A 72,089-nucleotide genomic window follows, 5' to 3' on the forward strand; every position below is an offset into this window, starting at 1 on the left:
ACCATAATAACTACGATTTAACATGAAAGAATACATCATATATATTTTTTTAAATGCAACAATACTGCAAATACTTTCTGTATAACTAACGTTCTATTCCCTAATTTATTCCTTTTTATCTAAACACTCAGTTGGGAAATCAGACTAACGTTTTAAGAAAAACAGGAGTACTTAAGAAAATTTGTAGTAGATAATAATATCACAATTTTATTTACCTAATCTCAACCCGTTAAAACATAGTCGTATATTAAAATAAGACTTTATATATAGTCATTAATTCACGCCTTAGAAACTGTTTGGAAGTTCCCCAGAGGGGCTTAATTAAATAAATGAATTTCCCCCGTTACTGGGTTTAAGTCGATTATTTTACTCAGTGAACTCTTGGCGAACTCGTTTTGTTCGAAACTTACTATTGGAACTCGATCGATAGGTTTAATGGAGAACTCGATCAGCCAGCTTCTGTTTTCTTTGTTGTATTACGTCACTATGTAGTTATCGTGTTAGTTAGATTGCTAGGATTTTAAAGTACTGCTTCGTTAGAATCCTATAAAAAGAGTTTGAAAGTAAAATTGTCGAGTATGATAGCTGATATTTTGCAAATTAATTGATACTATAAATTTCTTACTTAAAAGATCAAATATCTATTGATAATGGCACGTATTAAATATCTTAATCAGTAGTAAATTTATAAAATAAAGTACTTACTCGTGAGTCAAATTAGAGGAAGGGTTAGTTATGTAATTCATTAAGATTTTATGTAAATTGATTGAAGAGTCGTAAAAATTGGAAAGACATCTTTGTTTAATTCTGTTCCAGGCTTAGACTAAATAATATCTATCGAGTTTGCTAGTAATCAACAAAACAACAATCTAAAACCCTTAGTAGTGGTATCAACCAATTTCATCATTGACAAGCAATGGTTTTCCGAAACGAAGGGGATTGGTATCGCGTGGAAATTTACATAGAATTATAATTCAATAGAATGTAGCATACCGTTGTACAATGACTATTGCTTGTTTGAGCTGGCTAGTTTAATTATGAAGGTAAATCCGGACAGCGATAGGGCTTTCATTGTTTTGCGGTATTCAAAGTTTACGGTTATATAATTATATGACCTTGCAACTGCCTTTACCCGCGTCTCAGGCCGTGGATTTTTGTTTTAATAAATATTTATCCCAGAATATTTTTACCGAAATCATTTTAACTCCAGCTGCGTGACGGATAGTCCTAGATAATCTTATCCTATTTACTAAAGTTGAATAACCTTAAGGTTTAGTTAATATCTGACTGCAAATGCGTCTCATATTTCGGTCGCGTACATTAGTATGAAAATAGACAATAGAAAGTTAAGCCTTACACATTTAACCGACGATACGTTGATACAAAGATCCCCTATCTGGCCTAAAAATAACAATGATTAAAAAACTATCCCATAGGATACTTACATTCCTAAGACCCTTACCTAATTTTATAAATGGCCCAGAAAAGGCGAAATTTTGTTCATTAAAAGCAGACTTACCTTATACTAGTTACTAAACAACTTCACGCTACACATAAAGTTGGTACACAGCAGTGTATAGTGTATAATCCACCGGCAGTGAAGCGATGGACAGCTCATTTGTCAAACTCAGCGCTGCACATGTTGGAAAACGTCCATGCAAGCCTTTGTGTTACATAATGCGATGTTCAAGCGATTTCGAAGCCTGTTTTGACAGTACCAACTTATGTACCAATACATTTTGTAGGATTCTTTATTCGTGTTAGGATTATTATGTAGGTAAATTCTATGTTTCGTGACCAGTGTGGTATCTATCTTACTAATAATAAAATAAATAAATAATAATAGGAATGCGAAAGTTTGTGAGTATGTGTGTACGTATGTTTGTTATTCTTGTCTAAAAAAACTGAATATTTTTGATATTTGCTAAACTGATATTTTTTAATCTGAATCAGCACAAAAGATAGACTTTTACTGGGAAATCTTTTCTCGTAGATGACGTCGACTAACTGGTAATATAAATAATTACGAGAGATGCGAGAGAAAGCCGTTTCAGGTGAATAATTTTTATAACGTTTAAATTATCACCTTTTAGCCTTAGTACGCGATACTAAAGGTTTACTGATAAATTACCCCTCAAGTTAATATATTTTAACTAAAGAAAGGATTTATTAATATATTTATTCCGTCATCCAATTATATTTGAACACACCAAAATTATAACATGACCTATAACTTAACTATAAAATAAACAAAACACTCACGAAACATAAAGTGTAGAATACACCATGGAAAAGGTACGAACACACCATACTATCGTCATTCAAGCCTTGGTCATCTTTCCATCATTAATTCAGGAGCCCCCAAACATTTTATGTGAGAAGGAAACAGAGAGATATCAAAAGGCAACCTTTTTGCAGTGCGCGATGAACAGTGCTTCTATAAAGCTATTGCTGAAGGATGAGGATATTTCGGCAACTATTCTGATGGACTTTATACAGGGTGGGGTGATAAATGATTCGGTGTGCTGGCTTTTGTAAGCTTCCATGATGGCTGTGATTTCGAAAACATGTTTCATCAACAGTCCTCATTATGAGAAGAAACCCTTGCTCAGCAGTGGGACACTAATGGGTATAATTTATTTATTTATTAATTGTCAATATTAACAAATTTGTTAGAAATGTTAAAAATTGTGAAAATATTGTCATATTTTCTGTCTTGGTGGGTTTTACTTAAACTTTATAAGTGGTTTTAGATCTCGAGTAAAAAGTCGTCGTAGGTAAAGGTTATTGCAATTTCACTATGATTTGTTTGCAGTTATGATAATTTGATTCTGTTTTTTCATTTCTGCTTGTGCTTTGTACCGAAAATTTTAATTTGTATGTTTGCAAACTGCTAGTAACAAAGTTCGTAGGTAATGAAATACTAACGAGTATTTAACAAACCGAAAATAACATAAATTTAAAAACAGAATCGGACTTTCAACTGTAAACTTTTCATCACAAAAACCACAGACGTTTGATTTGACAGATAAATACAAAACTTTCGTTTCATTATTCCCAACAATCTGTTCCGGAATATTCCCAACGAACTGTTCCGGAATATTTGGATCAATTGTTTTGAAGCAAAATACCAAAATACTCATTGGTTTTGATTCAAATGTCAAGTGAGGGAACAGTTGACGGGTGGAAACAAAATGACGACCAACAGGAGTATTTTTCATTCTACGCGACACACCATTTCGACACTATTCTAGATGGATTTGAAAAAAAATGTCTATGTCAGTCACACCTATAAAGAAAACTGTAGCTACTTTCCATCACACTATGACCTAAAATGAGGCAAATTCCTATCACTATCGAGTATTAAACATTACAAATGTTGTAGAAAATCTAATCGGCACATATAGCGCATTTCTCAAGAGCTATTTATGTCTAGAATCTATTTATATGAAATGCCCGATAGTCAATAATAAAGACTTTAGAAAAATCGGACTAGGAAAGCAGAATTATCACCATAGGTCTGTATTATTAAATAGGTATCGAATAAACGGAAACTACGTTTGAAATGAAATATCTCGCATCAAAAGAGAATGACAAAACCACTCAGTCATTACAGCTCATTAAAATAAAACAGCAACTGAAACGAAACGACAATACAAAAAAGCATTTCCTCTTCAAAAGCATAATAAAAGTCAGAATAAAAACGTACTATTTTATTTAATGTTTCAACTAAAACAAACAGCTGTTTTAGAATTCTCTGCAGCGTAGTGTCCGTACATATATTTTTTCGTTTGTTTTTTTTCCTTCGCTGCCGACAGCACTCGGTCTGTTGCTTGCAAAAACTAAAAGATACTCACGATGTTTTTACGAGATAAAAGCCCATAATTAAAGAATGCGTTGGATATTATTTATTTATTGTGTGCTGGAATAAGGTCAGGTATTGCGAGTGTGTTAACTTTTGAGATTTATAATGCAGAAGAGTGCAATTTTTTTATGTAGTATTCAAAATTATAATTGAAACAAAGCGTGTACAGTATAATACAAAAATCAGTGGCAGATCTTTCTTGCTAAAAGTTACATGTTAAAAACCAATGCTTGGAAAATAATGCGATTCGAGATAGATTCTTTAGCTAACTAATAAATCTCAGTGTTACAAAAAAACTTTAGGGACACTGAGATCTTCAAAAATATATTTTTTAAATTTATTTTTATTCTGTAAGCGTCTGTCCAACCAAGTTTCACAAAAGCCTTTTATATTTGTTAATGTATCTAACGCACCCTGTATAACATTCTACGCGTTAAACGTACGTATGTGGTCTCATGAATATTCCGTATCCGCGATGAGATTTATTACAAGCCCGTTTCCCGTCTTGCCCAGATTTATACTAGGGACGGACGGACGGACGGACCCGCCAAATTAGAATCGTGACGTTTTCGTTGAACGGCACAACTTCATAATTTATAGACATAGTTTGTAAATGAAATGCTTAAGTTTTACCTAATTGCAGGCCAAAGTTACTGTTTATATTAAAAGTACAATAAAATTTTATGTTACACTTCGCTTTCTGCAAGTTTTTTATGCTAAAGCATTATCACACTAAGTATTAAAAGGTTTTAATAGCACAGTATATTATACACTTGCCTAATTTGATTTACAGATTAATAAAACAATCCGACCTATCTATAGAAAAACTTAAGCTAACTTAGTGCTAAAATCAAAATCATAAAACTTAAGAAATAACTTACCTACTTACAGACCTAGACATAAAGACTTGGCGACACACAATTACTGCACCACACATTACAAATCACATATCTAAACCCCAGTTTAACCACAAAAACCTCACAGACCATCAATCACCCAAACAATAACATTTACTTCGCAGAAAACCAATGAGTTAAATGAAATTTCTTCTAAAAAAATCCTTTAACGCATTTCACGGTAGATTGGACACAAACCCATACATTGGAAGGTCATCGGAGTGGAAGAACATGAATCGTGTTGATACACTCCGACTACGCATTTAGTTAGACGTGTTGAGACGTTTTATGGTGACGTTGAAGGGACAGGGTCTATGGGAGTTTGTTATTAAAAGTTTCCTTGAAAACTGTTGTATTTGAATGCTTAAAAAATGTTGACATTTTTCAGCTTGTTAAAATTTTAGTTGTTGTCATAACTGCTGCTAAGCGCTAAGTATGCGTGCCATTGTACAACATTGATTATTACATGAAAATTGATTTTCTTGGTGGATTTTATTACACATTAGTGGTAGATTCAGTTATTGTAACGCCTATCGTGTGTCAATATTTGACCTAAATGAATAAATGATTTGATTTTGATTCAGGGTAACTGGTCAGACCAACTTCAAATCCTCGATTCATGCACTAAACATTTCGTGACGTGTAGTTTTTCTTCCTGAATTCAATCTAAACCTAATTCATCCCATCTTGCATCAAGCAAAGTAGTCAAATAGCAGAAAATTGACATAATATTCAAAATGTAGATAGTTAAACGACTCAAAAATTATTTAGATTAAGTACATATAACCTGCATAAAGTGATTTAATTTCTACCCGGTGAGCGAAACTATAACTAACAACTTATTTCAAAATAAAAAACACATATTAGATCTATAAAGCATATTATAAATTGTTTAGAATATGTATCACAATTCCACAAAGTCCGAACTATTTTCTCTCTATATAAATGTCATCATCATTACCGATATACCTTTTCAGTATCGCGCTTCCTGCAAAGAGCCGATATGGACCGACATCCTGCGCCGTGACGTCACATGACGTAGGCTACGTCATCGTTATCATAACGATATACGGGCCTTTATTTATCTGTTATAAGGATACATAATGTTGTCGGGAGATGGTTATTTCAAATACATGAAAGAAGATATAAATTATTATAATGTTTTAGTTAGATTATTTGAAAAGAAAGTTACAACTTCGTAGCTTTGGGTGCTACGTCGTAGAAGTCTCGTAGTCAGTATGCTACGAGGCGTGACGTATGTATTTATAATTATAGTAAACAAAGGTAAACAAAAAAGAAAAGATTCTTTACACGTCTTAAATATATGCCGATGTAACTGAAAAAATGTACATTTGAATAATTGAACTTTTATCCACGGTTGACTTTACGATTATATTTTTTATTTTACTATTACTTAAATTATAGGAACTATAAACCCGAGGTTTAAAGGAACTATCAGCGGATGGACTAATATGTTTTCCATACATAAGGTTATTTACTATGGCCTTCTGAACTAAGCAGATGTCAAGTCATATGCATATTGAAGCAAAACACTTAGTGCAATTCTCGTAGCACGACGAGCGACGGCGCCATATTTTCCATTGCCATTATTCATTTTATTTTCCAACAAACTAGGTATGTAAAGCTAATCTCAGAAGATGTTCGTCAGTGATTGCGGCAAAAGAAATGAGCCGTGACTTCTTGCGCGATTGCGTTCGAAACACGGTAACATATTTACGTAGAAAATAAGAAAAATCACACCCGTTTCGGCGCAGAGATAAACGAAAGACAGAATTTTCGTTACATGTTTACATACATGTACATATAAAATTACGCCTGTTTCCTATGTAGGTAGGCAGAAACCAACAAAAATATCACTTGCTTCGATCCTTATAATCTTCCTTTGCTTATTTCAGCAATAATTATCCCGTAAAAAATTAAACAACTGATTTCCTAGTTTATTTTTTGCCTGATACACAATATACAATAATGATTTGGTTTGTTTATATTATAATGCGGCATTTATTTAAGCAACCTTGTGACCCAAAGGATTATTGAAATACATACGTATTACAATCTAATCGTATAATCAAATTACAAGTTTAAAAGTGGATAAACAGAAACGGTAAGAATCTTAATGCTTTTATTAATAATCGTATTTTTTTTGTGCTTTATTAAAAAAATTGACAGCATTTTGTAGAAAAACATTTTGTAACTGTCGTTTACCATTTTTTTAACGAGAGTACACGTTGCTAATATTTCGAAGTTTAAATTACTTCAAAGCTTTGCTTTTTATATAGACAGTTATCAATACCCAAAAACTCCCCTTTACAGTCTTAGAACACACTCATAGCCTGCACTAACAAACCTACACAGTCCACTCGTCTATTTACAGTATGTCATACATCATAGTTCATACAGCGCACTAATGGATAGCGTCAAAGCACTAGTCTCGCACTAAAAGCACGTATGCATCCTACTCCGTGACTGTGAATTTAGGATGCGAATGTTACTATGTGTGTTCATTTGGTTTTCAAGGTAATGTATGAGTTGTACAGATAGATGCAGAGATATTCAGTCTTCAATTTTGCATTTGAAAGTGAAAAGATACAGTCGATTTGCTCCAAAAAATATTGTGAAATCAATTTATGTGAAGCTTTTGATGTCTGTTGCCCATGCCGGTTTATAAAGTGGTTAAAGGTTGAGCCATCTTTTCGCAAGTTGCTAAATAGGAAGATAGTCGTCTAGAGGTATTTGTTAGACCTTTATGTACACTAGAGGGCGTGTTAAAAGTTGGATGAAGCGGTTTTTAATAAAGGTATCATTACCACAACATGCTAAAGACATCCAGCTTAAATAACTTTGATATAAGGTTGACTACTGAATTATAAGTGAGGGAATGACTATGTCATCGCAGCAATAGCACTATTCTCTACCGCTATTGACTACCCACAACCGGCTAGCTCTAGAGAAATTCTATAACAATCGGTTCAGCGCCTCTAGCGGGCGTCGTTGAAACCATTTTGCAATACATTTTAAATGTCAACTCTCGATACACGAAAGTATCAACTGTACAAAATCGCGAGTAAATAGAAATTAAGATATTTTCTTGCATTTATTATTAAAATCCATTTAGGAAACTACGTCACAGATTGTGTGTTACCATCAAAAATATTCAACACTCAACACTGGCTGTACACCAAAAAGCTACGTACAAAACATAACACATATCACTTAAACTAAGCCTCTCTCCAGCCAGACCCCAGTTTAAGTCCTGTAATGCAGATCCGAAGTTATTAACTTTCTTTACTACCGACCAATATAACAAGAGCTCCTTAAAACAATAAAATCTTAATGCTTCTTCGCTGTCTGCTAAAAGATTTTACGCTTGAAGTGATTTCAACGGATCTCGCTTCTGTAGTTTTCTTTTTAAATTAAGCTTTGAGTTCGTCAAGGCATTTCGTTTGTGTGATTCTCGTGTTGTTCGGTTTTAAGTTCGATTTCCAGTTTTGTTTATTGGGAAAGTTTAATGCTTTGAAAAAAATAACAGAGCTTTAACTTCACATTAATGTTAAGCTGGTACAGACAAAAAATAAAAGCATCAACTTTACTAACATTGGTAGCTCTGCGAGAAAACCCTATTCTTACTCAAAAATCGAATTGAGAAGAGAAAAACCGAAATTCAAGTTAGTCTATCATTCTTAATTCATTAGAAATATTTTCTTAAAAAAATCCAGCACTTGCTTATCCGATTATTTTAAAAAGCGGCTCAAATTATACTTATCACGTTCCGAGAAACCTTAAGCTTCACAACCAACAAAGGTTTAAATTCTGTATTTACCAATACCTAGAAGTCCACTTTATCCACCACGTTGGTCAAAGGCTTGTTGAGGACTCTGCATGCTTTCAAGAACTGTATAAAAGGCTTAGAGACGTATGCTACTAATCTACAGGCTTAAAAAACTACAAAATCAAAATCAAATCATTTATTAATTTAGGTCAAATATTGACACGTATTATAATCGTTACAATTACTGAATCTACCACTAGCGCAGAAAGGGCGTAAAGTCTTATGAAAAGAGCTAGTAAGAAACTGACGGCCACTCTTTTCAGTCGCTAAAAAATTAACAATGTACCTTGTACATTTAATTTACTCTCAAAAAAATAGTTACCAGTAAATAATTCAGTCTCACAATTAATTAAAACGATCAGTTCAAATTAACAGTTAGTAGTTGCAACAGTAATAGTAACGAACAAAAAATACCTTAACTGAACATTTCAGGAGCACCTGTTCTAGAGTTTTCCTTCATTAAGTTAAAAAACTTAGTCGCGCTATCCCTGAGTGTAGAAACACTGTGAATTTTGCAATATTGAGATAGTCTGGATTGTGCCTACTGCAGACTACTGCTTATATCTGGCTCTATAGTTTACGAAAACATTAGTACAATGCGCAATGGTTTATATGTCTGGATAATAGATTCGATAAATCCATATAAAAAGGACACTATCTTGATTTGTGCTTATGTAAGAACATTGTTACTTTTTGAGTGTAATATTATTGTTTAAGTTTTACTAAATGCAGGTTTGTTTAATATTATTATTTAATGTATAAATGTGACTAACGTGTCTAACGTGGCTTTCTATTGTCGCTGCTTACTGCGAAAAGAAATGTGTGATTCACTTTTTATTTCGCAGTTCTATAATCTAAATTTCGGCCAAAATTAATGTAAAAAATTCACCTGAAACGACGATTTTTAAAACGGCTGAGTCAACAGGTCAGTGTTTCATGAGTAAGTAAAGCTGTAATGAGGGGCTTGTACGCTACATGTAAATATACACGCTCTCAACCCGCTGTGAACTATGAATTATGTAACACTCTATTAACTAGTCGTTATGATAATTGTATGCTATTTTGTATGAAATTAAGTGTAATTTTTCTGATGTTTAGTAATTTTTACTCAACAGTAGCTCGATTCTCTACCATAATCGACTACCGACTAGCTATCGAGAATTTTTTCACTTACATTTTTTTAGCGCCTATACCGGGCGCCGTAAGCACTATTTTGGCAGTACATTTTAGCTCTCCTATTTTCGATACTCCGTGTTTTGGAAGGCACGTTAAATTGTGGATCCCGGCTGCAATTTCGAAGATCTTTGACAGTCGTTAACAGTAGTCAAAAGCTTGAAAGTCTGACAACCAGTCTTACCGAAGGGTATCGTGTTATAACCCAGGTAATTGGGTTGTGGAGGTCAGATAGGTAGTCGCTCCATGTAAAACACTGGTATTCAGCTGCATCCGGTGAGACTGGAAGCCGACTCCAACATAGTTTGGAAGAAAGGTTAAGCCATGATGATGATTTTCGATACTCAACAGTAACGACTGTAGAGAATTGCGCTACAGGTCAGTGTTTCATGAGTAAGTAAAGCTGTAATGAGGGGCTGTACGCTACATGTAAATATACACGCACTCAACCCGCTGTGCACTATGAATTATGTAACACTCTATTAACTAGTCGTTATGATAATTGTGTGCTATTTTTGGAGTATACTAGCTGTTACACGTGGCTCTGTTTGCGTCTATTATGGAATTGATTAAGATTAAAAATATACAACAAAATTAGTTACCTTATCTGGGATAACTAGAAAAGGTAACACTCACATTTTTTTTTTGTTAAATGATTTATTATTCGTGGTAATTGAACCTACGTCTTTGCGCTACGCAGAAGTGGATTGCCGTGACCCCGCACTATGGATGCTTAAAACAGAATCCTATGACATACGAGTATATCCGTATACTACCTTTTCCAGCATATTATAAAAATAAATTAAGAATAAAATTTCCGAGTAATATCCCTCAATTATTCTTAATCCTGGCCCCACGAACAGAAATGGAACACTCGAAAAAACCCAACTCGAATCCCGTGGAAGGCGCTTCAATTAAGTTTTCACCGCTGTGCGCCATTGTACCGACGGTTAAAGTTAGAACTTGCGTTCGCGAGTGTACTCCACTCTTACACTGCCAAGCAAAAGTTTTCTACTTTTATTTTATTTTAATTTTCATGATGGCATAAGTGTGGGACTAGAAAGTTTTTATTTTTTATTAAAATTATCTAGGGATGTCGTGGTATGTATGTTTTTGCGGTTGAAATGCGGAGAGTAAGTTTAAATGGTAGATGCAAACATTTATTTGACGGTGCGTATAGTGAAATAGGTAGTTTACTGTGTGTGTTGTATGAGGCTCCACTATACTTCTTCCGAGCTAAAGGTATATTCGAGAACTATATCGACTGTCAATAATGCAAACATACTCGTACTTGCATACATTTATAATATCACGCATGCTTTACCAGAAGGTGTAGGCAGAGGTGTAAGTTTCGCCATTAACACGTATGTACGTTTTGCCATTGACAATGTTAGTCCCATGTAATAAGAGGTAAGCCTACCATATACCGGGCACAAACTCCGAACCAATATTTAGAATAATCTAATATAAATAAGAAAAAGTGCACCCCATCATTACACTGACCGCGATAACACTTGCTTACCAAACATCTTCTCATAAAATTAACAGAATTATACGTTCTTCAAAACGCAAACGATATTGACCTCTAATAACACGCAATAAACATCTTAATCCGTTAAAGCAGTCAAGTACTTTAATTAAAATTATGTCGCATTTTTTTCAGTATTTTTCAAGCTTACATTTAGTACTGGGACATAAGTTTATGGATTCTTGTTTTTCCAGCCTCAATCTGTTTAATGGCAGTGGAAATGAAATGGGCGAGGGGTACTATTCTTAAAACTACGCGATATTATTTTGTTTTACATGTCGAATGGTATTGTCGAGTGATTTTGGTAAGTACGTTTGTCGTGAAGTTGTTAAAGTAATATATTATTTCACAGATTATGATTTTTCTATGCAATATCATGTAAGGGATACTTGTAAAATTTGTGCGGTTCAAGAAATGGTAAACATATCCGTAGCTATTTCAGCGGAACATAAAACGACATCTCTTGTAACATCTCGCCTGTTTTTCCTTAATATGTAAGCAGAAGCATAGAAAGTTAACACGTATTACGTTAGCTGTTATATCGCCCGTAAGCAAAGGTAAGTCTACTGCCATACAAACCACGCTATTAAGTTTGATCACTATTGACCATATCCTACCCCAACAACAATCCTTCCTCCTCTTTTCTTCTCCTTCATTGTTTTTTCAGAAATTGAACGCTAGACCACACAGAGAACAACCTACCTTATTGAATTATAGAAACTATTAAAAACAAGTTTATAAACAAAACTATTTTATCGAGTGACATCAGAATAGGTTTCAACTTTTTCCACCTCACAGCACTAAATCGGGCCGCGCGCTTACTTTAATGTATCGGCTGAAATAATATTTGCACAACAGTCATATTTCCATGTTTCCCAACATTTTTTGGTTTCGAGGTTTTTTTGTACGAGTACAACATTTCTACTGGCTTCCATTTCGTTGGTCTGGCTTTAATTCGACCGAAAGTTTTTGGTGAAATTCGTTGTTTTTCGTGAAATTATTTGGGTTTAATTATTAATTATTCGTTGAGGTAACGCTGCATATTTTTGTGGAAAAAGCACTGTAGTTTCTTATTTAAACTTACTGTAGTACATTTTCAAACGGCACAATTAAAATATGGCCTCATTAATCGTATGTATGTGTTGTAAAGACTCGTTCCCGAGCGGAACAAAAAAAATAGAGATCTACATTATATATAAATTGTTGTAACAACATAACAGTAATTTGAGCTGTGTCACCACTTTTGAATAAATATTGTTTAGCTTATAAGGATTGTTGACGATTTTTTTCACATATTTTCAGTATATTTAATCTGCCGAATATATCTTTTCAAGAACTTATCCATAAGCCGGATAACTGGCTCTCATTAAACGAAGTGTCAATTAATTGTATTTTGGTAAAGTCTACCGTAATACAAAATCAAATGAATCGACAAATTAACTAACAAAAAATATAGACTGTTTAAAAAAATGCGATTACTTACACAATAAGCGAAACCAAAATGAAAAACAGGAAAACCTTTTATTTGCACTACATTACATAAACACGTCTTATCATGACCACAAGAAACAAATACCTAATTGCAAGGAATCCCCGAGCGATGTGTGCCCTCTATTGACCTAAACCGAGTAATTACTTAATATCACAAATGCGGTACTCTCCCTTTTATCAAAGAGATGGGTCGTGGACACATTGAACACAATTTTTTGCTGCGACTTTTTCTGATGAAAATATGTTTTTGTTCGTATTTCCTTGAAGGAATATTCATTACAATTTTATTACGTTATTGGTTTGTATTTTACTGATGTCTTTTATTTTTTTGACAGTCACGCTGCCGTGGTCATTATGTTTATGAAAATAAATAAAAGTTATGTGCGTTTAAATTTGTTAATTAAGGCGCCCGATTAGACGTGATGGTCATGGGTTTAATGTTATAAAGTAAGGCAACAAGTAGAAATATAAAATATAAAAAAGAGTTATTTATTATTTTATTGGTTTGCCTTTTTTTCACTTTTAAACAGTTCGACTGATTACGAAAAGCGTACTAAAATCTTCTTAGCGGCAGATAAAAAATGTGGCTAAATAATTGTATAGTAAAAAATCCTTTTTTTTAATATTTACTAAAATTCACAATAACTCAGCATCTCTAGTTGAGTTCGTCGCTTTAAAAAAAATTCTAACATCTTGAGCTTAATCTAAACTATTAATTTCAATAATAACTTTACAATAAGGTTACAAAACATCTCAAGTTTCCACGGTACTGTTCGTAAATAGCCGGCAGCGCTTTATATACGAGTTTCTTGTCAATCGGCTTACAACTTCCACCGCTTATATTAAACAGAATGTTAGAGTCAAACTTTGTCATAGTATTATAGTTTAAATGCATTTGAAATTGCTTTTTTAGGTTTATTTGGATATATCATATTGATTGATTTGTAATTACCGTAAATCATAGCAATAATTGTTTTTTTTTTGCTACTTTTTTAGTTTGCTTTTGAGTTCTTAATACATGACTACATATATTTTTACTATAATTAAAATAGTTAATTAACGCTTCGATCAACCGAAGAACCGAATAATCGAACCAGAGACATGATGATCGCCCAGAGCACAGAGGCAATCAAACAATACATATTTAGTAAGTCATTTTATGACATGGTAATTAAAGTATATTAGCTTAGCCTTTGTTCCATACTATGTCGGAGTCGGCTTCCAGTCTCACCGGATGCAGCTGGATACCGGTGTTTTACATGGAGCGACTGCCTATCTGACCTCCACAACCCAGTTACTTGGGTATTAACACGATACCCTTCGGTAAGACTGGTTGTCAGACTTTCAAGCTTCTGACTACTGTTAACGACTGTCAAGGATCTTCGAAAATGACAGCCGGGATCCACAATTTAACGTGCCTTCCGAAACACGGAGGAACTCGATATGTATAAGATGGTCACCCATCCACGGAACAACCTGGGCAAGCGTAGCTTAACCTCAGAGATCGATCCGTACGGCTGTTGTCGACTAAGCCACGAGCTCCTGGTACTAATTAAAGTAACATTATAAAAGCAAATTGATATTATTATATGACATATAATGCTGACTATATGACAACATACCTATAGCTAGGGAAGAACATTCACAATTTTTTACCAAAATCCGCTCTGAAATTATGGAAAAAGTTTGTAAATTAAAGCGATTATTGGATCAGAAATTTCTAAAACACAGCAAAATACAATGCTCTCATAAAGCCTTCATTAAAATCAATAAGTCCTTTAATATAAAATGTAAATACATTGTAAAGTAAACACCTTACGTTAATTTATCTGCTAGACATTGTGGAGAATACGGCTGGTTGAATAGATCTTTTGTTTATGGGACTCAATGGGCCGCAAGTTACAATCATAGCAGACGGTTTGAACATTGATATAGTGTTCACTGAAAGAGTGGATTTTAAAGTACTAAGCTTACTACTTGGAAGTCCGTAGACTATTTGCACGGAGTATAGTAAAATGCCGGTTATATTACAGTAGGCTCGTCCCTTATTACCTGCCATTAACAATTTACATGGCGCAGCGTGGATGCATGGATCTTTGAATATTCCCCAAAGACTATATTTGGCCACGTTCTCTTTCTTATTACAACTAACCCTTTGACCATGCTAGTTTATATTAACAAATGCGTTTGTAACAATCAATGAGAATCGACAGAAAAACTTATCACCAAATTTTTGCCTAACCCGGTACTAAACCTACTACGTGAGACCAAAATCTAAATACAATTCAGAGGAAACTTATTATGTAACGAAGGAAATTGACTGGCAATTAGGTAGAAATGTCAAAATTACGGGAACTGTACGTTATTTTCCGAATTAACCATCAAAATCGTAGAAATTTACCTTTACACTACAAAGTTTTCATAATGTTTAAAACAAATATTTAATTATTTTCACTTCTAGAAAACATAAACCTTTGTGAGCGCAAACGAGTGAAATCTTCAGAACATTATCTGAAGCTTTCAGCGTCGGAAAATTGTTGTGAAAATAACTACAGCCTTTAGCAATATTGATGCACAGATAAGTACTGAAATTATACTTAAGTAACACTTTGTATTGAACGCAATAAATGGAAGGTCCTAGAAGTTTGTCTTACTTATTGTTCTGATACTTCGGCAAAGGATTGAAATCAAATGTTTACCTAAGTTTACTTACTTAACCTATTTATCATTAAGATATAGAGCTTCGTCTGGAAAAATAAATATTTGAGAAAAAAAAAATATGCATAAGGTAGAATTGTCTCTTAGTGTACTTTTACTATCTTATAATAATTACAAATTATATCTTTAAAATCATAAAAATATGTGTATTAGGTTTGAAACTTTTTAAAAAATTATTAGCAAGCGAACAAAATACGCACGAAAGACATAACCCTCTCTTTTTTCTCTCTCTTCTCTTTTAAAAACTAAGGCTATCTACATTATCCTCTTTAAAGCTAAAGCCATTAAGTGTTATTATAATTATCAGCCCATATTGTCCCACTGCAGGGCAAAGGCCTCCCTTCCCTCTTTCTATTTTCTCTGTTCATGTTTGGGAAGGGGTTTAGACATATTAACCAAGATTCTATTAAAAGACTATTTAAGACAAGGGTGGTGCCTTGTCTACTGCGGGTTGGTGGGCGTCAGTTAAGCTTCGTTTGTGATTAAGCAGATTATTGTGATTGTGATTAAGTGTTGGAACTCAAAAAATCATAATGTTCTCCAAAAAATGTATAATTTATTTAATTGTTAAGTTCATAGATGAATTTGGTACGATTACATAAAACACTGTTTTGATGCGATTACAACTTACGACTATATAATATGTGTAATAACATAATACATTTTTTAAATGTATATAAAAACAAAAAAATAATTAGTCCTTTAGCCAGATGACGTCACAATTTCGTATAAAATATACCAAACTATGACGTCACGTTGAGCACCTCTAATCTGTGAGTGTTAAAGTATTATTAATTTTTCGTTCACTACTTTTTTATAATCTGACAGTTGGACGTAACGGAAAAAAAAATATCATCAAAAATTAGGTAAGAATCTGGTGTAAGATAAACCGAAGTTTGGTTCCCAGCCGCTGTTGAAACGCGGCATATCGAACTTTTTGAAGCCAGCGTTGAAGTCCAAAGAGCTGGTGGGAGAACGGAACACGTTGAGGTTCCCCATCGCTGAGTAGTCCTTACGATCCAGGAACGGAGTGCTTGCCATGCCCAGAGACCCACCGATCTTTTCTCTGCACATAAAAAACATGCTTAATATCCATATTTATATTAGAAAAGAAACGTCTGTTTGTCTATAACGTTTGTAGGAACTCATTAATTGGTTGTGCTCACTGTTCGGTTAGTGAGTTAAGCAACTTATAACGTAGACATTCCAAAGATGGGTATGGTCTTCGTATCGGTCCCGGCTGTTGTCAATTATATGGTTTATAACACGATACCCATCGGTAAGACAGGTTGTCCGACTTTCTAACTTCTAACGACTGTCAAGGATCTTTGAAAATTACAGCCGGAACTCACAGTTTAACGTGCCTTCCGAAACACAACTGAAATTACAGATACTGCTTTAATATCTGCACAAGTAAAAACATCTGTTAAAATTATACTAACTTGAACATATAGTCGACTCCTCCACCGACGGTGTTGAAGTTGGGCACGCCGGGGTAGTTGGTGGGCATGTTCTTGGTAACGAAGGCATTAGCGCCAACCTTGTGGTTCTCATTTTGGAACAATGTAGCGTGTCCTGCACCTGTCAGTTTAGAACCGAATCCGGGCACTGTCTCATGCATTACTGCTGCTCCGTGTCCGTTACTGAAATCATTATAAATCATTATAATAATATGTAAGTATAAGTGTATCATATTATATCCCATTTCTGATCAAGAATCTCCTTCTCAAATCTGCATTCGGCAGAGCTTAAGTCCTTTAGCTAGCCGAATGTAGATCGAGGACTAGGTTCACCTTCAAGATTGTCTTTCAAAAGAACTCTCAGGCATACAAAGTTTCAGCATTAGAACGAGTGCTAATTATTTCTTACGCACATTAAACTTTGTATTCATTAGTATTTAGTATGGTAGAATATGTGCCTTAGGATAAAACCCTAAATCACTTTCCTTTAAAGAGCTTATACCAATAATACAACTACAGCAATATTTTTGGAGATAAAACAATAATATTAAAAATACTTACGCATGATCGTAAGCCAAACCAATGCCTTTGGAACCTAAATTCAAATTGCCATCCAATCCTGTACTACCAATGGCACTAAGAGCATGCTTATCGTTGCTTGCGAACGGTATCTTAGAGCTCAGGCCAACACTCCCATCGTTGCCAAGCTTGACAGTTGCTTGTCCTTGCACTTCACGCCTGACCCTGGCGCTCGCCAAGTGTCCCGGGTGCTGGTACTCAAAGTCCTCGTCTACGTCGTACACCGGGTACCTGTACTCTTCGTGTTCTCCATACGGCACGTCCTCGAACTGAATGTGTCGTGCGCTCACACACACTAGCAGAACTGCTGCCAGGAATAACTTTGTAGCGAACATTTTGATTATTGTTCAACTCTTGTTCTTTGCTAGAATGATGTGCTTTAGAATCGGATGGCCTTATATATGAGAAATTATCTTATTAGGAGGAATTCCCCTTGTCCACAGAGGAATAAAATTGTACTTATCGCGGTATGCTTTCGTAAACAAAGGCCTGTTAAAGACCGATTTTTTAAAAGCTAGGTATAATGTCACTATGCCTCTAACTATTGATAGAGGCTTTTGTTCTCTTTATTTATTTACTATTTTCTACTTGCCTACAACCATATTAATTATATTATGATATAAAAAAATATGTATTTAATCGGGTCTTCGGCTAAGGCATCGTTCGAGTACCTAATTCTGATATTGGTATACTTATAGTAAGGCGAACCTAATACTGAAGATTTAAAAAAAAAATGTAGCACGATTCTCTACAATTCGTTTTTTCGATAGCTAGCCGGTTGTCGGTAGTCGATAGTGGTAGAGAATTGCTGTATTGATAACCTTTGGCAATTACATGATAGGAGGTACTTTACTTAAGTCTACTTTAGCTCAGGAACGGGGGATTCCTTGCAATCTTATTGACCTGAGAGATATCTTATTGACATGACCTGTGAGTTCGTTTGTCTGTGAAGAGAGAGAAAATCTACAGTATACTGGAACCACGTGGTGTAAGACCCGTATGTGTATAGTACAAGAATTTTCTTAATAGATTATGATGGTAAATTAAGATTGTAAGTACTTAGTAATTATTTTGTACCGTATGTAGACAAAAAAATCGAGTAGAATAATTTTTCAATAAAGTGTATGGCTAATATGTGCCATTAGCAGAATAAAATCATCAAATTTCGATGTGCAACAATGCTTGTTTTCATTATATCGAATTTATGAGTGTGTAAAACTCTAGCTCGATACTCGACAGTACCGACTGTAGAGAACTGCGCTACTGTTTTATTCTGTTTTCCTGAAATTAAATACTGGCGTGTTTTATAATAACAACTAACTAGAACTCCTTCTTATGCAACATATACTTTCTCAATTCTCATTAAATCCATTTCCAATCCCAAATCAAATCGTAAATACAAAATCAATTGTCTGTGATCCCAACGTCTTACAAACTTTCAATAGCGTCAAACTCCATTTTGCAACAAATTAATGCCTACGTCCTTCCATCAACGCCATCTCCGCACATTATCACAAAAGGAAACATCTAAGCCTTTTTCTTTGACTAAAAGGTCGTATAAAAATATCGCTACAACAGACCAACATAACTTGAACCTTCATATGACCCGATATATCCATTTTCCAAAACATATTCAGTACGTTTTCGCGTGCGGCCCATGAATTGAAAGCTCTCTTTACACTGGACGATTCGATATCGCACTAAATAAAAAAACCTTTAGCGTCACGATAAAAATCCGCAACAAAGCCAAAAAGGTCCGCGATTTTCCAAACGTTTACGCCGCGAATGTGACCCCTATTACGAAGATATAAGGATCACCTAAAAAGTTACGTAACCCCAAATAAGAGGATAGTGCAAGAGCTGACTCAGGTTTTAATAACTGGATTGAATATTTTGTGTAGACAATTTTAGAATGAAGGAGAAACTGCGAGAATTGGAGTAAATTAACGATATTGAAACGCCTTGAGCCATTGTTATTGGCACCTGGTATTCTTTTTCTCGGTTTTAATTTGGTCAAATTAAATTATATTGTTTGGAAGGTATAATAATAAAAGTACTTACGTACGTAAGTAATGTTTATATAAACAAAATTATATGCAGATTTTCATATATTAATATCAAAAGTAATCTTAGGTTTCTACCAAAGCCAAATCAATTTTCTGATCCAGCTTCCACGTTTACAATATCTATGAATGTCGTCTTTGTCGAAATCAAAGCAAGATAAAATGCAAACTCGCATAAATTCCTGTGTAACATTACTTTACAGCTACATTACGTTACATTATGAACTGGACTTAAACATAACCAAAAATATTTGATTTAATCTTTCTAAATACCTGTAAAAAAGATTCTAAGCTATAGGCTTTTTCTATTCCGCAATGAAATAATGCAAAACTACTGCAAACAGTACTTTAGTAACATGCCACTAGTTTTTTTAAAAACTGTAGCGAAAACTCTGCAGTAATTAAGAACTTTCCTGCTAACTGTAAATGTTTTTTATGCAAAACTAAGTTTTATAGTTGGCTATGCGAAATAAGATTTAAAATTTTAATCTCTGAACTTTACAGACTTGGTAAAAGGCTAATTGTAGTTGAATTTTATTGGTAGTTTGATAAATGTGATGTTGCACTCTAATATGGAGGAGTTTCTTAAAGAATCATTTGAAAATTTATAGTATAACAATATGAAAATGTTTTTGGCGGTATTATTGTTTAGCATGTTCTTCTCCAACGTCTATTACTTTGACAAATTTTATCCACATTAGTTCAGCCCTTTTGAGGTAAACGAAAGAATTTGATGTGGATAAAGTTAACGGAAAATAATAACGGTAAGTTTCTTGTTTACGTTTATTGATTAACATAATAATTTAATTATTCATAAAAATCAAGCTCTCACCCTATGTAAATTTAAGCCGCCATCGCGATCATAAGGTTGCAGATATACACCCGAGCTCCGATCCTATAAGGACATGTACGTAAAACGGTCCCCTATTGAAATCGGGCAAAGGGCCTAAAGGTTCTAAAGTACAGACCTATTTATTTTGATCTCAAGTGACATTCCCTAAATCGTTCGTGAAATGCGAAATTTTTTTAGACGTCCCCTTTGATATAAATCGTTTCAAATTGTTGGTTGCGAAACAATTCGGGTTGATGCCTCGGTGTATAGATTGATTAATACTTCTGCGTTTGTTTAGGGACTTTTATTTGGTTTGTTTTGGCGTTATTACGCTTGAATAAAAAGCTGCAATGTTAATGTTATCTCATTATAACGTGCACTGAAATTACTGATAAACTTTTGTGCTGCTATTTTTAATGGAGTTACGTTTCTTAAGCTATTTTGATTTTATCATTTTATAAATAAATGGTTTGGAGTTTAAATTATCATAATAACTAGCTGACCCGCGCAACTTCGCTTGCGTCACATAAGAGAGAATGGATCAAAATTTTCCCCGTTTTCGAAACATTTTTTACTGGCACTCTGCTCCTATTGGTAGTAGCGTGATGATATATAGCCTATAACCTTCCTCGATAAATGGGCTATCTAAAACTGAAAGAATTTTTCAAATCGGATCAGTAGTTCCTGAGATTAGCGCGTTCAAACAAACAAACAAACAAACAAACAAACAATCAAACAAACAAACAAACTCTTCCGCTTTATAATATTAGTATAGATAATACTATCAGAAAAGGGGTAAGATGCATTCATGATCGATTACGAAGTATCAAATTTATGTTGCCTCGCATTGTTAATTCGTCTTTAACTTATTTCCATATACTAAATAAATATATCATCGAGCTCTGTGCCGCTTTTGGAAAGGTTAAGAACTTCAAATGAAATATCCAACTTGTCAATGGAACTCAAGTTCTCATGATCGCCACTTGAATAGACTAAACTTTTATTTCCTAAAAGTATCTTAAATTTCTGAAAAATACTCTCCACACAAGATAAATTGGTTCGTTAAATTGAAACAGATCCTAGCGGTGGCGAGTCTTATAATTGCTGGATTTGCTCGAATTTCCTAATTAAGTTTTCCAACTGCAATCAGACTTCAGCAAAATATAACTGAAAATGTACTATGTTTTGCTACGATCACTTGTTAATACAATGTTGTTAGCATTTTTAAAAGTTTTCTGAAATACAACATAATTTTCAGTCGATTTTTCCATTGTTCGTTAACTTTTTTTAAAAGAATATGGTCATTACTGTCTGTATGGTCCAAACCGAAGTGTTTGTAACTGATCGTGGGTTTGTATCCACTTTATATAGTCGGCGATCAAAAAGAGTGGCCAAGAGTTTCTTGCCAGCTCTTCTCATTCGCTCTACCTTTCGAAGTGGCGGTAAATTCGCTCTCTGTATCATTGACTTTCATAAGTGTAATTAATTGACCCATGTGAATAAATGATTTGATTTGAATTGACTTGACTTTGAATTCAAAGCATTAACAACTTGGCTACTTCCGATTAAACTCACGGTGCTTGATCAATAACCAAAAATATTTACTTATTTTACTAGAATTTTGCCTCAACTTCTAACCATTTTCGATCAACATTTGAATACTATAAACCCATCGATACTCAAAAACGTTTTCTCAATTCGTATTGGGCCACTTTCCATTAATCCTTGTTCGCGAAGTAACGATAGAGCTTTTTAAACAAGTCCATTACTGGAGTAAAGGTTTTCATTAATCTCATAGCCATATTTATTTAGGGCTCTGTATATTTGTATGTTTGTTATTGTAAGACTGACGGTGGCGCAGTGGTTTAGGTCGCAGAAAACCATTGCGTCGGGAGGTCGTGGGATCGATTTCCACACGGCGCAATTAATCGCGCGATCCACAAATAATTGTTTCGGCTCTGGTTGTGCTTTATGTCCGTTGTTTGTATGTGTGTAAAAGTCCCCGCGACACAAGAGCAATAATTAGTGCGGGAGTTGTCTTTAAAAAAAAGAAATACTTTTGTACTTAAAGATAAATGTTGAAGAGTCAGGGCCCGTTTCACGGCTTGTGGATAAGAGGCCGATAACCTATCCGATAGATAACGTGACCGTAAGTGTATGAAATAACCGCTAAAATTACACTCGTTAAGGTACAGTTATGCTTGAACATAATTAATGATGTGTCACCGTTTTATTGACCAATTAAGAAGCATTTAATTGATTAAGAAGCAAACGTACTTTGGCAAAGCTTTAGGGGGGACTAAAATGCAATACTGTGTCGAATGTTAAAGTCCAGTGCTACAACGTATTAGCTATATAGTATGATTTTCGTTTATCTCATGATATTCTGTAATGAACAAATATTGTAATTTTGACGACATATTTCACATCATTTCGTGTAGAGTTAGTTAAATATAACCTGCTAATTACCAAATAAATCTTTACGTAACCTTTAAAACAGGAATAATTACATTAACATATAAAGAGGCACTCATCCCTTCATTAAACCGATTAATCAATTTACGCAATACAACCCGTCCCTGACATTTCCCAAAAGAATTACCTATCTACATAATACTTAGTAGCTACATATATGTAGGTATATAGGTACTTGGTTTACACAAGTGGCCGCCCGCAACTTCCTTCGGGTGGACTTTCGGTTTCCCGTTTTTACAACATTATTCTGACGACTGCTCCAGCCCTTTTCTATATAGCATGATGTTATATACCTTCTTTAATGAATAGAGTATACAATACAAAAAATATTTATTCAATTCGTACCAGTAATTACTTAGATTGGTGCGTTAAAACAAACAAACAAACTCATCGGCTTTATATTTTTAGTATAAATCGTACAACCCTACCAGTTAATCGTCTAAAAAGGTCATTTAAAACGAAAGCGTTTGGTAATTTACGTTTCATTTCCAATTGTTTCTCCTCAATAAAACTCGCAGATGGATTTGTTGAATGTTCGTGTATTAAACTTGGACCATTTTGAAAAGTTTAATACACGAACGTTTTCTGCGGTGCTCTGGTGTTTTGTTATTGTAATTAACTGCGAGTTCCAAATGGAGTATGGATTTGGACAGTTTGATTTATTCATTCTGTATTTGTTTGATATTTTAAAGCTAAATTGTAGTTCAGCGAATCACACCAAGAATGGTTGCTAGAAGTTTTCGTTGTGTTTATGCGAACTGCTGTTTGCTATAATTGCATTGAATCTTTTACAATCGCAACAATTTTTTTGAGTCTGTGATTTGAGTGAATTCCCTCACAATCACACCCGAAATCAATAGAATGTTGAGCGAACATGTTACAAATAGTCCACAAACGTCATGAAACCTCAATTTTGTGGATGAATCTGCTTGCGCCCACGTAACCTGCGCTGAAACAACAAGCAATTCACAGTAAAATGCACGTTATCATACAAACTTACACTCACGCCTGTTATAACCGAAGGCGTAGGCGTAGGTTTATAAAAATACACCCGCGTTTCGCCAGAAAAAATGTTAATCAGTAATGTACCCGACTGCTAAACACAACGTCTCGAATTCGATTCCCGGATCAGATATTATGATTATAGCTATATAAAATAAATTATAACAGTGTATAATTAGATAGTAAGCTTTAAAATAGTTTCAATATTAAGGTTGCAGGTGTATAATATTTATTCGTAAAGTTTATAATGAAATAGTCGGTTGAACAGCTCGCCGCCCTGACACTCCCGAGAGTTCGTTATAGACAGAGATAGCCAAGTTTATGAAAATAAGTGGAAACCAACTTGTAGCACACCGGGTGGAAGATTTTGGTTTTATTTTTTCGTTTTTGAGATTCTGATTTAGGGTTTGTTGGGTGAATAAACAATGAAACTATTCGATACTGAAATAATAGAAGAATATAGATAGAGTTGAATGGAGATCATAAAGATTAAGTAGGTATCAAACAGTGTGCCTGCAAGAAGGTAACGCAAGATTTGAATAACAGTAATTGTCAGTCTTAATTGCGTGTAGGCATCAGTGTGAGTAAATAATTGTATTAAAATTAAATAAAACAAACTATAATGCAATGCATTTTTTGCAAGTATGTAAAGCTATCAGTAGAAATTTCCAAAGTTACACAATTTATTCTACCCGGGTCAGTACAAACGTGCGACCCACGGGCACAGAATAATAAGTACTAAAGTACCACGGGCAACAATCATGACTCTCGCTTGCAGGTATCTTGAACGGTTAATTTGCACGTTCGTATTACCTAAGTTCTTTTGACTAAACTTGCGTTTGTAATGGCCCGAATGACCTACCTAACAACCAGCATTGATTGCTAATTATGTTTTTGTTTTAATTTAATTAAAGTAGGAGTGTGAAGACTCAGAAACACTAACTTAACGAACAGTCAGTCTGTTTTTTCATACATTTTCCCTCTCATAGTACCTCCAACTCACATCGTAGCCGCGTCGCGTTTCGGTGAAGCGCGAAATGGGACGAGCAAGTTGTTAGCACTTCGTCTTCTAACAAAAAGAATACGCGCCTTAACTATAACTTTGTTTTTATATTACTTTTTATCTATAAGTAAATAAGACTTCAAAGTCGGAGGAAATTAAGCTTATAATTTGTTAAAGTACCAACTGCTTGGATTGATTCTACTTTAAAGTTGTTTAAAATTGTTTTTATACTTTATAGGTAGTATCGGTTTTTAAACAATTTTGTACTCAATATATTAGATATACCTATAATAGATCCTTTAGATCTCCACCAACATTTCATCCTATTAAAATTTAATTTTTTTGTTATTATTTCTTTAAAGCGTAGACCCTTTCTGTATTCGTATTTTTGTATTACAATGATGCATCCATCGACATCACAAAAGTTTATTACAACAGTCCACAATAACTGTAAACTAATTTTGAAAGTCAACCAATTACTGCAATTTGTTAGTTAAGTAGGTATCTATGTATAATAAGTAAAATATGAGTAAAGCCAAAAAAGATCCCCGAGATCTCACGTGTTAAAAGGAAAACTGAAAAACAAACTGAAAAGATTAAATATCATTAAGATGATTGCTATTAATAGCTACATTATGCCATATGAGATAAGAAGCTTTTGTCTCGTGCGCGGTGATTGCCCGTGACCCATGCGACACATCTGCTTTGATAACCTCTTAATGAAAGCATCCGCCATAGTAGGTTCTTTACATACGCGATCTGTTATCTCATCGGGACCGGGGAATTCCTGTTACAAAGATAATTTCTCATATATAAAGACGTACAATCCGAGAGCACATCATTCTACAAACACATCAACTAAGAACAACAGTGTCTTACGACAAAAACAACAAACAAAATGTTCGCTACAAAGTTATTCCTGGCAGCAGTTCTGCTAGTGTGTGTGAGCGCACGACACATTCAGTTCGAGGACGTGCCGTATGGAGAACACGAAGAGTACAGATACCCGGTGTACGACGTAGACGAGGACTTTGAGTACCAGCACCCGGGACACTTGGCGAGCGCCAGGGTCAGGCGTCAGGCACAAGCCAGCTACACGCTCAATGGTGACGGCACTTCTGGAGTTAACGCTAAAGTACCGCTCGTTGGTAATGGTCAGAATGTTCTGAGTGCACTCGGCAGCGCAGGCTACGACGACAAGAATAAATTGGCTTCTAAAGGCTTTGGGTTGGCTCTCGATAATGTGTAAGTATTTTCAGAATTTGTTTTTTCCATAATGACTCTCTATGACTACATCAGAGGGAGCTGTTTCTTAAACTTTAATTAATTAACTTTGTGTATTCCAGCAACGGTCACGGAGTATCTGTGATGAAGGAAACTCTGCCAGGGTTCGGCTCCAAGCTCACAGGCGCTGGTCACGCCACTCTGTTCCACAATGACAACCACAACGTCGGCGCTAATGCCTTCGTCTCCAGGAACATGCCCACCAACTACCCCGGCGTGCCCAACTTCAACACTGTGGGTGCAGGAGTCGACTATATGTTCAAGTAAGTATATTGTGCCTTTGATGTCTATTGATATGAAACCGTTTGATTTAATCTACTCTTGATCTTCTATCTGATATCACTTGTACCAACGTTCTATGTTCTCTGTGTTCAGGAACAAGGTGGGCGCGTCTCTGGGCATGGCGAACACTCCGTTCTTAGAGCGTAAGGACTACTCAGCGATGGGGAACCTCAACTTGTTCCGCTCTCCCACCAGCACGGTTGACTTCACCGCCGGCTACAAGAGGTTCGAAATGCCGCGCTTTGACAGCGGCTGGAAACCAAACTTCGGAATTACTTTTGGCAGATCTTTTTAAGATAAAATTATTCGTAAATTTGTAAAAAGTAAATAAGTTTCAGTTTACAGATATTTTAGGTAAACATGATTTTGCACCAGTATTGTAAATGTGCCATCTCTCCGTGTATATAATATGTAAATATTTGTTATTTCCAATAAACATATTTTCACAAAGATATCTTGTTTTAATGAAACTTTTATATAAAACTAAACAAGGAAACACTGCCTATCGAGTTGCTAAAAGTTAACCTGACTGGGTATATTTCTTTAATAATACGTCACACACTTCAACTTCTATAAGGAAAATTATTACTTATCATCTAGTGTAAAACAAACCACAATGAAAAACCCCAATATTCCCACAACTGTTACACTTTAATATCAAACCATCAGCGGAATATATGCAGTACACAGTAACACGGAGGGCATGTATTAATTGGCGCCTTGTGCGTGGCAACACGTTAACGGATATTGCATTCTCAATCATACTCAGCTACCGTTTACTAACTTCTACTTAATTATAAAGGCTCGCGAACATGAGGCGTATTGACGGAAACTTTCCGTTGCGCAACTTAGCATGTGGGGTGATTACCAAGAAAATTGCTTTAACAAAGGTGCAAGTATTCGAGTCGAGTACCTACAAAATTGATTTCGCTTGAATATTATTAGCTGACTTCTCGTCTTTTTTGAACTTTTATTGTTAGAACATCCCAGTGTTTTAAATATTTTGTCTGTGTATAAGGACAGCGAATTGATTAAGAATACTGCTGGATTATTATGGAAAAGATAAAAGTATAAATCATTGTTTCAGTATTTATCGATGGTATAAGTTTTTTAAAACAGTGTTTTGCATAATTTATAATGTTTTTTATCAATAAGGATAAGTAGTTAAGGTACCTTCTTTTTTACCACTGACGACCACCGACAACATTCGATTGTATGAAAATCTGATCAGCGTCTCTAGCGGGTATCACAGGAACTATTTTGGCAGCACGTTTTAAATAACAAACGTTCAACACTCGACAGTACCGATTGTAGAGAATCGCGCTATAGTTGTCATTGCGTATTTTTGGCATTACCCAGCAACATATTGCCTAATTTGCGTCTATAAGTTGCCGTTTATGTAAAAGGCTTACTTAACTTAAATGGATATGTCAGTTGGTATACGAAATAATTAAGTGTATAAGCTCATATAAGCATAATAACACTATTTGCGTTATTATTAAGCTTAAGTACAGCGTTAGGAAGTTTCGCAGCTTTAGCAAATTTTGAGGAAGTAATCACATTTTAGTTTGTAATTTTGAAAGCGGATACGGTGAATTCAATCAATATTACAATCCGCTGAGGTGCTATTTTGTCGGAGATTTATATAGGTACTTATAATATTAAAGACTGCTTGTTTAAACAACCTAAAGATCTAAAAAAAAATATTACTAGTAGGTAGGTGGTTTTTTACAAAGTATTTCATTTTCTGGTATGATCATTGCACTGGTCAAAAATGCAAACCCAGCGGCTCATAATCAGTTACTGTCTACTTCGTGTAACAGATAATATAAGCAGACATTCCATACTGAATCCTATAAATCGGAAAAAAATAGTCATTCGAGCATAGTAGTCCTCCTTTTTGAAGTTAGTGATTTTTTCTAAGATTATTTGTAGGCAGTAACTAACATAAAACTTTCTAACTAATTAAAAAAACACAAAATTAAATAGAAAGCGCTTCTATCCCTATCTCGCGTATACCACTTTTCCTTCAGGAAATAATTGAAATACTTATCTCATAAAATCTGTCAACTCGGAAAGTCAGTATCTCTAGTATCTTAATATAGTTAGCAAGTAACTTCGACGCCCGCGGCACTGCTCCATGATAGTTATAATCTTAACTTTAGTTCACTCAAACCGGAAAGTCTTTAACCAATTTTCCATTTGATTCAATCCTGATGAAAGATTGAATTGCAACGATACTAATGCCGTATTTATATTTCATTGGAGTAAAAATATTATTTCAATGCTTGTTTTCTCTTTGCCGTCACCAATCAAAGCTTTACTAGTAAGAAACCGTAAGGGCAAAAAAAAATTGCTTGATTTTCTAGTCAATTTAATATGAAGAAATCTAAGAATAGTACCTTTCACTCGTAATTTATTAGGTAGGTAATCGTAAAAAGAACATCCTCATAATCATACCCAGCCTGACGCTCATTAGCAAGAGAATCTTGCTTCCCTACTACGTATCAATTTTCCAATAACTCAGTTCCTTCCTTTAAACAAAAGTTTCTACTCTCAGCTCCCGCGCTTATAATAATTTCGATGCAACGATCAATTAGCGTTCAAAAGCACTATAATGCTGTAAATAAGATAGATAACCGTGACGCAAACGGACCGATAAATTGTCGGAGGACTTTAACTAAATTTAGACCAGTGACATGCAATCTTAATTGCTTTGGGCCATGTTACTCCAATTTACAACCGTTCGACTGGGCCCGGGGGCAGGTCAAAGTAATTAAGACCTTAATCGATGTTGTACACCGTTCAATTTTGCTTGCAGAGTACCATGCTACGGGTGAGGCTTTGGTGGTAATGAAGCGGTGCTGATTTTTGTTCGTCTGTGTTTGTAATTGGTACTGCGATTTCCATTTGCTTAAAGAATAAAAAAGCATTGATTCTAGTAAATCTTGAAGAAGTTCCTTTAATGCAGATAGGTACCTACAGTAACCGAGGGCGTTATGATTTAAAAAAATAGACGCTTCAAAGACCAAAGCCTTTTAGGTAAGCTGGTGAAAGTACGAAAATGAAATAAGGAAAGAACAATTTCAACCAAAATGTCGCAGTCATATTATCTATTATCTTCTTCAACATCATATAACGAAATTAGAAGCAGAAAACCTCCAAAAAATAAAAACCGTTATACTTCTAAACAAACTTCGTTAATAAATAAATACACGCAGCCAATATCCAATTACTTCATTAGCAACCCGCTTCCGCCCGGTACAGACCGCGTAGTACCCCGACAATTTAATTCAGCCCATGCTAATAGTCTCGGTTTGAAGCCAGAAGGCAATTTCGCAAGACGTTTCAGTTACTGATGATATTACGGGACAGTATCGTGACACTAGCTCACAACTTATTTACATAAAGTTAGAGTTGAGATACGGTTATGAGGGGTGGAATTTACTACCTAGAGTTGGGAGGCAAGATAAAGATTGTAAATGCTGACCTTGTTCATCTAAATATTAATAGTAGTAGTAGTTTAGTGTATGTACCATATTTCATTTACTTTAGTACTAAGGTATTATCTTACAACCACATACCTACCTAGGTACCTACATAAAATCACGCCTAGGTCGCACTAACGGTTTGCAAAGACCAAAGATGCTACGACTAAGGCTAAGTTTACATCAGAAACCGCGCGGTTTCTCGGTTCTGTTACCGTGCGGTGATGTAGACAATAGCTGTTTACTCCTGTCTTGTACTGCGCGGTCGAATGTTCCGCGCGGCTCCACGCGGTCAATTGAACTTAACCTAATGCTACGATTCCTATAAACTTGTATTGATATGTAAATCGGTTTGATTTAGTGTGATACTGACTAGACGGAAAACTGTTAGCCAAACAGAAAAAAACTATTTTTTTACTCGTAAGTATCAATTTAAGTACAAAGCCTGAACTTTCTTCAGTTTTGTCGCTAAAAAAGGTTTCGGAATAAGAGACCTAATAAGACTTTTTAATAAAACTTAAACACGGCGATAAAGTGTAGCTATTAAGAGCAGCTATCGTGGCTGTGGAATATATTCACTTGTTTCAACTTTCAAGTTGGAATCAACCCCACCTATCCCTAGTAGGTACTAATACACATGAACATAATATTATACATACATAAACACCTGCTCTACTACACTACTACCACTCTGGTAGTAGAGTAGGGGTACGTGTAGTGTAGCTATAAACACCGTTATTCCATTTATATCGTGCATTTCACTGTTTATCGTAATTTAGATGCATTTAGCTTTTACGTACATAAATTGCATGCAGTTTTGGTCACCATCCATTAATTAAAGCGTACATCGGGGACCCGTGAAACTACCTCTGGACTCGTTATACGAAATATATGCTTGTATATAATGATAAACTAATGTTATTTAGATGGAAAATAGTCGCTAGTAGCATACAATTTACTAAGAACATTAGTATCTCATATTACCATGGCGTTATTCTTATCATCATGCGCGGTTCCGCTTGCAATATGGGTAAAAAAAACATATTTTAGAAAACATATACGTAAATCAATGTCCGGGGTTTTCCGATTTCGTCCACGCTAAATTGCGTGGTTATTAGTTTAATGGTTTAGCCGTGAAATTGTATCTGACAAACAGATTTCAGACTAATTATAATATACGGCGACCGTCGAGTCTCTCACAACTACAAAAGTCGCGTAAGACTACTTTTCACCAGGTGTTTAATCTATATAGAACATTACGTTACGTGCAGGTACACTTTGCATGCAGCAAAGTGTACGTGTATTTAAGAGATTCAAGTATCATAACTCAAAAATAATACTACAAATTTACTATTAAACCATTTATTTTCTTACTTAGACATCCATAAACCTACTTAAATTATATTTACACGCTAAAACAATATATTGTTGTCACAAAATAAAAACGTTTAAAATCTTTGTATAAAATAAAACATGGCAATTGCTTAAACTACAGACTAAATCTTAACACACAATTTAAATTAATATTACACCTTTGAAAGTGGTTGAAATGCTAAGAATGCTATTACAATCAAGAAAAAAGTATCAAAAACAAGCTGAAAATTACTTACTCTGTTAATAGAAGTGTTATAATTTAAACAGCTGTGTTTATTTAAGGAAACATCATTAAAAACTTGAGGGATTGATAGACCTTTCAGGCATTTTCTTCTCATTCTCCTCTATTTTATTGAAAAACCATTCTATATGGATATGATAGAAAACAATGGATATGATGTTATAACTTCATTTTATTATGTTTGAATTTCTCCATCAATTTTATGATGTTAGATACTGTTCAAAAAGATTATTATTTTTTATTCCTTTGAGGCAACTAGTATTATAGAGTAAAAATTTTTTTTAGTATTCACTAAACGAATATTTTGGGTCTACAGTAAGTCTTTGAAAGGTAAACAACCAAACAAATTTCAATAATTATATTGGAGTTTATCAATCGGAAAATTATCAAAAGTTATCGCATACCCGTTTAAAAAGTATAAGAAAATCTTCTAAGGGAAAGGTGTAAATTATAAGAATAGACATCACAATTAAAAACATACAATATAATATTTTAACATAATTCGTATAAATATTGCCTCTTAACATTTATATTTTATACAAAACTTATTAAAAAAATGTGGGTAGATGTGACCTGATCACTAAGAATTGAACGAGCACGAACATTAGGGGAATTATATCGAATCAATTAATAAAAAAAATGAATCATGATCACACGAATCACTCTAGAAATGACTGCATACTTGTTCCGCCCAGCGGTTTTGTACAATCTGAAACATTACCCACTGTTTGCTTCGCACAGCCGGGTAAAAAATGACCACAAATATAGTCCCTAAATCAATATTTTATTAAAAATGTATGTAGTATAAAACAATTTTATCATATTTCTAACCCAAATGACATAACAAGTCACACTTAACTTATGCTATTTTTACAATTGCTTTCAATTAATCTTAGCTCTATTTTGTACTCTTTTAAACTTATTTATATGTGTTGAAAAAAAACTGAAATGGTTAAAAAAATGCAGATAATTATTGGATTTATTATTAGATTACCGAGTCTAGTACCCACTTATAATAAAAAATGTATTCTCGAATGCCAAAAAGTTGTTAATGGTGGTCGTGGTGTACTATAATGAATTTAGTCTGAATCCATGATAAAATTTTCACTGAAATTTATAAATAAATTTTACGCCCCAACACCTCGATACGTATAAATATTTTGTTCGACAAACAGTGCTAAAAATCTTAAAAAGTGCTGACACAAAATCACACACAAAAACGCCACTTAAAAATATATTCTACAAAACTAACATCGACATAATGAATTTATAAAATAATGCAGTAGAAAATTCAAATTACATAGAAAAAGTAACTTAAAAATTAAACTATAAATAGCTTAAAACTTTATACTAAACTATTACATTGAAATTTTAAACTAAATCATTCATTTAAGTCCTAAAACTAGAATCACACTTGTTGTTTATATACAAAGTTATGCTAGAATTATATTAACTAAACTTTCTAACTAGTTTAATAAGCGTATAGAACTTAATTGAAGTTTTCTAACGACACATTTTAGTGGCATTGCCTTCTAAGTCTATTCAACAATAGGCAATGTAAATTCAATTTAAAATGCAGATTTTACCCAAGAATTTTTACCTCATATATTTGACAATACTAACACAATCAGCATGGTTCGTAGACAAAATAAAATCTTGATCTAATTGAGGTAAAACTCCATTTTGAATTGATACCATTACCAATACAGTCTGCCATACGCAGCATACGTGAATGAACTATATTCATATCAACCTATCCCATATATACCAGTCTCTACAGACTAATAAAAACTCTCTACATTTTCTTCTGTACACCAGAAAAAACTAAATCTAGATTTAATGCCTGGTGAAGTCACTACTTGGTTACTGCTTTCTTAATTATATTTAAGGCCACTATTAAATTTAATATTGATTGAGCTAACCAGTCATGAATACCAATACCATTAGGATGTATTTTACTGATTATTACAATAACTTTACGGCTATCAAATAAAGCCTTGGCGATTGACAAAAGAATGTATGGTGCGTATCGTCTTAGTCTTCATTTTCTATTAAAGGTTGATTGACTTTTATTTTGTCAAAATAATTTCTTGATATTTCATTGTTATACCCAAGTAACTCAGTTGTTCAACATTTTATAAGAAGTTCAATGACCGTGGCTTCAAAGCTGTTTTCCTAAGATATTGATGAGCTAGCATCGTGAGGTCCAGTTGGTCTTGAGTCTTACCGCACGCAAAGGTCTGCCATTTGTAGTCGCTCTGTAAGGAATAAAGATACATTATATTGATTTTATCGTAGTGATACTGGTATTCTCGGTTACATGAACCCTTAAAACACCAAGTTCTCATTATTCTACAACAAATAAGAGTCCAGTTCATGAATCAAAAAATCATGCTTTCATCCATTCATTATGTTCAAATTTCATCTTAGAGGCACTTATTATTGCACACTTGGCGTCAACTCATAGGTACAAGTAATAATTCAATTAAAAGGAAGGTTTACAGATTTATCCGTAAACCTTCCTTTGAATACTCATGAATATGAGCAGAAATGTCCACCACCCATAAGCTCAGTTTGCAATGCAAATGGTTTTTCTTTCTAATTTAACAGAACTACCTACAAAAATATAAATGTCTACTAACCAGTAAGAATGAGGTTGGTTTCTCCTCTTTAATCTCTTCCATTGGGTCCTGGTCAAACTTGATAGAGCGCACCGCTGATTTCTTCACAACTACCGAGTCTCCGTTACCACGAGATATCTATAATAGGAAATTGTTAGGGTGCAATACTTTTACTATAAATAAGTCCTATCTACACTATTCTTAGTAAACTTTGAAGTAATCTGTTGATTCTCATATCTTTGTATCAACTACTATTATTCTAATATTTTACTTTATCATTCTTCAAGATAAATTTATGGTCGATATCAATACATCTGAATAAATATCGGATAACCCATGAAATAAAAATTTGACGTTTTAATTTCTACATTGTTGTTACTTTATGTAAACGATATGAACTTAAACTAAGTCAAACTACAAAAAAATACAGGCAACGACTACTTAATCTATCAACTGCACTACAAAAAATATAGTTCTAAACTATAATCATTTTAATCCTTAACTGACAAATACTTAACTTTAACTAAACCATTGTATAAAGCAAATATCTACAGCAACGTTCTAAAACAATAATAAGTAAACAAAAGATGATGAAGCATGTTTAGGGTGAAAACAAAAACAAACAAAAAATAAATGTTGACAATACATTTATTGAAATAAAAAATGACATCGGATCTCTTTTGGATTGGATTGGAACACAAACAATATTGACAGAAACACTAAACTACTCATAAAAAAAAGAAAAAAAAACACATCGATAATACAAAAAATGTGCCATAATACAAACTACCGCTACAGAATAAATTAAAACATTTTTAAAAAACATAAATAGTAACAAAAAAACAATTGCTATAACAAGATATAAATAAATAAGTATTTTTTAGAAGATTCAACACTGGCCTGTCAATATTGTGGCGGGAATGGGGTTGGAGAAGCAATATGGTAGGATAGGGTAAAGGGTAATGTCATTTATTTATTTCAAATAAAGTACTCTTAAGTAGCTGCCGATATTAAAATTGTTATAAATTTAACAAAAAAAAGTGACTGTAATAAATACAAAATTCCACAACCTATGCGACAGCATTTAGTCGTTATCCGAGAAGTTAAATTAAAAAAGTATAAAAATGTTAATAATTTTAAGGCAAAATACAAAGCAAAATACTAATAATAATAGAATTTCTAATAAATAAATACAAGGAAAGGACAGGTCACCTACTCGGGGTAAGTTAGTTAGCCCTGACTTTCGCAATAGAATCGAAATAGTACAAAAATTTCAACGCCTATCATTCGAGATTATTTCTTTTAGAATCCGTATCCAAAGAAAAACCTTTATAAAATCGATATTTTTACAATTCACCGTAATTATTCGAACAACGCGAAGCTATCGTTAAATACTGAGAACTCAGTTTTTTGTACTTATTTGTTTTTTGTTACTAAGAACAAGCATTTTAAACCTACAAATTAATACTTGAAATTATTACAACTAGTAACACTTAAACAATTTGGTGCATGGTAATCTTGAGGTATACTTTTGAATTACAACTACTTTTTTAACTAGAGAATTAAGAATATATTAAATTAATAGAAAAAAAAACGAATAGTTCATTTGATGAAAACCTCATCTTTGGTACCTTATGTCCTAATCTCGTTAAACGTTATAATAAGTTTGGTGCGAAGCCTACCTATAAGAATCGAGATAAAAAATACAACCGAAATAAGAATCATGTTTATTCGAGATGATTTACACGATCATTTTAATGAAAAGTAGATTTCCACGATGCAAAGTTAGTCAAATTTTCAATTAGAAAATACAGTTAGTCATGATTTTTAAAATCGATAGTTATTTCATGCAGCAATCCATTTAGTTTAGATTAGTCGATAATCAAATTCCCGTGGGAAACCGCAATGATTCCGTAACTTTATACGAAAAGTTTATCAAATTAAACGAATTATTTTTGTGGATAAACCACGTTTATCGCGTATCCGTTCACACGCGTACGATTATTAGTAAAACAGTAATCTATGTACCAAAACGGTAAACATTTTTACTTTTAACGAAAATAAGGTAGAAATTTTATCATTTCTAAACCGATTGGACGTGTTTCGTCAAAACCATTTTGGTACTGTTTCATCCGCAATTCGAAATTAATCGTTAAGCTTATGACTTAGTTTAGTGCACTTAATTCTTACGTATTAATCACTAATTATTTCACAGTCCAATATGGAAGTTATGTGGTATTTCGTTGTATTCGCTTGCCTAGGTTAATTTAAGATCCTGAGACTAAACTTGATAGCCCAAACTGATCAAAACTTTTATTTCGTATTGTGACCGAAAGTTTTATAGATACAGTAAGTAGCAGTGCAAGAATACAATTTTTTTTTCAACAGCAATTTCTTGGAAGGAACTAGAATAAGTAATTGACTTTCTTTCTAAAGACGAAATTAAGTTTGTACGTTTTCTAAGCTACGAATACTAACGAAAATACCACAATAACTCCATTCAAATAAGCGTATTCCGTCACAAATTAGCGAACATATAATAATCACTATTGAACAGTTCGTCCGTTTGTCCCGTATCCTTCTCAACTCCCCACCATTGGTTCTCTTTCTGCGTATAATCACTTTTGTGCATAATCTTATTGGTTAGAATCTCATCTATACGCGACGTAGAAGGCTTTTGATTGGTCACTTTATAAATATGGTCAGCTAGCGTTTTTGCTAACACTTCTTTTGGAGCTATTAAAGTATCGCACGCTAGATCATTGCTAGAAGTTATAGTACGTAATCTATCAGCGTTTAGTCTCGCGAAACTTCTTGGCGATTCGACGTTAGTTAGGTCCCTAAAGGGCATGATTTCGCTAGTATATTCGGGGTAGATTTCAGGGTTAGGTACAGGATTAGTAGGGACTAAAGACCTGTGTTGTACCTTAGTTTTTTCAGTGATGACGGCTTCGATATCAATGTCGTCGTATTTGCTGGTGTCGGGCGTGTTGTCGGCACTTATGAGGCTGTGTAAGCTCGTGGACTCTTCTAGAAGTGAGTGCTTGACGATGGAAGGCGGTGAGAACATTACTGAACTGTCGCCCGCTAGGGTTTTGCTCTGTAACAATTGATAATGTTTCGTCAGTGTGATGTTTGTGGCTTGTAACAATTGTATGTGTTGGTTTATAGTGTAGTGAAAGAGAAAGGAAGAATTTTGTCTATTTTTATAAAATCACAAATCAAAGTTCTTTTTGCTGTTATTATAAAGCCGTTTTCTTTGCCTAATTTTGTTTTTAACTATGTGTTTTGATCTCTAAGGTGAAGCATCAAATGGATTTTTGGTGGCTCAACAAATTCGATTTTTTTTTACTTTCTAATATCGTCATTTTAAGTGTCATTTGCAACAAAAATAACAAATGATACAAGGAGCCATATTAAATTTAATATCCCATGCAAAGGTGTAGTTATTTTCTTCGTCTTTACAAAATGTATCAACTAGCATGAAGTGTTTGGTGTATATTATTATAGGTGAATATATAGCAGTGCTCACGGGAGTCTCGACGATGTAGGACACGTCGGGGACTCGAACGGCGGGCGCGTGGCTGTGCGGCGTGGACGTGACGGCGGCCCAGCTGGCCGCCAGCGCCTTGCGCGCGCGCTTGTGCGGCGCGCCGCCCGTGCTGCTGGCGCCCGGCACGTTCTCCTTGCCGCCCGAACTGTCGCGACGAGACCCGCTGCCGATGCCTGAGTCGTTCACCTGCGACAGGAGCCATGGTTAGCGCTAATGTTATATGTGCCTACTAAACTGTGGGAATACTAGATTTTTTAATCTGAGAGTTGCTTGTTTCGTATTCATGTACCATGTGGCTTTTTACATAAAGCCATTTTTTGTTTAAATTCTTAATATAGTTCATTACAAAACCGGTTAACTAAATTCATCGCTGTCGCACATGGAATATGGCATGAGCTCACACACACATAAGTACTATTCTGGTGTAAAGATCACTTCTTTTAAATTTAACCACTGAAACATCGTGACGACTCGAACTAATCCTGTACCTACCACTCATCAGGTGACATATTCGTGGCTAAGATATTCATATCAACATCAAAAACTTACTTTTTATACTTTAAAATTATTTTAATTTAATTTAGGTTTTGCCTTATTTAAATTACACCCATTAACTAATAATTACGCATCACTCATAATACTAATACATACCTGCACACTAACATTGTCCTGATCAGCTGTAGACGACAGCATAGAATCGTTCAGTTGCACAGTACTATCGGAGTTCTCTCGCTTCATCATCATAGTGATGTCTTCCACTAACAACCCTGGGCTGGACGGCTCGTACTTCAAGCCTGACTTCTTGCCGATCTCTGCCATCGCAATCTTGAATGGTGTTGGAGTTCTGTGAAAAACATTTATAGTAATATGTAAGATGTGCAAAATAATAAAACAATGTGTATTGTCTATCATAAGTGCCAATATTTGACCTAAATGAATAAATGTTTTGATTTTGATTTTGAATGTCCTAACTCTTCTAACCATCAATTAATTAAAGTGATTTATGATCTACACTTTGTTTACTTCCTTTATTGCAAAATGTATTAAGCCAGTTATGAATAGTCAGAAACTAGAGAACGACAGTTGCTGCTATGCTTAAATGTATATAGAATATAAGTAAAACTTACTTTGGTGTGTTGCTCTTGATTGCACTAGGACCGCCAGGAGTAACATGGTTAACAGGAGTCGGGGTTTGTAGTAGTGGACTTGCGCTCCATTCCTGAAAAAGAATCATCTTATAGTGAGCCACGTTAGCCTTTCTTATACATTCCCAATAGGTGGCAAACGTATATTTGACGCAGGACACAGGACATGTTATTAAAAAAGTATTTTTTTAAATCTTTATAGGGTCAACACAGCGAATGATTGGGCAATCAAACAAACGGAGAGGTACAATAAAATTAATATAAGTAGTAATAATGGAGGTGTTCCTTACCTTAGTAGCATGTCTGAGCGGTGTAGAGTCCAGCGGGAAGGAGAGCGCGGCGGGAGAGTTGAGGAACTGTGACGGACTGAACGGTAGCGCCTTGATGGGTGTCACGCCACACTCGCGGGATTCCAACGCTTTGGTCAGCGTGTCTGTCCATGCCTGTAAATTAGATAAATGGTATATTAGTTTTGATCATACCGATACTTAAATATAAGTTTTATAGTATGTTGTAGTAAGATCTGATCACAAAAATACAACATAAAATCGAATTAGCAAGGTGATTGTATTCATCTAATACCTTAATGGTAAATGTTTATAATGCTCGCGGATGCTACCACATAGTAACTGTAAACCTTTACTTGCAATATACTAGGTGATAAGATTTTCAATCGTATTCATTTTCTAATTAATCTGCTTAAATATAAAGCGAATAATCTGTCATCTACAAGCTCACACTCAAATTATATTCAACAAAGTTTATCACAAGAATTCCCTTTACTATTTCATAATACAACATTGTTAGAAATCTAATTAGATTCTAACTACAGTCAATTACCCGTATAAAATGTTACCTTATTAAAGAAATAATTGAATACCAAAACTGCATACGAACATAACAACCAGTTCGATACAATACATTAACTCACATTAGCTGTAGGTGTAAGCACTTGTATTTTCTTAGTCTTTCGCCTCAGTATCGGAGGTGGACTGCTCGTTTCAAGCTGGCGTTTCTTAGGCGATGTGTATACTGACGGCACTACGATCTCCTTGGGTGATTCTGACTGGATTGCGTATGTTACTGAAATAGAAATAGTTAATGTTTAGGTATAGAAAAAAATGGAGGCATAACCAACTGCTTCATTGTTTTACTCTGTTATACTATACAGAAAAAATGGTAAGTAATTAAAAAGTAAGAATATAATATGTATTTATGAAAAAATTGTCTGATTTATGGGTTGAGTATAATTATATTAATAAAAAAATTTCAGACGTAAACTGGAGTTTGAGCACCATTACCATATGCAAAACATTAAGAGCAATGTGTTGACTAACTAGCCTAAACTTAAATTTCAAATCCATTATTAGTTTCGGAGCAAAACAAAAGTGAAACAAATATATCATAAACTTTTCTTAAATGTGCGCTGTCACCTTCACTTGTATAGAAAAGATTACACCACTTAGCATACCAGAAAGATTACAGCCATAAGATAGTTAATAAAACAAGCACTAACTAAATTAAATAATAACATTGTGTTCATAGCATGTAGTACATAACTCAATGAGTGATAGAGAAATATTACACCGCACATCCTTGTCCTGTTATAAGAGTTAAAATTACCTGCATCCTGATTGTTGTCATTGCTTGTTGAAGATTGAGCTAAATAGTTCCTGAGTGGAGAGTCTGTTGGTAAGGTTTCGATGTTCACGAATCTGAAAGTGAAATGAAAAGAAGTTATTACACTTGCCCACACAATGTCGTTTTCTGTTACAGTGTGAAGTAATTATAAATCATATATTCATATTTTAAACTCTTAGCTTGGCTAGATTCCATTTGTACTATAAATACTTTCTACAATGCCTAAAAAACCAACAGTTCTATTTGAATTAGCGACCTTTACGCAGATTCCATGAGAAATTAAGTTTTAAGCTATATTTTCAAAAACTAACCATCAGTTTTGGTCAAAGCAGTTTAAGACGAACTTAGATTTGAAATCTGAGAGGGGTTTATCTCAAGTACTTATAAGTATCTCCTGCTTATTGAATAATCGAATAACTATCCGAGATATTGCTGTGATAGTGTGTGCTAGTGCACAACAGTGGTCTCTTTTTCCAGAACTTCTAAGAATATAATATCTTACTTATTGATTAGCTTCTTCTTCTTATCGTATGGTTAGTGGTCAACCTAGTGTCAAAGTTGTTCAAGCCGCCCGAAGGCCTTTGACATGGCTTAACGACTGTTATCGTAGTAGATAACAACCGGGACCGACTTTTAACGTGCCCTCCGAAGCACGAAGACGCCCAGTTCAAATACCACTATGCGGTCACCCATCTATGTAATGACCGCGCCAACGGTTGCTTAACCCACAGATCGTTTACCGACCGGTGAGCGCAACTGGCTATGGGCGCCTCAAATTGATTAGCTGAATACCTGTCTTATAAATACTTACTTAAAAGGCGAATCAACAATCTCCACATCGGCAGCCACCAATCCCCCTCGGTCTGGCGACTTGGCCCTCACAGGCTGTTGCTGTATATTATTAAGTTGGTCCTTCAGTAACTGTCTGAAGTGTAACACGTGCTTCGAAGGCTGGCTCGTGTTGGACGAGTTGCTTTGAGTCGACTCGTTGAATGGATCTACTGGCCAATTCTGCTGGAATAAAGACTTTGTTTAGCTGTTGTTTTGTGTAGTGTGGTTCAGAGTATGATTGTGTAGACACGGCCTTTGATTTGTAAAGAGGAATATGATAATATCCAGTTAATTTTAGACCGTCATATTACGGGAGCGGCCAATGCAACGCAAAGTGCATTTGGCTGGTGGTTTGAATATACGAATATTTTATAGTTGCCCAAGAAACAGGCATAGCCTTTTTTGGGACCCTCAGTAAGTTCTTAGAGGTATTTTTATTGTCTTATTTGGAAATTACCTTTTATCTTGTCAAGAAACGACTTACCTAACTTCTGTTATATGTAGTCATAAAATAGACGTTAGGTAAGCAGTTTGTTTTGCAGCATCGCATCGCGTTTAAAACGCCAATAATAAGGTCATACGGTGTCATAGCTTATTTACAAAATGTGTAAAGTCAGAGAGTGTAATGATTGAAAGCATGACGGTAATGAAAAGGTTATGTTTCTACAAAATGAGTGGAACTACTGTGCTTCCAAAGCGTAACCAAATACCAAGCACATTAAACATAAAACGCAAAATAATGAAAAACCAACAAAAAATTGTGTCAACACAAAAATACATTGCAAATTAATAGAATGTGATTATCTGGTTGGTATTCTAAAAATACTATTTTTTTTGTATAGGATTTTAGTTTGTAGCATATTTATTATTTTGGTATGTCTACTTTCTAAGCTTTTTCATGAGTTGTTAGTGATCTCAAAACAATAATGAGATTTGAGTAATTTATCTAGAATAAAAATTATTCTTTAAGTATTTCAATATTTAGGCAGTGACCAAGATTAGTCTAGAATATTCTCAAAGCTAGTTTTACTCGCTCATTTCAAATATTTCATTCTAGTTGTAATCATTTTAAAATAATAATAATAAATATAAATTTAACCCATTACTGTCCCACTGCTGGGCAAGGGTCTCCTCCCGTAATGAGGGAGGGGTTAGGCCTTAAGTCCACCACGCTGGCCAAGTGCGGGTTGGGGACTTTGCATGCCCTCAATAAATGTATTAAACAAATTTTAGGCATGCAAGGTTTCCTCACGATGTTTTCCTTCAGCGTTGGAGCATGTGATAATTATTTCTAATACACACATAACTTCGAAAAGTCATTGGTGTGTTGCCTCGGATTCGAACCTGCGACCACTGGCGTGGGAGGTGGCAACTTATACCACTCGGCTATCACTGCTCTGTCATTTTGTCAAATTTTTTAATCATTTGCCCCTACCACCATTTCTCACCAACCAGATAACATAAAACAAACACAAAAAGCACAAACTAACATCATTGTAGTGCACAGTGACTTTCTCGTGCGGTTCGAGCGCGGCGGGCTCGCTGTACTCGCGCACCTTGAGCCGCGGCTGCTTGCGGCGCAGCGACTCGAAGCTGTCCATCAGCTCCGGCTCGTATTTGCGGCGCATTGTCGAGTTCCAGTGGTTCTTTATTGCGTTGTCAGTTCTGTGGAAGAGATTTTAATTACATCAATATTATTTCATTGGCTAACCCCCGGTTTCTGAGGTACATTTAGCGGCCGTTTATCTATTCAATAGCGTTAAAACTCATACAAAAAAAACACTATTGAATAGATAAACTACCGCTAAATGTACTCAGAAAACTCTGAGCCGGAAATTGGGGAGTTGGTTAGTTTTGTACTATAATGTTTTACTACACAGTGCTTCACACGCGAGGCTTTCTCCAAATTATTGCTCCTCTTAATAAGAGTAAAATTTATAAAATAACTTTCAATTTTCAAAGAAGAAAAATACTTATAAATAATCTTCGTCTTGTTTAAAATATTATTTTCTGAGTTTTTGTCCTACTAGTCAAAAAGAAGGTTTGTGCTATAGGTATATAATTTTTACTGCTTAGATTATTCTTTTATTGCTTTGTTTATTTTTGTCTTTATACATATTTTTCGTTAAGAAGAATCCTAAAAGAACAATAATAATCTTATTGTACGTATTACTTACCTGCCAGGCAATAACTTAGCGATCTTCGCCCACTGGTTACCGAGTTGTTTGTGCGCTTGATATATCACTCTGTCCTCATGTTCCGTCCACGCAGTCTTTTTGATAGACGGGTTCAAGTGGTTGTGCCATCGTTCTCTGTAATATACAATAACTTAATTAAAACAAGTAAACAGTTTATTGTTCTGCCTACACTTTCGAGTATAACAGGTGTGGTAACGTAAACATTTAACCAGATAATTATAATGAATAGATTCTGTGTGTGGTAGACGACATAAGCTACTTTCAGAGTTGCTGAATTTCAAAGCAAGCTGAAGCCAAACTAAGGATTTTGAACACAAGGTACAAATAACTAGGTTAAAAATCATAAAACAATGTCGCCAAAGAATCAGTCATCTTAACTTGATTAACCTGCGTATAATTCACATCTCCAGTTTAATAGAATATGCTATTTTGAAAAGAACTCCTTATCGTAATTACCTACCTACATATGAAATTACTATTAAGAACAATTCTAAGCACAAATAGTGTATTTAAATACAAATATTCAAATCTATATGTATTTGAATACACTCAGCTTCGATTGTAAATTCTAACAAGCAATTGTAATATTCATTGATTGTCCCAGACGAATGAGTACATCTTATATTGAATAATCTCTAGACATTGACCTAAATACATACTTCAAGCCGCCAGTCGTATCTAAACAATGTTTTAGACTATTATTATACTCATCATTCATGATCAACACAATACGCTTTAAAACGCTTCTGATCTGATCTGAACGTGTCTGATCTTTCTAATAACACCTGTAGATATAACAGGCGTGATGAAAAAGAGGTAAGAAAGCACAACTAATGCTATCCAAAAACTAATATTAAATGCATAGCAAGGCCAATGTCCAAGGAAAAATATTTTGACACATCTTTTTTTTTCTTCTTTCAGATAGTTCATAAAAAACTTATTAGAAACTTATCAAACAAGTCTAAAATAATATATTTAATTCTATTATCACAAATCCGGCAGGCTTGAGTTCCCATAAATGGTGCATAAAAAACATTTAAAAAAATTGTGTGGAGGTATTTACCTGCACTGTTTCCCTATCCTTCCTTTCAGATGACGCGCTATGAGCGTCCATTTCTTGGGCCCGTATTTGGCAACCAGGTCCATTACTTTCTCATCCTCCTGGAATACAAAGAAAACATAGACAAATTAATATAAGGATAATAATGCAATGACTATACTAGTGGTAAAGATTCGGTTTAAGTATCAGGCGAATTCATTCTGTCACTGTCTCAATAAGGCAAATCGGTTTTGTATTCAACAATTCATGGTATATCTAATGTACTTACTTACACAACTGATCATTTGTATACATATCATTGTGATATGGCACAAAATATTAAGCAGGCGACCAATGCTGGTGCTTACTAATATAGGTTAACAGAAAGGGAGAGTTATAGTTAATAAAGAAATTCAATCAAACCTAGACCAATTACGCCCAAAAAGGCGTCTATTTACTTACTCTACGTCTTCATTAAACCACAAATATTAATAAAAGAAACCACTCCTCATCAATTTACTTCTCACTACAAAAAACATCAAACAATCACCGAAACGACTTAAAAGGCGCGTCATAGAGATATTATACATTGATATCTCACAAAAAGTAAGTAGGTAAAAACTGTAATATGGTTGCTACACGATCTAAACAAATTCTTGAGAGGCAGTAGTTAAATAAGTCAATTAAGTCTTTGAATCAGAAAAAATACTCGTAAAGTATAATAATTTACCATTACTGGGTCCCAATACTCAGCAATCTCAGCAAAAATGCAACTTTAAAATATTTTTTATACTTATATTATTCAAACTGTTATAGGGAAAATTCGGCTTAAACCGAAACAAAAAACAACTTAATACCCGAGTTAAAACAAGACCTCCTGCAAATAAAACAAACACGTAAAAAAATCACCCACATATCATTTCACACAGTCTAATGTACTAAACCTATTTACTTATGCAGAGCTAGCTTAAAAATAGTAACATAGTCGGGCTCATAATCAGTGCTTAACTTGATGTAGGCTAGCTTAAAGAGAGGCTTAATTATAATTACGCGGAAGGCTTTCCATTCCTCCGAGACCCACAGGATTGTATGTAAAATACTCGTGTAAATTCTGAAACGAATGGACGGTTATAGTATTACAAGTTAAGAAGTAAAACTAATTTAGAAAAAGATGTAAGTATATGACTTTATCGTATGTGAGATATGTGCTTCTTTTTTAAATTTATATCCAATTTTGAAGATTTAATATAAGTAGGTTTTATTTGATATAAGTAGGTGGTCTTGTGGTGTAGCGATAGTGAATGTGCGTAGTGCAATAACGTTTCGAGATTGATTCCCGAACCATAAATATTATTGTTTCTTTATTCTTGATATTTTTGATCGAGAATTGCTGGATTGGTAAATGTTCAAGTTATCTACAGAACATAATTAATCTAACACCGAATTCTAAACACTACCGAACCGTCAAAACTACCGAATTCTGAGAGCAACAATTCAGCAGTAAAAATAACAGGTTTAATTGTAACATATTCTTTATAACCGTGATGGCCAAGAAGAATAACATCAAATAAATAAAAAACACCAAAAATAAAACTCTGTAAACCAGTTGTAATGCCAGCGTCAACCCTATGATCACCATAGGAGATCCGTGATCACACAACGATTAGATTTTCATGAGGCTTTGACTGGTTGATGCGCTTTTTGAAACGATCGATAACAACTATAGATTGAAACTCTTTTATAAAAGGCATTCTAATGGAAATAAGACACGTCATTTGATTTGAAGTGTTTTATATTAGTTTAAAACGATTTTACGATGTATATGAGTTCTTGAATTAAGTTTACAGTGCATTAGAATTGTGTCTGGATCTATATGGATACTAGACATATATTCCCGTGTGTTTTTTAATCTTTTTAAACTGGGATCAGCAACTTAATGCTGGAATCTATAATATAATCTTTAATATATCATTCCGTAAGTACATACATACTGAACTAGCTAGCATAATGCACTAGGTCATAGACTAGGATTTACCTGTGACTTCGTCAATTTCTTTTACATTCCTGTAATATTTACCTTTTCCTGGACGTATATGAGCATTATATTACTCAGAGACTATTTCTGAATTATTATAAAGACAGTGTTCACAATAATTGCTTCTAGGAAAAAACGAATACAGTTTTGATCATATAATAAGTTATTTTAGACAAAGCGTTTCAGCAGTTACGTAAGGTGTAAAAATTGATTTTCTGCAAGCGACGCCTGATGCCGGGGGTAGATAAGGGGATGAAAGAGGCGAATGTTTTTATCATAATTAATATCTTTCAACTGAGCACGATTTATTGAAATCAGTTGATGGTACTTTAATACGGTAGTTTACTTTACACGGGACTAATAGAATTGCAATATTCGTTGAGATAAATATGAACGATTTTTTTTGTTATGACCGTATCGCGAAATAGTCAATGTGACATAATATAACGGTAAATATGTTGCGCCGTCGTTAGGAGTTGTAGATTCAATTCATATACGAATGAGATATTTGCATACCCATCAACACTTAATTGTAAATTGACTTACATTTAAATTTTTTTCACTGCGGGTCGCCACGCCACTACCATTGCGTCGGAAGGTCGTGGGCTCGATTCCCACACAAAACCATTATTTGCGATCCACAAATAATTGTTTCTAGTCTGGTTGTTCTTTGTGTCCGTTGTTTGTATGTTTGTCCCCGCGACTCAAAAGCAATTCTTGTTGCGGGAGTTATCTTTTAAAAGAAAAAACTAATTTAATTTAATAATCAATTATTTGCCTAAAACATGTATGAGTAACTTAGTACTAAAGCGAAGAATAGCATGTCGAGCGAAGTCCGGCAACATCGGACCACTTTACCCAAAGCATCGTGAAATCACAGGACATTTGCCCATTTATCCCATAGTGTCGCCTCAGCTTAAAATCTGATAATTAATCAATCCAAATATCTCAGAACTCTTATTTAAAAACTCATAAAAAAGGGTAAACAGTGAAACATTTCATTAATATTAATAGGTTTTAAATCCAGCGCGTACGGGCGCAATTATCTCACTTGCATGTTATTTGTTTAATCAATTCTCATATTTAATATTGCATTTACAGAGTAAATAGGTACCAATCATGTTGTAGATTTTCATTACTGGATAAATACTTCAGATTAAAGAGATAATCTTTAATGTATTAATTATATGCCATCTCTATTTATTTTCATGTATGTTTTATGTATGATCTGGATGGGTTCCTGGAAGGACCCAACAAACGACTGAGGGGACTGGAAATTCATGGGAGAGGAATTTGCTCAGCAGTAGAACATAGAGACACGCTAATTTAAAAAAAGTTTTATATCGATCCCAAATAGCAAGAAAATTTTAGATTACTAACTGTAATACTAAAACACACATCGGGTCTTATGAGAAGCGAAGATTTTGCAGGTTACAATTCTTAAGGTTAGTATCCGAAGTTTTAAAAATAATTTTATGTTTATGCCCCGAGTCATAAAAACGCATATTAACAATCAATATATGCACCTAAATTTCTTCTATCATCTAAAATAAGAACTGGAATTGGTACGATTCCAGTTCAGATAACTTTTGAGCCGATTTTCGCACATTTACGAGAATCAAACCAATACTTATTTACCTTTCGATCGGTTCTTTGTCTTACCTTTTATTTATACATCGATACATTTGTACATTATGTCTTGAATTTTGTAATTCTTTATCATAATAATAATTATGGGAATATTTCGTACCATCATCCGCCTTTACTCTTAATTGCTTAAAAGAATATTAATCTCACAGAATTCATAAAAAATAAAGAACTACTTTTCACTTTACGTTTTGTAAAAGTATAAAAAATCTTCAACGTCCATCTTAAATGTGAGTAAAAAGGTAATGTAACCTTTTTAGTCTCAAGTAGTTAATTATACTGAACTTACAGTTCCTTTGCGTCAAAGAGAGTTCGTTTATAACACCGACGGCTAGATTTTTACTCTGAATCTTAAATTACTTAATTATGAATCTTATTGAGTAAGTAGATCTGTTTAAAAGTCACATTTTTATATAATCTGCTGTGTTTTTCGTATTAAAAGAATTACTTCGATTAATGTCCTACTACTGGGCAAGGATCTTTTATTATAATAAACTGTGCTAACCCTATGTATACGACACTGCAATTAATAGTACAGTAGCGTGAATCTGTAAAATGTCGAGTATCGACAACCGACTAGCCTGAAAAATATTGTATGAAAATCTGATCAGCGCCTCTAGCGAGCGTCGCAGGAACTATTTTAGCAGGACATTTTAAATGTCAAACTTTCGATACTCGACAGTACCGACTATAAATATAATTGACGCTATAAAGTAATTTCATAAAAAAAGACACCTCGCTATGTTACAGATTTATTATTACTATATTTTCTATAATTAATTATTTTAAATGCATTTTTAATAACACGCAAATTATTAACTTGAATTTAATTATAAAATTTTACATACTACCAATTTATTTATTTCTACAACTGATCATTACAAATAAATTTCCACAAACAGTTATTTATTAATGAATTTGTAAATAAACAAATCCGATACATAATTTATTGGTGGTGATTTTAATTAGTTGTACAAATCCACTGACGGAATAACAAATGAACGTCGAGCTTACACATCAATTATTTTGTGAGTTTTTTTTAAAGTCATCTAGTTAATAAACTATTATTTTTGGACGGCTATTAAAATTTGTTGTTTTTTTTTGTTCATCATATAAAAAAATTGGAACAAATAATTTAATTTGGAACCATAAATAAATGTTAACTGTATAAACATTTTCGGCTTTTATTTGGAATAGTTTATTTATATGTCCAGTAGATTACAGAGGTTTTTCCTGTGTTTAAAAAAAATAAAGGTTAATATTTTTGGAAACCTACTGGAAAAATATCTTTATTGAAACTGCTATGTTAAATTTGTTATTAACTAATCATTGAGGTATAGCTAAGTTTCTTAAGTAATATCGTCAGTCTGTAATACGCCATGCTGGATTCAGGAAAATATTGAAATCTGTCACTATCAAACGATCATTATTTCCCATGGTTCTATTACATTTCTGGTGATATTAAAAGTTCTAGATTGTATATATCACCTAACTCTCGTAATTTTTATTCATCGATCTAGCTAGCAGTTTTGTACATCTAAACTAATATTATAAAGCTAAAAAGTTTGTTTGTTTGTTAGTTTGAACGCGCTAATCTCAGGAACTACGGGTCCGATTTGAAAAATTCTTTCAGTGTTAGATAGCTCATTTATCGAGGAAGGCTTTAGGGTATATAACATCACGCTACGACTATTAGGAGCGGAGTAGAAACGAAAATGTTACAAAAACTGGAAAAAATATAATTCTCTCTTATGTGACGCAAGCGAAGTTGGGCGGGTCAGCAAGTTACCTCATAAAATAGAGACTCAAAATTTGCTTCTTTGTCTATATTTTCAAGTATAGATTAACTTCTATAATAGCCAATAATAAGTATTTCAGAAGATCACGCGTAAGTCCGAGCTCAGAGCGTTTCAATTTCCTCGCGGAAATATTACCGTTATGAGATGCGTTGCAGAACTTATTTCATTATTCATAAACACAATTTGTTGAAGACAATGTACGAGGAAGTTTGAGTAGTCCATCTAATACGTACTCTAAGTTTAAAACTTGGATAGCTTTCTTCTAAAATGTTGATACCAACATAATAATAATATGTACAATCAGCTAACTTCTAAAATACTGATCAATTTGTTATAGCATTGAAATATGAAAACGAGTTACTTAAATTTTAAGATAAATTTATATTTTTTTCACCGTTGTACGTACAACACGTCACTACTACAAGTAAAGTAATTAAGTTAATTTAATTGACAGAGCAATTCAAGAGCTTTTTAAAGATGAACATATTATAGCAAAAAATGTAGCTTAGACGTCGATCTAAATGACCATCAGTGCTTAGCACTTATCAATCTTTTAGGAGATACCTACAAAATCAATCTTTCCTTACAATTAACCTATAATACACATTTTTATTTTATTTTTTATTCTTCGCTCATTACCTTATTCCTTATTTTTCCTTCCCTTCCCTTATTCCAACATTTTCATCATAATACTAAAATGTTTCGTATTTTCTCTGCTTACTTTATTTTATCTTTATTCTGCGCAAAAAGTACTCCTTAGCTAATAGTGTTCTAGTAATAACGAAAGTATCTTACTAAGTGGGTACTATCAACTCGCTACATCTAGGTCAGCTCTGTGTATGTTCATTCACTATGCAATTATTAAGAGCCAGTGACCTGATTAGGTGGCTTAAGGAAGTTATAGGTTGATGCAGATGGGTTGCGTGTGCGTGGCGAGAGCGTGGCGTTTGCGTGACTCTTGTACTCCGTGTTTTTATGAAAAATACTTAGAAAAATGTGTGTAGCTAGACCTTTTGTCTGCATAACCGCCTGTTATAACCGATGATGTAGACAGAGGTGAAAAAATTGCCATTTACCAGACGCGTTATCAAACTCCGGGCTACTATTGAGAAATATTGATATGAATTAAACAAGACCAATAATATCTTGCCCGGTTTTGGGACCGGAGATCTCATGATCAGCAGTCAGTTACAGTAACGACCGAACAAAAGCAGTCAGGAATAAATACTTGCATAATATTAGGTCGGGGAAAAGTCTTTTCGCATTATAGTATGTATGAACTTGCAATAAAATCTTTTATCTAGACAAAAAAGCTCGATATTTGGGTACCTCACCAGCTCACTGAAAGAAACCTAATGAACCGTGTACTCATTTTTATCAAGTGTTTCTTGATTTTATAACAAGTTCATACATACTATAATGCGAAAAGACTTTTCCCCGACCAAATATATTTGCTTTTTTAACAATATGAATCTTCTGTAAAACATCTACGTTACGTAGTCTTGTGTTAAATAACATTGTCTTGCGTAGAAATAATTCACAAAACGTTAATAATGAATAATGTATTTTGTCTAAATTGCTATTTGTTTACACTCGGTTTGTTCGTAAATTCTGATTCGTTGAATGATGAAGAATAATTTTTGACATAGAATAATACATAAGTCTCGCAATCAGGATAATTTTCTTATTTTCCTCTGCTTACATTAAAATCTTTACTCCATTTTTTTTTACATGAGATTACAAAAACCCCAGCAGTAATTTAACCCTAAGCTAGATTTAAACGCTTAGTATAAACCTAGCGTTAGTAGTTACTATTAGTAGTAGTACTAGATACTAGTAGTAGTTACTAGCGTTACCAACCTTGCATATTCCCTTATCATAAACCGTAAAATTGGCCATTGAGCTGACTTAATTCTTTTACCTTTATCAAATAATAGTATCCTTAATGTCATCTTGAGCAATTTCACACAAGAATATAAAAATATAGTTTCAAATAAAAGTGTTCTTAAACAAACAAAGGTTTTCTACCTAACGAAATAAATTAGGTCAGTTAGTAATTCATCTACCAGTTTATTTAATTGACTATTCACACATAAAAACAAAACCCCATTTCGACTAAAGACACATCACATACACGTTCAAAAATCAACATTTTATCTCCAAAAAAAACAACAAAATTTCTATCCAAACATGAAAGGTTTAACAGATTTTCGCGCTCAATCTAACTGTTTACCCAGTAAAGATACTTAAACCCTGTTCATAATTAAGGCAACGCTGTGTACAATAAACTCGATCAAAATATATTTTACTAATGAATTCAAATTGAAATTTGCAAACAGTATCAAAGGGAATACCTTCGAAAGCTGAGTTTAGACAACTTTTAACAAACCCGAATTTAAACCACTGAAAAATACACCTTAACGTAAAACAATAGAGTTTAATTTTACTTGTTGGATGTCCGAAAAAATATGGAAAAGGAATTCAATAAAGTGTACAAAGTGTAGAAGGAATTTGATCATGAGAGGCCGACGAAAAAATGCATGAAGCACTTGCTCGCTTTTGTTTTGATTTGATTAGAAAGAGGCCAGTGTTTAACTTTCACTTTTTAGTTATTTGAAGCGTAAAGCTTTGTGATTGTTATTTGATGTTTTAATTTATACTGTGTCGTGCTCTTCAGTGCTATAAAGGCATAAGACAAAATACATACACACATGCATGTTATCACGGCTTTTATACTCGAATGTTTCGGCAGAGACCATTTTACCTTTAATAGTATGAGGCTTATGTAATAGAGAGCAAACTCCGGGCTACTACTGACAAATATTCTAATATTAATAAGAAAGACCCATAGTAGTTGTTCAACCGGAGATCGAACCCTAGACTCTGATTAATTCAGTACCGACCACGACGCAGAGGCGGTCAGATGCACAAAATATGTATTGTATTTAGTATCTTTTTCCACTGAAGACTCGCGGTAAAGATTGTTTCGTTGGGCATTGCTGTAACAAATAACAACCAGTCGAAGCCATTATCAATGGTCAACTAAATAACAATATCATGTATTTATACCTTTGTCAACACTGAAACCGCATACCCAAATGTAACTATTATTAGTAGTTAGCCACACCCCATATAACCACAATTACGATAAACACTTTTTGGTGCCACAACTATTCTAATGCGTATGTTGAAGGATTAATATCAACCATACTAGCGATATTAATACCTGAGAATGAAAATTTCAGAGGTTCAAAGCCTACTTCCAGTTGTAGATTTCGCCTATTACCTAACTAGTTTCAATATTCTATAATTTTTTCCGCTGTCTGACGAGGTCTGCTGGCGCTTATTTAAATGAAACCTTGAACAGACTATAAACGTTTCCAGAAAAGCGCATTTTCACCGTTCAATAATAATGCGAATTATAGCATTTGGAAACGAAATTCTAAATAAACACAAGCGAAATTAAATTTTATAAACTACTTCTTGATTCAGATGATTATTCAATCAAGAACTCCTAATGACAAGGTAGCATAACAAGTTTAATGTAGCGAAAAAAGACGTACGTATTTCAAGTCAACTACGAACAATTATAAATGCAACAGATGAACTAGTTTCATCGCTAATTAACACTGATTCTGAATACTCTCGTTACGGTCAATGCGTTCGATAATATGGATTATAAAGGATTGGGAGATTAGTACTATAGAGCTGTTAAGTTAAGTTAAAGTCTTTCGCAAATAGCTGGCTTAAGATAGAAGGTTAAGATGGATTATAAGTCTTACGGTCGAATACTCAAAAGTAAATTTTAAGCAAGTTTTCCGTCAAGTTCAAGTATCCTACTTGGAGGTATGTTGTAGCGATAGATTTAGTTACAGTATTAGGCTGAGCAGTATTTTGTTCGAGGGACTGCAATTCATGGAATTTGTTTTTAATGAGCAGTATTATAGAAATTTCCAGCCTCATTTATTGTAGTAGCTTAGCTTAACTATTGGCTAGACTAATTATTGTAGGCATGGTAAGAGACTTGAAAACTTAAGATTGTTGTTTTTTTAATAATTGTTATTTAAAAGTTAGGAAGTGCACCAAAAATCTTAAACGGATACCATCTTCTTTGACAGCCGAAAGGCACATTTTTAATCACTAATGTCATGGGACTGTAATCACTGTCACCTACATTTTTACTGTTGAAAGTTGTATTAATAACTTTGCATACACTTTTATGAAAAAAGGCATGATAAAAAATTAAGTATCATAAAATTTATGTTCGTATCACTACCTTTTATGATAGTTAGGCAAATGGAAATATTTTTAAAGAGCGCTTCTATCCGTAATACTCGCAACAAACGAGCACGTTTGAGTATAGAGAATGAGAGAGAGCAAGCAAAACAACTGCATACGTGCTTACTTAGCTTTGAATATTATTGCAATACTTTTATACGTTTTATTGTGCATATAATATCAGGAGTATTAACAATATAACAGCTTAAACACATATGATGTTTATACGTTACTTGTACATATAATAATATTACGATCTTACTTAATAAACGTGTAATTAATGATAAGTTATACAAGGCTTTGTCTTTTTCATTCATGTACGGTTTTACAATTGATTGAAAGTGGCAAAACACAGTAGACAGAGCTTGTACGATGGTTAATAGTAAAACAGTAAAAAAATAATTTCTACCTGTGACTAAGTCCGCATATAAATAATTTCAGCGTAAAAAGCGGTAAAGATTAGACCCTATCCTATCACTTCCTGCTAGGTCTAGTCCTGTAGTATAATATAAAAGTACTACACTACAAAACTACTAGAAAATTATGGCTCTATATAAACTGCAACACAAAATGTAACGATCTTGCAACATAACGAAACATTTTAACGTGTACCTCCACTAAACTTTGTCCGTTGAAACAAAGGTCATTTTATAGCAATTAAGCAGGGTTTTACAAAAAAGACGGTAAATTTGCTCCCACGGGCTGTCCTGTAAGCAAAGCACTTTAGAAATATTCGCGTTACATACCATTAAATTTACCTTTTAAAGGGTAAAAAGTTTTGAGTAAAACTAGTGGTTTTTAAAGGTTAGATCTCAACACCCACATTTTGACAGCTTTGTTAGATGAAATTGAGAATAACTAGACAGTTTTAGGTATAATAATAATTTGATACGGACATCATACCATCTTGATAATTTTAAAATAAAATAGTATCTCACTTTTAGGTAATAATGAGAGGATGGTTTGACAAAGTGCCGATCAAATAAAAAATAAAACGTAAAATTATCCGCTATCCAGCCATAAAAGAAGTTTTAACATTAAATGGTAAACGTAAAGTTGACTTAAATTACATACAGCCTTTTGTAACAAAGGCCAGTTATGATTTAATTTGTAAGAAAACCGCGTTTACTGTACCATATTAAGACATAGCAATTGCGGTTAATGCGTTGTAGTTCTTTTTTTTTCAAGCGAAAACAGTTTTGAATATAAAACTGTTTTGTTGTTGTTTAAACCTTTTAAAGACAGACTAATAGTTCAAAAAACAAAACTGAAAACACTACAAATTCTACAACAAAATCTATACTAATATTATCTATACCAATATTATAAAGCTGAAGAGTTTGTTTGTTTGTTTGTTTGTTTGTTACTCATATAATCTCAAATATTATACTAAAACTTTTCTCTCAAATCACCTTCCATTATACAAAGCGTCCAAGCCACTCACGTTAACGCGAGCTCTGATGCTGCAGACTAATGACCGAATTCACTGAGTGGCGTTTCCATATTCATGCGGTCTCCATGACCAGCGCGTAATTGATAGCGTGGGATAGCCACGGTGCTATTCACATACCGGTATTTTAGTGCACGAATTGTTGCTAGCTTTTACTAGGTGAATACGTTGTGGTGGAAGAAAAAAAAACTATTATCAAGCTATGGAATATAAGTTTTATAGATAGCCTTTTAAGCTCGTTCAGGTAAAGCAAAGTCTAAAATGACTGAATTCCGATGGGTAGAGTCTTTGTCTTTGAGGTAAAGTGACAACTACAAGGTTAAGATTCGGATGGAAGACCGTTGTGTGTGAGATCATTTTGTATACTACCTTAAAGTCTTACTACTTTTGGAAGATTGACCCCTTAAAAAGTGCCTTGAGATAGTTAAGTTTTTCGTCACATTCATGCGGTCTCCATGACCAGCGCGTAATTGATAGCGTGGGATAGCCACGGTGCTATTCACATACCGGTATTTTAGTGCACGAATTGTTGCTAGCTTTTACTAGGTACTAGGTTTAATACATTGTGGTGGAGCAAAAAAAAGATTATCAAGCTATGGAATATAAGTTTTATAGATAGCCTTTAAAGTTCGTTCAGGTAAGGCAAAGTCTAAAATGACTGAATACCGATGGGTGGAGTCTTTATCTTCGAGGTAAAGTGACAACTACACGGTTACGATTCGGATGGGAGACCGTTTTCATTAAGTCATTTGGAAGATTGACCGTTTAAAAAGTGCCTTGATAACCGATTAGCTCTTTGGTGTTCGTAAGGCCTTCTAATGGTTTGGTTTTCCATCATATTCATGCTGTCTCCAGCTGGCTCTAGCTTTTACTATATACTATTATTTATTGCATAAGGTATTGAGGTAGCATAGTGGTTCGCTTTTTGCTGAAAAAGTATTCAAAATCATGTTTTGCACTCTTTTGTGTCATAGTGCCTTATAAGGCAAAAGAGGGAACAGTCTTTCCAATGGCTGATGTAAGATCATGTCTAGAAGGTTTAGATTCGGACGGGTGACCTTTTTAAGTAAATGATTTTATTTGATGCAACCTTAATGACTACTTTTGGGAGATAGATAGAATCTTCACCATGGTGAATAAGCCAAGTTCTATAAAACTTAGTATTCAGAATTAGCAAACAGATCAAATACAGCAGTCCACAGAAAAATACGCATTTAAAAATATATTTCTACAAAACTGATACACTTTTAATTAACTATTGAATACTTTCTAAAGCCCTAATTAAGGACAAAAACAAACAAAAACTACGCTTCTCGGTATTTCACCTTTTGTTTTTAAGTCAAGGAAACCGTTGAATGGGAGTTTCCATTCAAAAATTTGCCTTGGGGTGCAACAATTATTATTGCAGCTTGAACAATGAAAGTGTTGTGAAAAGCCTTTGGAATTAGCGAACTTTATAACTAAATTCTGTTTCGTATATGAGTTGTTTGGGAATAGATTGGGAAGGAGTTTGTTTTACGCATTTTCAGTTGATTTTAAGTTATGAGTAATTTAGGCTAATTGATAAAAATAGGCATTTTTACTTGCCTTGCAATATACACTATAACCCTCGCAGCTTTGCTTGTGTTAATACAGTAAAATAAAAAAATATGAATTTTGTAAAGCTATCAGGTACCTTATGCTTATAAAACATCTAATAATATTAAATATGTCTTAAACGCGATAAATAGGTTATATGCGGTTTTACATTTTATTTCTTTTAAAGCAAAAGAGTTAGGCACGGAACTTTCGCTTTAAAATTTATTAGCCCAAAAGTTGGCTGGTTGCCTGCGAATATTACATTTTTGTACAGAGCTCCACTATCAAACCACAGTCACAAAGACCATCAGTTTCAACAACAGCGATTCAACAACAAATGATATTAGCTCGTCAAAAAAGTCCTAAAAAATATAGTCATACCTATAGTAAGTACAGCCCACAAGCATTTTTAAATAGTGCGTCAGTTTCAAATTAACCACGAACATTCGCTCGCGATCATTTCGTTCACTTACAAACGAAATGATCGCGTAAAACAAAATCCATCTTTAATACCGTCTTAACCTTAACAGAATCCAAATTGGTAAAGTTCGAAAAGCTTTTGATTCTGAAAATAATTAGCAAGATTATGAATCCCGGGGTTTTAGTAGAAATTCCTAATAATGATGAATGGAGATTTTCTGTATTAAATTTTAATGAATTCCCAAGGAGTTTTGTGGTTAAGAAACTTTATAATAATGTTGACTTTGATATTTACTTTTGTAATGGTCTTGAACCGCTGGAGCAAGTTATTGAACATGTATTTTCGTACTAAGTTGTAGTTTCCATCCACATTTCTAGCGCAATGAAATATTTGGAGATTTCCTCATAGACTTGTACTCAGCCTGGTGCAATGGGTAAAGTTTAAAACGCCGTAAGTTCTAACAGAATGATTCTTAAAAGTAATACAGTTTATGAACAATCTAATAATAAACGTCGTGTAAGCTCCGAAGTCTTGTCACGTCAGTTTTTTATTATTTTCACTCCTATACCTACAGTTTTCAAATTGATTGAAAGTGACTGAAATGTGTTGACTGAAACAAATGACTGGGTTACTAATTCGAACTTTTACGAGTTCACGAGTTTCACGTTTATTAGTAAGAATGTTGATCTATGATAACACACTCATTATCCGTGATTTAAGACTAACACATAAAAGCAATGAAGTATACAATGAATCCTTTCATAGTCCGTTTGACAGTCGAAACAAAAATCATGTCAAAAATTACGACACAAATAAACAGATCAACAGTATCCAATCAATTTAATTAAAATACTCTCTAAATAAAACTTAACACCCAATCTGTAAGCCGGTATCAAATTTCATAGGTAAGCAAAAAGAAATAGGTAGTAACATCAAAAGTCGATAGATTAAGGGGCAACCAGAACACCGGCTAATTAATCTGAAACATTTAGTTGTGTTACTATTGGTACTCGAACGTGATTTGATGAGAATCTCACGTATCACGGTAAGATAGGCAGACAGATTCAAAAGCTTAGAGTACATGTTTTATGTTTTCCTGAGGAGAGTTAACCTCTTGCTAAGTTTTATGAGAAAACATGTACTCCTTTCATTTAGTTTACTGCTCGCTTAATTATTATAAGGGTGCCAAAAAGCAGTTTTTGTACGATAGATTCCCTTAAAATTCATCGATTATAGTAAATAAGAGAAATACCTAGAGACTCCGCATTTCGTCATCTTGGCCACTGACCTCATAAGGAAAAAAACGACATTAAAATTCGGGAGGTACTACAAAGTCCAATAAAGCATGAATTTAAAATCTTATTGAACTTTGCATGAATGTAACATACCGGAGACAGTGGGGTCATACTTTAAAAAAAATTCTAGAATCGAAAAATCACAGACGTGAGGCAATCTCGAACATTTTTAAACATGTATACAAAAAGTAGGGGTAAAATACATTCAATTTATTAAAGAAGGAGGTCCCAAGGATGCTTACTTAGCAATTCGTTGGGCTTATCCTAACGGAGTTTTAAGAAAATGAACTTAACATAAAGGTTAGTACACGGCATCTACTTAATTGGCTCAGTGTTTATACTTTAGAGTGTATGAGATTATAACAACATTCTATATTTAGAACTCCTTGCTTTATGAACTGACGAGGAATAGGCGTTTAATATTTAATGAATATTAGAGTACTTATAATTTCTATTAATAGTTTTTGCGGAAGATAAATTAATTAAAATATGAATACTTTTACGGACGGACAATTTTTATACGGAGATTATTTTGAGTATTTTTTTGTTTTCATATCGGTTAACAAATTAGCTATTGGTAATGTATTAATATATAACAACTCAAATAATTGCAGGTTTTAGAAAATGTAATAAACGTGCTATCAGAACCAGTGAAAACTAGCATTTAGAAAGGAGATTGTTACTATCATAGCAAAGGTCTCAATAAGTAACTAAATACAAAGGTAGTACGAAAGTGTCAAACCCAAGATCTTGGACCTAAACCCATGTCAAATAGCTTTGACAACTTCAAATTGCAAGTATATACCTAAGAATCTTTAGAATGTGTAGAGAAACATTTTTATCTTAAGATAGCTTCAAATTTGGATCTCCATGATACCCACTCTAATAAAAACCTTAAGTGAGTTAAGAAAAATTTCGTTACTTAATTTTTCTAGAGTGCTTTTAATGACTACATATTTAGTTAGAAAATCACAAATCACTCTGACAGGGTTCTACTAAAAGTACTATATCTTCACACATTTAACTATAACTTCACGCTTGTTAAACTTAAAAGTGTAGGGAGAAGTATAAAAAACCATCTATTCGTTTCGTCATTTTAAATTTTGCCATCCATGTATTCATGCTTAAGGCTACTATTAAGAAAGAATAAAATAAAAATTACATAAGACCAAAATCACTTAGCCCCGACCAGGGATTCTAATCCCAGGCCTCATGATCAGCAGTCGTTCATCCCACCCAGAGCACAGAGGCAGTTTAAATAACTTTAATTAAAATATTAAAGTGTAAATAGTTGAGGCTCCCATAGCCAGTTATGCTTACCGGTCGGTAAACGATTTGTGGGTTAAGCAACCGTTGGTGCGGTCATTCCATAGATGGGTGACCGCATAGTAGTATTCGAGCTGGACATCTCCATGCTTCGGAGGGCACGTAAAAAGTCGGTCCCGACTGTTGTCTACTAAGATAATAGTCGTTAAGCCATGTCAAAGGCCTCTCGGGCGGCTTGAACCACTTTGACACTAGGTTGACCGCTAACCATACGACAAACAAACAAACAAACAACAACAAACATTCAAATAGTATAAAAAATTACCACCTACAAAGCTTGGTGACAATTTAGTAAAATCGAGCGATAGAGCCTGAATATTTGTACGGGGAGAAGCGCTCTGAACACAAACACTGCAGTTACAGCGCTGTTCAAATACAACGACTTGTTTGTATGCAATCGTAGCGTTCCTGTATATTCCTAGCTTTGTATCATATACATACGTAGATTTGTTACTGGATTTTGTTTGGTGTAAATTCTGTTTGGTTTTATTGTTGTTGTATCGAGAAGGGCTGTATAATGTTTAAAGAAAACAGCCGTCAAACCATTACAAAGGTTTTAGAATGGATTGAACTTGACTCCAGTTTCACCACTAACAACAAATATGCTACTGCATTTACCAGAAAGGTGAGGTTTTGGATTCAAATGCAAATGCAAGTGTAATATGATTTTTTAATTTCATTTATTTTAAAGCCGCGAGTGCGACCGAGAGCCGTGTAATGTGGCCATATATGGCAACAAGTTCATTACCTATTACATGGAACCAGTAGCGTGATTGATTGATTCTGTACAGTCAGCACTATCAAGTATCGAGAGTTGACATTAAAATGTACCGCAAAAATTGTTCCTACAACTCCCTATAGAGGCGCTGATCAGATTTTCATTCAAAATTTCTCGATAGCTAGCTGGTTGTTGATAGTCGATAGTGATAGAGAATCGTACTAAAGAAGAGGGAAATGTATAATATTTAATTTTGAAACGTCAGCTATCCCTATAACAAGTATAAAGTCAAGTTACTCGTATCAATTTATTGCACTACAAATTGTCCGCAACTCAACAGTCTCATCACATAACAGAAATAAAGTACCTTTATATATTCATACATTGCCACCTCTCTATAATTTGTACCCAACTTCATACAGGTAATAAGCGCCTAATTGCTCTTAATAGTTTTATAGAGCTTGATAGAGGTGCGCCTTTAGTGCGGTGACGGGAATTAGAGCATACATAATATTGTATGGAACTATTAAGTTATGTTGTAATGTATTTTCGAAGATTGAAATAGGTAGTGATAGTTTATTAGTGATCTTCTCTTTAAAGCAGATACAGTTGAGTTCACTTTTATATGGTTAAAATTATAACATTTATTTCGTTTTCTCTCTGGAATATTTTATTACTGTTTTGGATATCCATCTTCGGTCATAAAATGACTTTGCTTACTTTTGGTTATTCATGAATCTAAATGTCTGATAGTGCCAATATTTCATCGGTATAAAAAAGTAAAGGTGTCAACATTTTAAAAGGAAGCACTTATATTATATTAAGATAAGAAGACATCAAAGACGTAAGTAACAATCGTGTTAATTTATTTAACCTCGAAAGATTGTCCCTAGCAGAGCCGGGTGTACGAGGGCAATCATCTGAACAAAATCCTTTAAACAAAAGAATAACCCTCACTACTTTTAACCAATATTACACCCAATCCGTCTCAATCCAATCAGAGTTCAGGCGAAATTTATGGAGCGAAAAATAGAGGCTTCGGATTCAGATCCTGACCTATATTCGGTGTTAGGTGTAAAGCCGTTTATAAATCCCATTCAAAGCTGATTGCCACGTGCTGTGCCGTTTGAGTGTCTTGCGTATCTAGCGTTCAGACAAAATAATCGGATTACCTAAATCTAACGGATAAAGTTTACCTAACGCTTTTTGGTGATGGCGATTTTTTTGACGCTATCTGTATGCACGTGCTCTAGTTTAATAGATTTTTATTTATAAATACTTTTGGTACTGTGGAAGTGTGACTGTTGATAAGGTAGACGTCAGGTCTGGGTTCTATGCAAAATAAACTAAACAAGGTCTGACGAAGTCCTAATAGGCTAAAGGCTTTAACAAGTTCTTTAGAATACTCTATTTTTCTATTCTATACAGGGTGTAAATGACAGCTAACCGAAAACTTTACTGGTAAGTTTGTGACACTGTATGCCCGAAATTTACTCCAACGATATTTCTCGGAAATGATTGGTTCCCGAGTTAGTCATTTTTGCGCGTTCAATGTATAGTGAACAACGCGATGTATCTCCGCGCATGCCTACGAGATTTCTGGCGGCGGCGGCGCGCTGAGCGACGACATGTCGCGACGCGTCGTAGGTACGTACGCGTACCACCACGTCTATGCGCTCACTAGTATGCAACGCTATCATTAGATAACAATCTTATGTATCGTTTATGGTATCGTAAATAGGCCCGTATGTTACAATAGCTCATAGTAAAATTGTAAGTAGGTAGATACCTACTTGGCTTACGTGAAATCAAACAATAATAGCAAAATGTAACCAATAATAAGAAAGTGCTAAAACAAATTGTTATCAATGTCTATCAACACGCAAATACCTGGTGTATGGCGAGAGTTTGAGTACCTTTGGATCCGGACGTACAGGTGCAGAGCACGCCGTGCACTTCCACGTGCTTCACCATACATAACACATCAACATTTCTTCCTATTTACGAACACAACTGCACTTCGAAAACAATAACAACAAAAATAATATCAATAAAAACACTAAAAACTCAAAACCGGAACAATAACAAGTAATAATAAACAACAGTTCACACACGACACGACGAATAGGACATAACGAACGACACCGGTGAAGAGCTTCCGTCTTCCGCGAGCGAATTGCTCGAACTATCAAAGAGAGCCGCCGGCGCGGGCGCCTCTCCGCTCACTCGCGCCGCCCCTCGCCCGCGCCACCCGCTCCCTCCGCGCCGTCCGTGCGCGCGCCGCCGATTTAGTGACGAGCGACGAGTTAGGATCCCAGCGAGAGATTAGATTCAATAAAATATTGATGTGGCATTACTATTTTTACTTGTCACAGTTGTTACTGGTTGCATTGTAGTTTTATTCAAATACCGAATAACATTACAAACATTATTGATGTAAGTTTAAAATACTTTGATATTTATAACATAAAATCAGCTTAAAGTAAATAAAATAAACACGAAACGTTTATTTAATTAAACCATAAAAAATTTAGGTACATAACAATGATAACAATCAATATCAATTAATATTCTTATCAGAGAAACTAACTTATCATAATTCATAATCCCCGGAGAATTACTTAGCATCCATTTTGTCGCATCCCATCTATGTAAAATCCACGCGCGGTCGCGGCGTCACGCGTCACTACGGCCGGCCATCTACTTCTCGAGTCGCACCGCGCTTGTATGAAGTATGAATGAGCGTGTAAATATCGAATAGAATTTTGCAAGAACAAATGGAACAAAGCGACAATACATGTTAAATTGTTTATTAGAGATTTTTATAGCATTAAAGAATATCAATAGGATTTTTTGTCGTTCTGTATGTATTTGTACGTGTAATAATAAGATATCACACATTTAAAATCTTATGAATTCACCTTTTATCGGGGAGCGGGATAATTATGTAATTTTCATTTTTAACATAGAACAAATTAATACTAAGTAACGCTGCATACTAGTGAGTGTGAGGTTGACAGCTGTGTGCGTAATCGTGTCTGTGTGGCGCGCGTAGGTACACGGCGTGACGTCGACCGTCGCGGCCGGCCGCCGCCGGCGCGGTGTCGTTGGCCGAACAGCTGATAGCGAATTTATACGTTGTTTTAATCCATTGCTGTTTTTTGTGAAAAACAGTAATATGACGGATTTTTTTTTCATATTCATGTTGCATTGTGTAGTATTAACGAAATAATACCAAAAAAAATTAAAAAAAACGCATAAAAAATCGGAAAATTCAAGAAAAAACCGATGAAAATTTTCAACGCCATAAGCATCAGAATCGTGTCTAAAGTCATTTTTTTTCGTTTTTGGTAGGCTGTCTGTTACACCCTGTATTATAAGATTATTAGTTAGTATAACATAATAATATGTTCTATGGTTTATGTTTTGCTTTTTATTATAATCTCTTTTTAAAATTATGTATTAACAACGTAGCATAATATAACAAAGCCTACATTTTAACATACTAACAAACTGTCACATTGATATTCCATTGGCTTAGCTGCATCAAAGACCCTTAACTTTAAGTGGCATTCAATACTAAAATGTAAGCCGTATAGAAGCATGGACGCTTTACCATAAAATGCACCGCCGTTCACGCAAGTTGTAAAACTCGAAGTACGTCATTCTGAAAGACGTTTTTTAAAGACCCTCACACATAAACTTTGAGAGCAGAATGCTCTTTGCTCGGGATGCTAAATTAAGTTTTAGCATAACGAAATAAGGTATGTTTTCTTTGGTGATATAATTTTATTTTTTTATTTATTTACGTTACATGGATGACTTACAGTTATTATGTTAGTAACAGTAATAACTATTTGAAAGCCAATTGCAAGTCATCACGTAGGGTGTGTTTTAAGGTAACAATAAGAGCAACTATTATTCTGTCAGAATTATGTTATCTCAAGAATATAAAGTTCGTTGGCTGTGATAGCAATGATTGTAGCCAACTTTGATTTTATAGTATCTAAGTGTGTGCACAACACATACGTACCTACACCCTCTATTCCATCATTATCATAGCCCAATGGGACGGATAACCGACACGACCAGTGAGAGGTCAGCCGCAAGACCAACGGCTTTACGTGCGGCGTACACTCAAAGCACCCCATCTTTCTGACTCCGGGTAATCATTGGCAATTTCTTAACAGAAATACTCAGAAAATAATTTTCTTACGGCCCAGGATTTGATCCCGAGACCTCAGTCAAACACACTACCAACTTGCCAAAGAAGCAGTCAAAAGCCAAAATTTACTATAATACAGCAGAACAAAATACACACTTTAAACACCATATTTTTTCTCATCTCCCCATCAGTCAACGTAAAAGGACCTTAAGTTATAAAGTTTTCAAGTAACATACTTAAAGTGAATGTCAAACTTCCAACTTATTATAAGGGACGTGTTTTTAAAACTTTGAAATGACTTTCTTTACTTTATTGAGATTGGCATTGTACTTAATGCTTTAGGGATGGTAATCGATATAGCTTTAGTGACGTCATGATCCGTGAAAATATTGAAGTACGCTTTCGTATAGATTGTTTATGATTATAACTATCTATGGTAAAAAAGGGTGTTGTAACTTTACAAGTTTTATTCGTATGTGTGTCTGTCTGTGGGTATCTATCTGTTGAACCTAGACGTGTAAACCGATTTGGATGCGGTTGTATTATTTAGAAAGGTGGTTTTATGTGTTTGTTGAATGGAACTTGAAGAATAAAGATAACTATGTTATTGTTGCGTGAAATGTTTGGGAAGGGACCGGAATCGGGACTCGCTTAAACCCATTGGTCTGAGGATAGATAAAAATAAATACAATGTGGAGACTTCCAAAATTTACTTGGATATTTCTTTTTTGCCCTTGAGAGAGTTTTGAAAGAATCTTGCCAAACAGTGGGACAGCCCAATATTGGGCAAAATTATCTTCCCTCAACGAGGAAATTAGGCCCATCATACCTAGAACTAGAAAAAATCCATACTAATATTATAAATGCGAAAGTAACTCTGTCTGTCTGTCTGTCTGTCTGCTACTCAATCACGCCTAAACTACTGAACCAATTTGCATGAAATTTGGTATGAAGATATTTTGATACCCGAGAAAGGACATAGGCTACTTTTTACCCCGGGAAAATGACGCATTTCCCGGGAAAATTCAGGTGGCGAACGAAGTCGCGAATAATCAATATTTTAATGACATTGAATTAACAAAATTCCGTTGTCATGGCAACTGTTTTAATGGCGGATATGCCTTAGCGCAACTTCGTTATATTATGAGATATAAATCATTTTGAGAATATTTTTCGTGAAAAAAAGCATATTTTATATCATCACGCTACGACCAAAAGGAGCAGAGTAACAGTAAAAAGTGTTACAAAAACGTGGAAAATTCTGATTCTCTCTTATGTGACGCAAGCGAAGTTGCGCGGGTCAGCTAGCATAAAATAAATAACAAATCTTTCATTTTTGTCACTTACTTCGTAAGCACATAAACATAAGGGGTACATTATTTTTAAATTAAGATTTAGCACTCTAATCCCCAGTAAATATTATCTTCTCAGCGATGCCAAAACATAATAAAATATCATTTTAATCTAAAACACATAATATAAACATCAAAACGGAAAACAGCAATAAAAACATCAGAAACAAACCACTAAATCACACCAAAAAAATAACCAGTCGTTCCCAAAAATATATCATTGACGCCGAAAATTTCTTACGAAATCCTTTCAAGAAAGTATCCAATATATAAAATAAATTGACTCCTTCATACATAAACAGGTTTGTAAAATTATTCATTGGTCAGGTGTATCTCATGTTTTATTCTTGCGATGCTTGTTATAGCGGCCACAAGTAAGGTTCGAAATAAATCGGATACTGGTGTAATGCTTTTTAGAGAGGGGGTGTTACACCGACGTGTTGCATCTTGGTTTGTAAGAAAGGCTAGAATAAAAAAAGACAGGTTTCATAAGTTTGACATGTCATTGTGTGTGTGACTCTGTGGATCCGTCCATACGAACATATTTTTTTTTTTTTCAGGGAATAAATGGTTCCTACACATATGGAGAGATATTTGCTCTGTCTAAATAAATATTGTGATATCCATAAAAAGGATAAAGATAAACTTTTTGGACACGTTGCGATGAGGTTAATTGGAGAGAAAAAAAAAGAAAATGATATTGTTTTGGCAAAGTAGATTACTGATTTGTTGGAACCAAATAAGATACTTTCGTCTAAGAAAATCATATTTTTTTAATTTAAGATTTCAGTAATTCAACCTTAGTTCTTGCACAAAATCTATTCTTCGTTGTTGTAAACTAAACTGGACCAAGATCCCAGAGCTGCCAGACCTACGTCATTTTAGCAAAGCTGAAATTTTGAGGATTGTTAGTATAAAGGGTCTGTTAAGAGGTATGCACAATGCACATCCACTACCTTGAAAGTGGAGCCGTTTCTGAGGTAGCGCGGAGTGAAGGTGCGTAAAAAACGACCCAACCTACGTTATAGTAGCAAAGTTGGTTTTCAGATATGTTATTTTGAAAATAAATTTTGAAAAAAAATTATTTTCAAAATAACATATCTGAAAACCAACTTTGCTACTAGATATGTTATTAATGATATTATGTAGAATTAAAATTGACTATTGCCAGACCGTTTCCCGGGGCCATTACTTCTGCCAGACGCCTTAAATGTTATTAAAAAATGAGGTCAACTACGTCATAGTAGCAAGCCTAAATTTTATATATGTTATTAAAGGTACAATGTTAAGACCCCCTGTATGCGGACAGACCATTCCGCAGGGCCCTTCGTCCCCTAGACGCCATTAAACTTTCCCTATGAGTGCGAGAGTAAGAGCATTATTCATACGCATTAATGAAAAACAATTGAATTAAAAAAATAAAAATTGAAAAATTATTGAATACTAGCTGACCCGCGCATCTTTGCTTGCGTCACTTAAGAGAGATAGGTCAAAATGTTACATAAACGGGTTATGTAACATTTTTCACTGGTACTCTGCTCCTATTGGCCGTAGCGTGATGATATATAGCTTATAGCTTTTCTCAATAAATAGGCTATCCAACAGTAAAATATTTTTTTATTCGCACCAGTAGTTCCTGAGATTAGCGCGTTCACACAAACAAACAAACTTCTCAGCTTTGTAAAATTAGTATAGATTAAAAGTACTTGGAATGTTTAGGAAGGTAAGTAACATTATTTTGGGAATTATTTTAAAAATAGATATGGTTTACACTATTCACAAAAATTATGAAAAAAAAATTGTAGTCATTCATCATCATCATCATTATCTGAGCTCTTAATTCCCTCATCAAATTGAATATTTAAATCATCTCCACCATCGTCTTCATTGTTACTTGAATTCTCTGTAAAAAAAAATGTAGGTAATGATGTTGAAAACAGTTACAAGTAGGTAAGTATACTTATTGAAATAATTTATAGTTAAAATAAAATACCTAATTCGTTTTCAAGTGATTCGCTTACGAAACTTGGCAATTGGTCACCATCAAACCACTTAAAATGATAATGGTTATCCTTTAGAACCCACCCTTTATTTGCTGGGCTTAAAATGCTAGGACGCTTTATATGAGCATTACTTCAGACACCCGCAATATAATTTGCTCGTCGAAATTGTTGAAGCAATTCAGATTTACAAGGAGGTAAATTACTTGCGTCGAATTTTATAACATTTTGCCGTTGGAATTTCTCATTCACATCGCCGACTGTATACGTGTTAATGAAAAGTTGTAGCCGTGCAGCACCTACATCAATTCAGCTCAGACCATTTAAAATTTTGAAGAAATCGCCAGAATATCAAGAAGCTTTTATTCAATTCGGAGAAGTTGAATTATCTATTGATAAAGCGAAGGAACAAAATATATTTGATGTAATTCAAAAATTTATCTGCGAGTTATATAATGTTCCCGGATTATTTGATGTAGATGCTGCACGGCTACAACTTTTCATTAACACGTATACAGTCGGCGATGTGAATGAGAAATTCCACCGGCAAAATGTTAAAAAATTCGACGCAAGTAATTTACCTCCTTGTAAATCTGAATTGCTTCAACAATTTCGACTAGCAAATTATATTGCGGGTGTCTGGAGTAATGCTCATATAAAGCGTCCTAGCATTTTAAGCCCAGCAAATAAAGGGTGGGTTCTAAAGGATAACCATTATCATTTTAAGTGGTTTGATGGTGACCAATTGCCAAGTTTCGTAAGCGAATCACTTGAAAACGAATTAGGTATTTTATTTTAACTATAAATTATTTCAATAAGTATACTTACCTACTTGTAACTGTTTTCAACATCATTACCTACATTTTTTTTTACAGAGAATTCAAGTAACAATGAAGACGATGGTGGAGATGATTTAAATATTCAATTTGATGAGGGAATTAAGAGCTCAGATAATGATGATGATGATGAATGACTACAATTTTTTTTTCATAATTTTTGTGAATAGTGTAAACCATATCTATTTTTAAAATAATTCCCAAAATAATGTTACTTACCTTCCTAAACATTCCAAGTACTTTTAATCTATACTAATTTTATAAAGCTGAGAAGTTTGTTTGTTTGTGTGAACGCGCTAATCTCAGGAACTACTGGTGCGAATAAAAAAATATTTTATTGTTGGATAGCCTATTTATTGAGAAAAGCTATAAGCTATATATCATCACGTTACGACCAATAGGAGCAGAGTACCAGTGAAAAATGTTACATAACCCGTTTATGTAACATTTTGACCTATCTCTCTTAAGTGACGCAAGCAAAGATGCGCGGGTCAGCTAGTATTCAATAATTTTTCAATTTTTATTTTTTTAATTCAATTGTTTTTCATTTATGCGTATGAATAATGCTCTTACTCTCGCACTCATAGGGAAAGTTTAATGGCGTCTAGGGGACGAAGGGCCCTGCGGAATGGTCTGTCCGCATACAGGGGGTCTTAACATTGTACCTTTAATAACATATATAAAATTTAGGCTTGCTACTATGGCGTAGTTGACCTCATTTTTTAATAACATTTAAGGCGTCTGGCAGAAGTAATGGCCCCGGGAAACGGTCTGGCAATAGTCAATTTTAATTCTACATAATATCATTAATAACATATCTGAAAACCAACTTTGCTACTATAACGTAGGTTGGGTCGTTTTTTACGCACCTTCACTCCGCGCTACCTCAGAAACGGCCCCACTTTCAAGTTAGTGGATGTGCATACCTCTTAACAGACCCTTTATACTAACAATCCTCAAAATTTCAGCTTTGCTAAAATGACGTAGGTCTGGCAGCTCTGGGATCTTACTCTAAACGTAATTTCTAACCATCATAATCACACACAGATCTTTCCTGATTCTAAACACCTAACTCGAAATTCTTTTAAAATATTCGGTCCACTTGTATTTTACAAAATAAGGTTAGACTGAACTAAACATTTCAAACATCATTTCAGTATTCAAATTACACTTCGGTGTAACAGTCAAGCCATTTGACTTGTAGAAAAATCTCTCGGCTGGAGATCCCGTGGTCCTCGGGAGAGGGGAGGGAGGGGAGAGGGGGGTCGATCAGGGAATTGAGCCGATCCCATATTTAATTAGACCGGACACGTTCCCAACTATCTCGTATCACAGCTATTGTTCCGAAGTGGCTGAAGATAAATTGTTTGTGGGATTGAATGATAGTTTTGTTGAAATTATTGTTGTTGATAGATTCGAGTGTGTTCGACAGTTTATTTGAAAATTAAATAGGCTTTATTATAATCACGGCCTTTTGCTTTTGTGATGGAGGAAGGAACCACAAAGTCCGCATTTCGGTTCTCAAACCTTCTAACAAAAAGAAAATAGCATTGCTTACAATTTCACGAGAAAAATTGAGTAAGAGCATTCACATTCATTTAAGTAATCTAACCTTGGTTCTGTTATAAATCATTATTTTTGTAAATATTAAATGTCGAAGCTAAGCATTTATCTTATATCGATTTAACACAACAAACAATAAAACACAGCAAAATAGTATTTTAAGTAGACATTACTTTCATGTCACAAAGAAGAAACGAATTCGAAATATTTGATAATTCTCCATGCATAACCTAATTTTAGTAAATGATATTCCCCACAAAGAAACTCCTGAAACCTACTATATCATTCCACCAACACTACATATACAGGACAGGTCTAAATGGAACATTGTACGGCTATAAATCTTACACGCTCTGATTCAGAGCATACTGTATATTGTAGTTAACACTGGTCTGTAGTATTGTGGTCGAAATAAGATGTAGAATAGTACAGCATGTTATAACAAGCTGTTTCGCGGCTTCAGTCATAGTAAGCGTGATATAAGTAGCCTTTGTTAGGACAAACAAAAGCTGTACAACGGCGAGCACAGGGTGTTAAAACTCCTGAATATAATTTTGGTTACCGTTAGTATTACTGCTCCCACCTCCTTTTAGGTACCTATAGGGTTTTGGGAAATATAAAAGGTGACCTACAATCTCAAAAATATAAATCAATATATTTTTTTTTTCGATTCTGCTTAAACCCGGAATTTAGCTTAAATAACTAAATTATGTAAAGTAATACACTTGTATACACTGCAGTTTGATAAAAAGTAGAAAAAATGTGATACAAAAATATTTTAAAGTACTATTACAAATAATCGCTAATAACTTCTACAAAATGCTTAAAGTATCTTAAATTACAAAAAGAGAATACTAAAAGATTCTCTCCGGCGGGGAATCGAACCCCGGTCTCCCGCGTGACAGGCGGGGATACTGACCACTATACTACCGAAGACTTATTTTACATTGTCGAAATTACTGTTCAGTACCTTTTGACTGATATTTGCTTATTG

The 72,089-nt window shown here is 34.2% G+C and overlaps 3 protein-coding genes and 1 non-coding gene across 4 annotated transcripts; 1 reads left to right on the forward strand and 3 right to left on the reverse strand.

Moving 5' to 3' along the window:
• Positions 1 to 16,055: 16,055 nt before the first annotated feature.
• Positions 16,056 to 17,945, reverse strand: LOC142983235 (attacin-A-like). Its single transcript, XM_076130145.1, has 3 exons — positions 17,543 to 17,945; positions 16,964 to 17,164; positions 16,056 to 16,587 (listed from the first exon to the last, which is right to left on the reverse strand). The coding sequence occupies exons 1-3, from the start codon at positions 17,893 to 17,895 to the stop codon at positions 16,377 to 16,379; spliced, it is 765 nt and encodes a 254-aa protein (XP_075986260.1). The 5' UTR covers positions 17,896 to 17,945; the 3' UTR covers positions 16,056 to 16,376.
• A 7,818-nt stretch (positions 17,946 to 25,763) lies between these two features.
• LOC142983071 (attacin-A-like) lies at positions 25,764 to 26,953 on the forward strand. The gene is made up of 3 exons (XM_076129888.1): positions 25,764 to 26,180; positions 26,282 to 26,482; positions 26,595 to 26,953. The coding sequence occupies exons 1-3, from the start codon at positions 25,834 to 25,836 to the stop codon at positions 26,794 to 26,796; spliced, it is 750 nt and encodes a 249-aa protein (XP_075986003.1). The 5' UTR covers positions 25,764 to 25,833; the 3' UTR covers positions 26,797 to 26,953.
• Positions 26,954 to 35,996: 9,043 nt separating this feature from the next.
• On the reverse strand, positions 35,997 to 44,952 carry LOC142982989 (myb protein-like). The gene is made up of 12 exons (XM_076129745.1): positions 44,926 to 44,952; positions 44,657 to 44,754; positions 43,573 to 43,707; positions 42,886 to 43,060; positions 41,376 to 41,578; positions 40,547 to 40,638; positions 39,855 to 40,006; positions 39,214 to 39,366; positions 38,906 to 38,997; positions 38,430 to 38,622; positions 37,758 to 37,964; positions 35,997 to 37,325 (listed from the first exon to the last, which is right to left on the reverse strand). Exons 1-12 carry the CDS (start codon positions 44,950 to 44,952, stop codon positions 36,744 to 36,746), a joined length of 2,109 nt encoding a protein of 702 aa, XP_075985860.1. The 3' UTR covers positions 35,997 to 36,743.
• A 27,007-nt stretch (positions 44,953 to 71,959) lies between these two features.
• TRNAD-GUC (transfer RNA aspartic acid (anticodon GUC)) lies at positions 71,960 to 72,031 on the reverse strand. Its single transcript has one exon. It is a non-coding gene; the product is annotated as a tRNA-Asp (tRNA).
• Positions 72,032 to 72,089: the final 58 nt, after the last annotated feature.

Source organism: Anticarsia gemmatalis, chromosome 23 (assembly GCF_050436995.1).
Source record: "Anticarsia gemmatalis isolate Benzon Research Colony breed Stoneville strain chromosome 23, ilAntGemm2 primary, whole genome shotgun sequence".
Taxonomy (NCBI): Eukaryota; Metazoa; Arthropoda; class Insecta; order Lepidoptera; family Erebidae; genus Anticarsia; species Anticarsia gemmatalis.

Bases quoted from the DNA above. Each gene is read 5' to 3' on its own strand.
- LOC142983235 (XM_076130145.1), bottom strand. From the start codon at position 17,895: ATGTTCGCTACAAAGTTATTCCTGGCAGCAGTTCTGCTAGTGTGTGTG. The intron at 17,165-17,542 runs GTAAGTATTTTT...TAATGATTTCAG, and splicing joins GGTTTGGCTTACGATCATGC to TAACGGACACGGAGCAGCAG. The intron at 16,588-16,963 runs GTTAGTATAATT...TTTTATGTGCAG, and splicing joins GGAGTCGACTATATGTTCAA to AGAAAAGATCGGTGGGTCTC.
- LOC142983071 (XM_076129888.1), top strand. From the start codon at position 25,834: ATGTTCGCTACAAAGTTATTCCTGGCAGCAGTTCTGCTAGTGTGTGTG. The intron at 26,181-26,281 runs GTAAGTATTTTC...TGTGTATTCCAG, and splicing joins GGGTTGGCTCTCGATAATGT to CAACGGTCACGGAGTATCTG. The intron at 26,483-26,594 runs GTAAGTATATTG...CTCTGTGTTCAG, and splicing joins GGAGTCGACTATATGTTCAA to GAACAAGGTGGGCGCGTCTC.
- LOC142982989 (XM_076129745.1), bottom strand. From the start codon at position 44,952: ATGATATGTATACAAATGATCAGTTGT. The intron at 37,965-38,429 runs GTATGTATTAGT...CTCCTGTCGCAG, and splicing joins AGGACAATGTTAGTGTGCAG to GTGAACGACTCAGGCATCGG. The intron at 37,326-37,757 runs GTGAGCACTGCT...CAATTGTTACAG, and splicing joins CCTACATCGTCGAGACTCCC to AGCAAAACCCTAGCGGGCGA.